The sequence below is a fragment of the Oryctolagus cuniculus genome, chromosome 1 (assembly GCF_964237555.1).
Source record: "Oryctolagus cuniculus chromosome 1, mOryCun1.1, whole genome shotgun sequence".
NCBI classification, from domain to species: domain Eukaryota; kingdom Metazoa; phylum Chordata; class Mammalia; order Lagomorpha; family Leporidae; genus Oryctolagus; species Oryctolagus cuniculus.
The window spans coordinates 94,101,669-94,173,433 of record NC_091432.1 but is presented as its reverse complement, the minus strand read 5'-3'; the positions used below and the strand labels follow the sequence as shown (position 1 = coordinate 94,173,433).

The following is a 71,765-nucleotide window of genomic DNA, read 5'->3' as shown; positions in this document are numbered from 1 at the left end:
GCCTTTCAAATAAATAAATACATCTTTAATTAATTAATTAAGACATTTTTAAAAATCCTTGAAATATAATAATACTCATTTTATAAAATTTGCAAATTCAAAAAAGTAGAAAGAAAAAAATCCAGAGAACAGTTAACTAGAAAAATATTAACCTTTTTAAAAAAAGAGATTTATTCATGATTACTGATGATTGATTTGAAAGGCCAAGTGACAGAGAAGGAAAGACAGAAACGGAGACAGAGAGAGCATCTATCCACTGTTTCACTCCCCAAATGCCTGCAATAGTCAAGGCTGGGACAGGCTGAAGTCAGGAGCCAAGAAGTCCATCTGGGTCTCTCACATGGATAAAAGGTGAGATGGGTAGTTGAGCTATCATCTGCTGCTTCCCAGGCACATTAGCAGGGTGCTGGATCGGAAGTGGAGAAGTTGGTTCTCAAACCAGGCACTTCCATATAAGATACCGGTGTCCCAAGAGCAGCTTAACTCATTGTCGAAACACCTGCTCCTGATTGTTTACCTTTGAGTACCATTTTATGCAATCTTTTAAAAATATTTTCAAGGAGCAGTGATTTTATTTAATATATACAGTTGTAATTCTAGAATTATAAAGCTTAAGAAGATTACTACAATTTGGGGAGTAAGTTTAAGCATGGAATAAGGAAAAAGAGATATGAATACTGTATTCTAGGAAAGCACCCAAATACACTTATTAGTATTTCTTGTTACCAACCTTCAGCCTCATGTTTGACATCCCTTTTGATGGTTTGTTTCCTGTCCTGGTGGACATCTATCAGGTGTCCAAATAAAAGCACTTCAAGGGCATGGCCACGCCTTACACTGTTTTGTCTCTTCTCCTATGCCCATATGAAATGATACCATCACAGTAGGTATTCAGTAAACAGCTTCTGGATGACTTTTCTTGATTTCCTATCATCCTCAAGGTTAACACCCCCAAGTCTCTATAAGAGGTAGTCCAGCCTAGGCCTCACAGGGCCCAGTCTTGGCAGAGTTTCCCCTTCTAAAAGCTTGGTCCAGCAATCAAAGGTAATTTATAAAGTTATTTGAATCTTGATTTCCATTAGCTGAAAGAGTATTAAAGGGGATCAGCTTGTAACCCTTAACAGTGATTCTTAAAGCCTCCTCATTCCTATTTCCTGTTTCTTTCCTTTTTTTCTTCTTCCCCACTTCTCTTGCTTCAGTGTGTCCATGGCTGACTTACAGCACCAATCACAAAATCTCCACCTAAAACTCTCTCTAAACGTGATCCCTCATGGTTTTGCTTTCCTTCAACTGTATTTCTCCTTTCCTTCTGTCAGCCAATCACGTCCCTTTACATCATCTTGGCATTGATTCAAGTTTCTTCAGCTCAGCTCTTCTCTCCAGAGTCCCTGAATTCTGCATTGGAAACACCCAGGAGTGGAGTGAACACCCTGTGCTTCTCTCCAAGGAGGCAGACAGGGTGCTCAGGGTGGAAGGTCCTTTTATTTTCATGACACGATGGAATTCTCACATGATAGTTATTTAGGGTGGGCTCCAAGAAGTCTTCAAAACAAGTATGTGGCACTTGGAAAGTCAAATGATGCAATCTTTAGGGAGGGAGACCACTGCTTTCTCACCCTCGCCCCTTTAGGTTGTCACCTTGAGGACCAGTAGTCCCACATCATAGTCCATTTTCTGATGGTATTACCAGTAATGGATAAAGAATGTAGGTTTATGTGGCTCATGGTTCTGGAGGCTGGGAAGTCCAGGGCCATGGCTCTGGCACCTGCTCAGACTCTGGCAAGGGTCTTCTTGGGCAGCACAGGTGAGACAGAGCAGGCCTGTGAGCTTTTGCTTCTTTTAAAGCCACCAATGGTCATGGGGTCTCCACCCTCATGACCTCATTCCATCCTAATTGCCTCTCAAAGGCCCCACCTCCAAATACAATTTAAGTGTGAACTTAGGGACTAAGTTTTCAGCACACAAACTTTTGTAGTGAACGTTTTAATTGTAGCAGCCTGATAAAAATGGTCAGACCTTTAGATTTCTCAATGCTGGACCGCAGGCTCGCTGACCTTTGAAATTATAAACTAGAATCTGCTCAGAGGTCTTTCATAGGGATAATGAGATGATCATAAGGTGCACCCTCTCGTCTCTCATAGAGGTGAGAAAAGATATCATTAGTCTCTCTCCTACTTTTCTGTATGATTTTGTGTGGAAATCTCAAATGTATTAGTCACTTTTGTGTTCTCTTCCATGCATGTTCTAACAGTGCTTAGCCCACAATACAAGTATGTTTTTTCTCTTCTATCTTGGTACAGAGGGGCCTGTTGTTGGAAAGACTGTTTGAACAATTATTTAGCTACAGTTCTTATTTTGTCTCTTTCCTCAGTCCAAGTAATGCCCAAAGATTACCACAGGGTGAGGGTAGCCTGAGGGAGCATGTGCAGACCATGGGGCTCCTCCTTGACCCTTTCGTACTAATAGATGATCACTGAGACTTTCTATTCAAACTTGGATATCTCTGTTTACCATATTTTAATTTTTATTTAATAAATATAATTTCCAAATTACAACATTTGGATTTTAGCAGCTTTTTCCCCCCATTGTTTACCATATTTGTAAACATTTTATTTATTTATTTTCATTCTATTTGAAAAGAGAGGGGGAGAGAGAGAGAAAGTAAGTGGAGGGGAGGGACGAAGAGGGGACAGGAGGAGGGGAGAGGAGGGGAAGGGAGAGGAGGGGAAGAGAAGGGAGGGGAGGGGGGAGGGGAGGGGATGGGAGAGGAGGGAAGGATTTACTCCCCACATATAGGCAATAACCAGGGCTGGGCCAGTCCAAGGCCAGGAGCCAGGAACTCAGTCTGAGTCTCCCACATGGATAGCAGGAGCCCAACTACTTGAGCCATCACCTGCTGCCTCTGAGGGTCTGCTTTAGTAGGAAGCTGTATCAGAAACAGAGAAGCACCGACCTGAACCAGGCACTCTGATATGGGACTCGGGCATCCCAAGTAGCAACTGGACTGTTGCCATACTCTCCCCGCTCTGCTTACAGACTGCTGTAAGAGATTCAGAGAGGACAGAATTAAAAAATGTAAGCATTCCAGGATGTGGGGTATGGAGTTACGACTCAACGTAGTTGTTTAATCAGCAAATGTATCAGTCAACCTTAAATTCTCTTTTCCCCCAATCACCATATCCAGCTGACTCTACTCTCAATCCCTATCCCCAATATATTCACTGCTTCCATTTTCTTCTCACTACTTCTTTTTTTTTTAAATTTATTTATTTGACAGGTAGAGTTATAGACAGTGAGTGTGAGAGAGAGAGAGAGAGAGAGAGAGAGAGAGAGAGAGAGAGAGAAAGGCCTTCCTTCCATTGGTTCACTCCCCAAATTGCCACTATGGCTGGCGCTGCACTGATCCGAAGCCAGGAACCAGGTGCTTCCTCCTGGTCTCCCACGCGGGTGCAGGGCCTAAGCACTTGGGCCATCCTCCACTGCCTTCCCGGGCCACAGTAGAGAGCTGGACTGGAAGAGGAGCTACCGAGACTAGAACCTGGCGCCCATATGGGATGCCAGTGCTGCAGGCGGAGGATTAACCAAGTGAGCCATGGCGCCGGCCCCTCTACCTTCTTTTAAGCCACCACACAACAGTCTCTTCAGTGGTCTCCTTGTTTCTTCTCTTGTTCCTCATTTTTAGAAACTGGTATCTTCTTTTCAACATTTTATTTGATATGCAGAGAGTCACAGATCTCCCACTCTCTGGTTCAATTCCCAGTGCCTGCAACAACCAAGGCAGGGCCAGATCCAACCCAGGAGCTAGAACACAACCTGGGTCTCCTACATGGGTGACAGAGTCCCAACTAGTTGAGCCATCACCTGCTGCCTCCCAGGGTGTGCATTATCAAGTAACTGGCATCAGAAACAGGGCTGGGACTCAAATGTTGGTACCTTGTATGGGATTCAGACATCCTAAGCAGTATCCTGTTTGTCAAATGCCCACCTCTGGTGCCATTTTCTTTTTTTAAGATTTATTCATTTATTTGAAAGGCAGAGAGAAAGAGAGAGAGAGAGATATCTTCCATCTTCTAGTTCACTCCCCAAAAGGTCACAATGGCTGGGGTTGGGCCAGACCAGAGCCAGGAGCTTCTTCTACACATGGGTGTAGGGGCCCAAGCACCTGGACCATCCTCCACTGCTTTCCCAGGCCACCAACAGGAAGCTGGATCAGAAGTGGAGCAGCCAGGACTCAAACCCACACCCAAATGGGATGCCGGCACCACAGGCAGAGACTTAACCTTCCACGCCACAGTGCCAGCCCCTATCTTTTCAAAATATGTAAATCATATGTCACTTGGCAACTTGTCTTTTAAAGATTTATATGTTTGAAAAGAGAGCGAGAAGCCGCTGCTGCAGCTCACTAGGCTAATCCTCTGCCTGTGGTGCCAATACCCCGGGGTTCTAGTTCCAGATGCCAGATTCTGTCCCGGTTGCTCCTCTTCCAGTCCAGCTCTCTGCTGTGGCCCAGGAAGGCAGTGGAGGATGGCCCAGGTTCTTGGGCCCTGCACCAGCGTGGGAGGCCAGGAGGAGGCGCCTGGCTGCTGGCTTCGGATGCGTGCAGCGCACTGGCACTGGCCATAGTGGCCATTTGGGGGGGTGAACCAATGGAAGGAAGACCTTTCTCTGTCTTTCTGTCTAACTCTGCCTGTCAAAAAAGAGCAAGCAAGCAAGAGAGAACGAACAGAGAAAGAATGAGAGAGAATGAGAGACTGTCTACTCACTGGTTCACTCCCCCAAATGTCCAGGTCTGGGTCAGGCTGCAGCCAGGAACTCCATCCTGGTCTTACACACGAGTGACAGGACTCAAGTACTTGACCCATCATATGCTGCTCTCCCAGAGCATTAGCAGGAAGCTGGATTAGAAGTGGGGTAGCTGGGACTCGAACTGGTACTCCAATATGGGATGGCTCCATCGGAAATGGTGGCTTAACCCGCTGCACCACATCAGCCCCAACCTGCCAACTCTTGAATTGCTTTCCATCTATATGTAAAATAAAATCTAAACTTTTAACCTGAAAAGCCCCAGACCTCATTTTCCACACTTCTGCCCTTACTTACCAAACCTTAGCCACACTGACTTTATTTCTGTTCCTCTAATTTCAGCTTGGCTGAGCTGTACTTTCCCCTGGTTTTCACGTGGCTCCTTTGAAGGACTGTTTAACTGTTATCTACCCTAGAGGACCACCTAACATCTTATTCTAAAGTAGCCACCCAGTCATTCTCCAACACATCGCTAGTGCTCTCAGCACAACCCAGGCTTCTAGTTGTTTTTCTGCACATATGTGTGTGTTTTCAACTATTCAAAACATTTCTTCCAGTGAATGGATGGTAAACCCGACTCTTCCATTTCCTGGATGAAAGCTAGGAAATACTGAGCAGGGTTTAAGACTGTTACACCTTTGTTTCATTTTTTTTAAACTTCCCCACCATAACTCTTTTATTAATGTCTCTGTCCGGAGTAGCAATGAAACCCTTGCTATGGAAAATGTTTACGCTCCGCTCCTGGCAGTGAGAAGGAAGAATCTGGGGATTTTATAACAAACTCCAAATACCATGTGCTTAAAGAAATACAAACATCACAGGGTGGGGGAAGTGGCACTGCCTTTGAACGGGAAAGAAAAACAGGCAAAATTCCTGCAGCCAGCCTCCTAGAGGGAAGAAACAAAGAGACAAATTAGGAACTGGTAAATCACCTGGGACTTAACAAAGGAAAGGCCCCTGGGGCTTGCCCCAGCCCACTCCCAGAAGCTCCGAACTCTTCTTTCTGCTGTCCCAAATAGCACAACACAACCTGCCTAGAACTCATCCGGAAAACACCAGCGCCAGCCCTCGCCCAGCCAGATCCTTTTTGAGAAAGTCTTTCAAAGCTTCTGTCTATCCAGAGCTCTTTCTTCTCTAGCCTCCTTGTTCCAAAAGCAAAACCGGGTTGCATGGACTTCTTTGATCTCTGCTTATTTTTTGTATATCTTTAATGTGTGTGTGTTTTTTTTTTTTTTTTTTTGCCTGTTTTGTTTTTACCTTTGCTCGTCTTAATCTAGAATTCTACACAGAGTTGAACACAAAACAGATTTCCAATAGGATCTTTTGGATTAATAAAGTAGATTTCCACTCTGTCTGCAGCTTGTACTCAGAAGGAAGCAGCAAGAAGGAAAAACTGAAAGGAGAGGGAAGAAGAGGGTACCAGAAAAACAGGGGCTCAGCTGCCATGGGCGGGAGTGGGGGAGGAACCTCACAAATCAGCTTTCATTGTGGAGTCCTCATCACATTTTATAACGTTTTGTCAGCCGGCTGAAATGGAAGTTGACAGGAAATTGGCACAAACAGGGAAATGGACACAGGCCAATTGACAGTCTTTTGTTAAGTCTTTCCACTGCCTTGCCTCCCCAGTATTTGCATCTACTTCAGTCTCAAAGCCAGGCGGATTCTGATTCTTTGCTCATGCAAATACTGATTTGTCAATGGTCACATAGCTAGAAGGCAATTATCTGTTGGCATCAAACCAGATGGACCTTCCTCCTTTATCCCTAGATTCTTTTTATATTTTAAATATTTATTTTTTTCTATTTTAAAGACGGAGGGAGATCTTCGACCCATGGGTTCAATCCCCAAAGGCCACCAACAGCTGAGACTGGGCCACGTCTGAGCCTGGGTCTGTAACTCCATCCAGGTCTCCCTTGTGAGTGGCAGGGCTCCAAGAACTTGAGCCATCACCTGCTGCCTACCAGAGTGCACATTAGCAGGCAGTTGGATTGGAAGCAGAGTAGCCAAAACTTAAGCCAGGCACTCCAATATGGGATTTGAGCATCCCAAGTGGCAGCTTGACCCGGCGCACCACAGTGCCACCACTGTCCCCTACCTAGGTGCATGACGCTCTTTCCAGTTCTGTGTTTTCTTGAGGCAGGTAGATCTATACTATTCATTGTCATTTTCCAGCACTTAACTTATTGTGTGCTTCCTGCCATGTGTTCAAGGAACTTAAAATACGTTAACTGATTGAGTAAATGAGTGCTGATTCTAACCTCTGGTCCATCCTAAGGGAAAGATACAAACATACAGGAAATACAGGATGGATGAAAACAGAGCATTACTGAGGGAAAAGGCTATCAGTTTTGCTGCTCTGTTTGTCTACCCAAAATTCATTCCACAATGTAAATTGAATGCCTTCTATATGATGGAAAATATGTTAGACACTTAGGTTCCAAGATGAAGACACAGACCTTGCCTCCCATTTTTTTAAGACTTTTTAAAGACTTACTTATTTGAAAGAGCTACAGAGAGAGAGAGAGTGCAAGAGCACTCTTCAATGTGCTGGTTCGCTTCCCAATGGTTGCAATGGCTGGGGCTGTGACAGGCTAAAGCCAGGAGCCAGGAGCTTCTTCTTGGTCTCCAAGTGGGTACAGGGACCCAAGCACTTGGGCCATCCACTGCTGCTTTCCTAGGTACATTAGCAGGCAGCTGGACCAGAAGCGGAGCAGCCAGGGCTTGAACTTGTGTTTGACGGGATGCTGGCACTGCTGATGGTGCCACAGTGCCAGCCCCCTTGCCTCCCATTTTCACATGATAGTATTTATCATACTCTATTATCATTGCTTATGTGCTTACCACCAGACCCTGAGCTCTGTGAGAACCCTGCAAGTAAGCACTCAGAAAACACTTGGTTAATCTTCTAATGGAGATTGGAGTCTACTGGAGAAAGACAATCATATATAGCCAGGATCTTTCGCTGTGATAAAGCAAAGCTGCTGACTTCTGCTGATGTAGCAGAAAACAAGTACATTATTGAAGATATTGGGTAACTCTGAGGAGTGTTGAAAGATATTCGGGACTGAGGCCAAGCCTCCAGGAATGTTAAAGAAAACCAGCACAGAACTAGCCCAATCAGGAGACTGTCTCCAACGCAGCTGTGCAGAAACACCACTTCTCATCAGAAATTCAATTCTGCAACCACTGAGAAGCTGCTTTTGCTGCCAGTCTGCCAACAAAGGCAGCCACCTTTGCTGTGTGTTCCAGCAAAACGGGAAGCCCCACACAGAACCTGTTTCCTCTGGTTGCTCAGACCTGTGTTCAAGTTTCTTAGAGCCTGAGTCACATTCCTGAGCCCAACTGCAAAGGAAGTTGGGACTCTGAGTTCTAAGTGAAAGAAAGCTATTCCAAACATGATGGGCACCCATAACTATGACAAGTGTCCACTGACCTGCAGCAATGTGACAGGAGCTAGACTGAAAACATGCAGACAGGATTCTGTTCTCATAGAACTCACATCCTCGTAGGAAAGACAAGCAATGAACGTGATGGCTAGTGATGGAAGCACAAAGACAAGTGAGGCTGTGAATGAGGGTCTTTAAGGAAGGTTTTTCTAAGATGAAGACAGACTCAGATGAGGTAAGGGAGCAGCAGGCACAAGGGCTCTGGGATGGATGCTGACTTGGCATTCCTAAAGCCCTGAGAGGAGGTAGAGGATGGGCTGAGGAAGTGAGGCAGTGGGGGGTGGGGGGGATGAGCTGGGAAGGGAAGCCAAGGACCAGGTCGCCCAGGCCATAGCTTTGCTTTGTTAAAGATTTTATTTGAGAGAGAGAGAGAGAGAAAGAGAGAGAGAGATCCTCTCCCCAAATGGCAGCAATGGCTGGGGCTAGGCTAGACCGCAGCCAGGAGCCAGAAGCTTCTTCAGGTCTCCCACGTTGGTGCAGGGGCCCAAGGACTTGGACCACGTTTCACTGCTTTTTCCAGGACATTAGCAGGGAGCTGGATCAGAAGTGGAGCAGCCAGGACTTGAACTGCAGGCCACAGTTTTGAATTCTGTCAGGTGGCAGAGGAATGGTACTACTTGACTTATATTTTAAAGCATTTGGCTGGTGCTGTGGTGCAGTGGGTTAAGCTGCTGTCTGCAGTGCTGGGATCCCATATGGGTGTGTGTCCTGGCTGCTCCACTTCTGATCCAGATCCCTGCTAATGTGCCTGTGAAAGCAACAGAGAATGGCTCAAGTCCTTGGGCCCCTGCATCCATGTGGAACACCAGGGGTGGGGTTCAGGGAGAAGTTCCTGGCTCTAGTCTGGCTCAGCCTCAGTTGTGGATATTTGGGAAGTCAAACAGTGGATGGAAGCACTCACTCTACCACTCTCTCTCTAACTCTGCCTTTCAAATAAAAAAAAAATAAGATTCTTTTAAAAATGGGTGGGGGTTCACGCTGACAATTGTTCAGAGAACGGATAAGGGTAAAAGGGTGTAAGTGGGAAAAGCGAGCTGAGCAAAATAAGGGCGGTGGGATCAGAGTGCTAACTAGACCCAGCTGGTTGGGGAGAAGGCAAGGTATGAAAGGAATCTCGAGAAACAAGTGAAAACTGCCCCAGAGAAAAGATCACAAGGCATCTTAGGCAAAGGCAAGAAAAGGAGGAAAGGGGCTGGCACTGTAGTGCAGGGGGTTAAGCCTCCACCTGCAGTGCTGGCATCCCAACTGGGCGCTGGTTCAAGTTCCAGATCCTCCACTTCTGATCCAGCTCCCTGCTAATGTGCCTGGGAAAAGCAGTGGAAGATGGCCCAAGTGCTTGGGACCCTGCACCCATAAGGGAGACCCAGAAGAAGCTCCTGGCTTTGGCCTGGTCCAGCCTTGGCTGATGTGGCCATTTGGGAAGTAAACCAGCAGATGGAAGATCTCTCTTTTTTAAAAAAGAACACAGGGAAAGCTCTGGAATGTTTGGAGAACTTTTGAGTGATGTTACAGAGAAGATGCAGACACATGGCTGGAAGGGAAAGGAGACCTAGACTGCCAGAGTTGTCTATGCTGTCCACACCCACACTCCAACACATATGTTATTTACTTTCAACATCAAAGCCAGGAGGCTGGGCCAGGGCCAGGTCTCCCACACAGGTGGCAGGGACCTAAGTACATGAGCATCCCCTGCTGTCTCCTAGGGTGCTCATATCAGGAAGGCTTGGAACTGGAAGCAGAGCTGGGAATGGACTCAGGCACTGTCATGGGATGCAGGTGTCCCAAGCAGCACCTTAAGCACTGTGCCAAATGTCTATCCCCTATTCTTTTAGCCTTTGATGTCCTCAAACTAAAATGCTGCTACAGTGATGGGAGCAGAGTGTGAGACAAAACTGGAGCTACATCTTCCCCCAGGGAGTCCAGACCTCCCATGAGAGTTTCTAAGGGGGCAGAACGTTCATAGTTCCTGCATCCTCCCACCCCCAGACTAGACATGAACCACCTAGAGCACTGAGCTGTTACTATCCAGGCAGCGCTGGACATATGCACTCACAGTGTGGTGTGCAATCAGTCTTCAAAGGAGATCTAAGGGCTGGAAAAACTGTCAAGTAGTCATCTGGTCTGTCCTGCGCTAGTCTGTTCCTGCTGCTGTAACATAACACCTTACACTGGTTAACTTATAAACAACAGACATGTATTTGCCACAGTTCTGGAAGCTGCAAAGTCCAAGGTCAAAACACCAACAGGCGCTTGTGCTGCTGTGTAGTAGGTTAAGCTTCCACCTGTGGCACCAGCATCCCATATGGGTTCCCATTTGAGTCCCAACTGCTCCAATTCCGATCCAGCTCCCTGCTAATGTGCCTGGGAGAGCAGTGGAAGATGGCCCAACTGCTTGGGACTCTGTACCTGCGTGGGAGACCCAGAAGCAGCTCCTGGATCCTGGCTTTGGATCGGTCCAGCTCCCTAGCTCTGGCAGTTGCGGCCATTTGGGGAGTGAACCAGCGGATGAAAGACCTCTCTCTCTTCCTCTCAAATACATAACTCTTTTTAAACATAAAAGATACCAACAGATCTGCTTCCCGGAGGGCATCTTCTCGCTGGGTGCTCACCGGGTGTAAGGGGAGAACCAGCCTTCTCAAGCTCCTCCTACTGAGACAGTCCTGGTGACCTAATCAGCTCCCAAGACCCCCACCTTTTAGTACCAGCACCTTGGGGACTAGGTTTCAGCATATGGATTAGGGGAGGGGGGCAAACATTCAGACCACGGCACACGTTCCCATTACACGTCTGGAGGCACCTCTTCCAGCGAGCAGACGCACACGGAGCCTCCAGATTCCTCAATTAAACAGACCGACCAAAGCCTGGACTGCGTGGTGCTTGCTGTTCGTCCACCTTGAACGCGGGGAAGGCGCCGCAGGCTGGCTGGTGGAAGCCACAGATGGTCCTGTCAATTTAGAACAGAGTGCCCTGGTCTAGGACTTCCCAGGTCCGCAGCGACAGATTTGCCAGAGGTCAGAGTGCAATCACTCACAAGAAGGCTTCGTGAACTTAACTGCAATGTGCCCTTTACTGCAATAAAATCTAGGTCAGGTGCCAACGATTTGCAACATTGAGAGCACTGCAGGTGGGGATTCACCTGATTTTAAGCGCCCTGGATCCATCTGCCCTCCACCTCAGCTGCGGGTCGCTCTGCTGCAGCATCAGACACAGCCCACTTCCGAGTTCCCAGCGGGACCCACGGTGCTGACTTACAAGCACTGCACAGCAAGTGAGCAGAGCTGGCTTCCAAGCACTTCAGAGGGATCCGCCAACAACTGTATCAAACAGGCTGTTGCCTCCAACTGGGCCACCTTAGGAGAGAAGGGGTCTGGTTAGACCCCCGTGACTCAGCCTCGATCTGCCTGCAGCGCGCGCCCCCATCACCCTCCACGAATCTGCACGGAACCAATCTCGATCCAGAGAGCCTGTGGCGAAGACGACATACAACTGGGGCATGGAGATCGTGCATGCTTTACGTTTCAACTTAAAACGACTGTGTCCGGCAGCTCTGCCCTCCCCAGGCTGGCCACGGGGCTGGGGAAAGACCCCTACCCCCAGGCCTCCTCAGAGGGAACGCCGCCGCTCCACTTTTCTCCCGGACTCCCCTCGGCTCCCGCCCCCACCTGCAACTCCCCGCTCCGCCTCCCCGCTGCACGCACCCCGCCCCCCGCTCGAAAACTACTCTTCAAAGACTTCCTTCCGGGCCCGGCGAAGCGCAGCGTGCTCGGATCCGGAGCGGCAGCGGGCCTCGCCTTCATCCGCGACAACAAAACCGCCGCTTCCTTGCACACAGACAACCGAGCTACCGGCGCACAGCCTCCTGCTCTCGAGGCCCCGGGGAGAGTCGCCGCGCCCGGCCCCGCCAAGCCCGCCCCGCACGCCGGCCCCGCCTCAGGCCCCGCCCCGGCTCCGCGCGCGGCGCCCCCTCCAGGCCCGGCTCCCGCGCCCTATTTGGTCATTCGGGAGGCAGGCGGCGGGAAGAGCGGCTTGGTCGCCGCAGAGGGACGGGCGGCGGGCTCCGTGCGCTCGCTGAGAGGTCGCTCTCCCCGCCGCTGCCGCCGCCACCTCGGCTGGGGACTCACGAGGCCGCCGCGTCCTGCCCTCGGAACAATGGGACTGGGCCCGCGAGGTGCCTGGGCCGTGCTCCTCCTGGGGGCGCTGCAGGTGCTGGCGCTGCTGGGGACCGCCCTGAGCGCCGAAGACCCGCTGGGTGAGTGAGCCCCGGGGTTGCCAGCCCCCCAGGCCAGAGAGGAAGCGCGCCGCCGGGGAGTGGGCTTCCAAGTTGGGGTCCCGTGCGTGAAGTTCTGGCCGACGCACGGGGGCCGACCGGGAGGAGGAAGACAAGGTGGGAGGAAACTGAGGCTGGGGCGGGTCTGCCTCTGGCCCTCGCTCTGGGTTTCCGGGAAGTGGTGACCGCAGCTCCGGAGGGGCGTCTACAACCTGTTGAGTTACCCGAAGCCCGGGCCTCGAGTGGTTCTCCAGGCTTCCCCGAAGTTAGGGTCCCATGGGTGGGGTTGATCGCAGGCTCCCCCCCGTAAACAACGCTCAGGTGGATTGCAAGTAGTGCCTGCCGCCGACTCGTGCGGAGACGTTGTCTGCTGGTTGCTTAGGGATCTTTTCGGGCGTCTCCCCGGCGTTTTTATCATCTGATTGTGTGTCGCATCTCGCGAAGGATGTGCAGTCCTAACGCTTGAAGTTAGGCTCGGGGGCGAGCGGGACTGGGTGGGAGCCGGGGGCCGCGTGCCTGCTCTCCTGGCGCAGGTGAGGCTCGCGGCCCTGCGCTTCGGCGCCCCCCGACCTCGCCGGACAGAGCACCCAGCGGTGGCGCGCGGCAGCTGCGCGGCCTGGAAACCGCAGCTGTAGGGGCGCAGGGAGCCCTCCACGTCGCCGGCAAGGTCACAACAGAGTGATGTTGACTTGACTCGTGTAGGCGCTTTTGTTCCCCCTCGGGCCTTGGGCCCTTTGGAGACTTGAAAAGAGTGTTTTGGATGGGGCCAGGAATCAGGGAACCGGCTTGGTAAATTCTGTTTTGTCAACTATTCTAAGAGTTGAAACACTGGATGGCGGTCAGTAAACCAGAAATAAGTTGCTTTAAGTTAGCCACGTCTTTCATGGCTTCTCTCTTTGTGCTGTGTATTTAACTTGGATGAGTTTTATCTAGCAAGAGAGAAAGAGGCGCTTTGCATAACCAGCCAGTCCAGGCACGACACCTGCTTCTGCTAGAATCATCTGGTTGCATCACATAACACTTTTTATTTGTTTTGCTTAATTTTTTTTGTTTGCTGAATTGTGCATATGGAAAACTGGCTTTTTGCACACCTAATTTTGAGGTCATGTAAGAAAGTGGTTGGTAAGATGCCCATGTACCTTACCTCCTGTTATGTCAATATTTATTTCAGGAAGTCTTCATTTTTCTTTTGAAGTTTGTTACTTTGTGAAAGTAAACCTTTTTATTGTTTCTCTAGTGAATTACCAACTAGAGAAACTGCTGAGGGCCCTTTTATTTCTTTTGCCCTCCTAACACAGATTTTTTTTTGCTCTATTTTAACACTCATCTTACTCAAAATAAAACAGTGAATACATGTTTGATTTCAAATCAGAATCGGAACTCATTAACCATTTCAACACTAAGCACATTATATGAGGTTGGCTCTTAAGAATAGGTAATGCTTTATTTTCACAATACTGCTCTTGTCTACAAGATTGTGAGAGGAGAGAAGAAATCATGGTGGAAATTCTGCCTTCAAAATATTCTTCACTGTCTGCTGCATGGTTTTATAAATATCCTCAGTTGGAGGAGGGGAAATGGTATGAACAAGTTAGCAGTCAGCCAATAGGAGAGACTGTGGTTTTCTAAGGAACAATGATGAGAGAGAAGCTTGGAGGCGAAAGATAGACGTCAACCTTGCACAATCTTAGGGCAAGAAGGGACTTTATCCATTGTTGTGACTGGAAAGTTATGAGTTGAGGTAATTTGGAACTGGCTGTGTTCAGAGGTTCCTGTAGGTTACCAAGAAATCATTTCACACAAACAGGAAGCTTTTGCAGTGGTCCAGGCAAGAATGATGGTGTGCGGTAACAGTGGTTGTAGGTCGGTGGATTCTACATCTGAGGCTGCTCGCTTGAGAATGGATTGGACAGTTGAGTGGGAAGGAAGGAGAACTCGAAGGATGACCTCTTGGTCTGGGGGTTGAGAGGCTGATATCAACAAGCAGGAAGATGGGTAACAGCCGCTCTACAGTGGGCCATCAGCAGGTGTGTTCTGGCGCTCACACACACATAGGCTTGGGATCCAACAGGCTGGCACAGATCCAGACTCTGCCACTTGGCCCTCGCTAGGCCTCAGTTCCTGTCACCACAGAACTGCTGCTGGGTGAGAGTAATGGTTGGGAGGGTGATAGGAGCTAATGTCAGTGCCATGTTCCCCACAAGGCCTGACATGTGGTGAGCGCTTCATAATGTTGGCGATTCCTTGATACCTGCCACTGAAGACCTCTGTGTAGTCTCCTGACCTTGATCTTCAAGTTTGATCTTACACTGTATCCTTCTATGATAAAGGGATTACCATGTTATCAAAAGGAAGAAATTTACCTAAGCAGTAAAGATAGTGCCTTCACAGTTGTTACCACTTGCCTTTCTTTGTACTTTTAGTGGGGGAGGGTCCGTCTTTGTGAAACATACGTAGTAAAACCCTTGCCCTCTTTTTCAGTCTTCCTTTGTACCAAGAATGAAGGTGAATAAACCAGAAGTCCCTTAGCTAGGCCACAGGATTCTCTTTTTTCCAAATCTTAAGTACTAGTTTAAAAATGAAAAGACTCACACGGAGACGTTTTGCGATTGACAGTGATGATCCTGCGCTCTTCATGTCTCCATTATGAAGGTAGAGATGGTGGTGGTGCTAGGCCTGGACAGAACCCGACTAGAAGGGCGACCTGCAGCTCCTGCATCAGTGTCCCCACCTTCCAACTCCAGCTTCCTCCTAAAGCAGATCCGGGAGGGAGGGAGCAGGGGATCGGGTGCCTGGGCATTCGAGAGTGCAGCGGCGGACTGGAGAGAGCTCCCTCTCCTTATCTCTTCCTCTCCTCCCTCCCCACCCCCTGACCAAGTCTCTTTCACTGCCTCTTAAATAAGTTACAAAGAAAAAGTGGGGGGAGAGACAGGAAGAAGAAAGGGGCCTTCTGGAATTGGTCCACGCCTCTCAGAAGAGCAGACTAGTCAGGAGCAGAACCTGTCGCCATTTTCTCTGTCTTCATGTGGGCAAGTGAGTTTTGGCAAAGCTGTCACACTCACTCGTGTGGCTGGCACATAGTAAGTACTATGTAAATGTTTGTTACATAAGCGAGATGTTTTCTGTCTTGAAAAATCCAGTAATGCAGTTCCAGATTTACTGACAGCTTCAAGGTGTGTTTCATAGCAACAGTGGCAAAAGTAGAATAATAATCTACCCTCCCCCATCCCACCCGTCCTCGGGCAGAAAGGAACATATTGCCAGCCAGTGTTCCTATTCAATATTAAACGTTCTTTCATAACAAGATGTGTCTTTATTTTTATAGGGACTTCAGATACCAAGAATATTGTATCTCTGCAAAACTCCACTGCTAATTCAACAGGTGAGTTTTAAAACATTTAAGAAATGGATTTCCATCGGTCTGGGATACATAAAGTGTTGGCAGCCAGGGAAGGACATGTATGTTGGCCCACAGACCGGTGTTAACCAGGTGAACTCTGAGGGTGTGTCTCCCGGAGCATGTGCTACGATTATTCATCCGTGAATCCGTTGCCTGCCCCAAAGGGCTGTCCGGCAGAGGCGTCGATATGAGGATTACATTCAGAATGTTTCTCAGTCTAGCAAAGACTAAGCGAATAAATTCTAAAATCAGACGTACCGGACTTTGTGAGTTTTGGAGCACACTTTGAGACGGGAAGCTTTGTGCGCCGCCTATAGGAATGAAGGAGGGACACGTGCACGTGCGGGCCCTGCTGGTGAGACAGCTCACTCTCAGCCGGTCTGCTCTGGCAGCCTCGCTGCACCGTGGCTGCCTCTGAGACCTGCTTACAGGTCAGCCGTCCGTCCGACTCCATGCTGCTTCCTTGCTGCAACAGTTGGTGAGGCCCTTCCCCCTTGCCTGTCCTTTGCCACAAATGGATCCCTTCCATGCCACTCCGAAGTCGCTAGCATGCAAAGATGCAAGCATCAGGCTAACGTTGTCCATGGCAGTAGTAAATCAGCAAGGCGTGATTCTCCTAAGCCCTACTCGGGTTGCCTCCCCACTGCCCTGTCCTTCGTCGTTCACTGTGTGGAAGCTATTAAAAAGGAGCACATATCCTGCTAGACCTGTTTCCTCTGCTTTCATTCTGTGATTATTTAGCAAATGTCTCTAATGTGCTGGCGTGTTCTCCCTGCTAAGGATACACAGTGGACCAAATCCTGACTACTTGCAGATTTTGATTTTTTGGTTTTGTATTACTGTCATAAATATCACCTGAAGTTTATCATTGTACCCATATTTCAGACCCAGCAGCATTAAGTACATTCATTCTGTTGTGCAGTTTCATGGAGTCCTTAATTCTTGGGGGCATCTCAGGGCTCCCCTAGGTTCCTACTCTCAGTTGACCTCTGCTTTCTTTTTATTAGCTCTGCGTTTGCTACTCGCCTCTGGTGGAATATAATCAGGACACACTTTTATGCCAGCGAGGTTTAGTTTTTCTACAGAAAAAATTTTACTAGAGGAAAAAAGACTAGATAGATTACCTGAAACTATAATAGCAGTTATCATTGGGTGGTTATGGCAGGAATTTTTAAAGAAAACATTTTAATAGGTTATTAGGTGTCTTGTGTATTTTTTTTTTTAAGATTTACTGATTTATTTGCGAGGCAGAATTATAAACAGAGAGGGAGAGGTAGAGAGGTCTTCTGTTTGCTGGTTTACTCTCCAAATGGCTGCAACAACTGGAGCTGGGCTGATCCAAAGTTGGGAGCCACGAGCTTTCTCTGAGTCTCCCACATGGGTACAGGGGCCCAAGCGCTTGGACCATCTTCTACTGCTTTCGCAGGTACATTAGCAGGGACCTGGATCAGAAGTAGAATAGCTGGGACTTGAACCAGCACCCATATGGGATGCCAGCATCACAGGCAGGGACTTACCCTACTATGCCATGGCATTGGCCCCTATTAGATGTCTCTTCCTAATGGCCTTTACCAAATCCATTCTTTTTTTTTTTTTTTTTAAGATTGATTGATTTATTTGAAAGGCAGACAGAGTTACATACAGAGAAAAGGAGAGGCAGAGAGAGAACTTCCATCTGTCTGCTGGTTCACTCCCCAATTGGCTGCAGTGGCTGGAGCTGCGCCGATCTGAAGCCAGGAGCTTCCTAGGGGTCTTCCCACGCAGGTGCAGGGGCCCAAGGACTTGGGCCATCTTCTGCTGCTTTCCCAGGCCATAGCAGAGAGCTGGGTCAGAAGTGGAGTAGCCGGGTCTCAAACCAACACCCATATGGGATACTGGCACTGCAGGCGGTGGCTTTTCCTGTTACACCACAGTGCTGGCCCTCTAAATCCGGTTCTGTGCTGCTTAACTTTTAACTTTGGATAAACCCAGGAGAAGAAAAGTAAAAATAAGAGTAGTATTAACAATAGCTATCATTTATTGTATGCCGGAAGCTTCTACAAGATACTTCTCATATGTTTTGCAGTCCAACAATGATGAGGTAGGGATCATCTTTGTTGTATGTGTAGGAAATTTTAAATTCAGAGTGGTTAAGGAATACCCGAGATCACAGGACAGTAAGTGCTGCATTCAGGATTTGAAACCCAATTTCTTGAATTTTAAAGCGTGCATTCCTTCCCCACACTTCTTGAAACTGCAGTGTGGCCTTAGCTTTAAGAAATACTTCTTGGGGCTGGCGCTGTGGCATGGCAGGTTAAGCTTCCACCTGTAGCACCAACATCTCACATGGGCACTGGTCTGAGTTAAGTTCCTGGTGTCAGCCTGGCACAGCCCTGGCTGTTGCGGCCACTTGGGAGATGAACCAGCAGATGGAAGATCTCTGTCCTCTGTCCCTGCTCTCCAACTCTCCTTTCAAATAAATAAATCTTAAAAGTAGATAATATGGCTATTAAAAATGTTTTTAAAGGTCAATATGTAGCACTTCTCACAACTCTTTATTATTCTTATATTTCCTGAGCCTTGGAAGCTCATGAAAAACAACTGGATGTGTGTATTTTCATACGACATAATGATGAACTTTTTTCTTTTTTTGTAACATGGAGCCTTTAATTGTTGAAACATGGTTTTGAACATACTGTTTACCAGTTTATTTGATGGTATTTATTTAGCACAGTTGATTTGGCACTGATCCCAATAGCAAAATAGCTTCTTTCTTTGGCAGACTCTATTACGATGTGTATTCCATAACTGTTAGTGGGAAAAGTAGGCGCCGTCTGCCATACTACTTAGAGGACTGACTGGCTGTCACTTAGAGCACTTGCTGCATTGGAGTCCACAGATGTTTCTGTTTCCCTTGCTCTCCCTCTCCCTGTCTCCCTGTCTCCCTGTCTCCCTCTTTCCCTCTTTCCCTCTTTTAAAAAATGTTATTTATTTGAAAGAGGATCTTCCATTGTGCTGGTTTATTCCTCAAATGTGTGCGACAGCCACAGCTGGGCCTGGCTAAAATGAAGACCTAGGAAATCCTATCCGAGTCTGCCACATGGGTGACAAGGACCCAAGTACTTGAGCCATCATTTGCTGCCTCCTAGGGTCTGTGTTAGCAAGAAGCTGGAATTGGAAGTGGAGCTGGGAATTGAACCCAGATATTCCCAGTATGGGATGCAGGCATCCCCAGTGGCATCTTAACCATTGTGCCAATTCCCTGCCTCTTTTTTCTCTTATGTTTTTGGTTTCCATCCAAGTTCCTGAGAGAGGAATATGATTTATCCTTTCAACAGGTAACTCTATGCCTGGTACATAGTAGGTATGTAAAATAGTATATTTTTGGTTGCTTGAACAGACTTATCAGCGTACTACTATACAGGTGGTCCCTGGCTTAAAGGTTTTCAACTTTACGGTGATGTCAAAGCAATTTGCATTCAGTAGAAATCGTACTTCAAATTTCGATCTTTGATCTTTTCTCAAGCTGCCAACATGTGGTACAGTCCTTTCTTATGATGTGGGCAGTGGCCATGGCTACAGCTTGCAGTCAGCACAGGACCCGAGGGGAGACCACCAGGAATCTACAGTGTATGGTGTTGCTTGGCTCTGGTGTTCTCTATAGGCGAAGCGTATAAAATGCATTTTCTTTGAAGATTTATTTACTTACTTGTTGGCAAAGCAGAGCAACAGAGAGAGTGGGAGACTGACACACATACACACACACACACACACCTTCCATTTGGTGATTCACTGCCCCAATGTCAGCGACGGCCAGGGCTGAGCCAGACCAAAGCCAGGAGTCTGGAACACTGTCCAAGTCTCCCACCTGGGAGGCAGGGCCCAAGGACTTGGGCCATCTTCCCCAGGTATGTTGGCAAGAAGCTGGATTAGAAGTGGAGGAGCCAGGACTCAGACTGACAACTGGCATTCAGTGGGATGTGGACATTCTTAGCTTTGTCTTAACCTGCTGTACTGTAGCACCCATCCCTAAATGCATTTTCACTGTAGGATATTTTCAATTTAAGATGGGGGTCATTGGGATATGATCCCATTGTAAAATGAGGAGCATCTGTATATATTTTAAAGACATACATTGATCCATGCTCCTATCTAGCCATTTTTCTTTATTTTTTAAAAGATATATTTATTTATTTATTTGAAAGGCAGAGTTACACAGAAAGAGAAGGAGAGGGAGAGAGAGAGAGGGAGGGAGGTGTCTTCCACCCGCTGGTTCACTCCCCAGTTGGCCACAACAGCTGAAGCTGTGCTGATCAGGAGCCAGGAGCTTCTTCCAGGTCTCCCACGGGAGTGCAGGGGCCCAAGGACTTGGGCCATCTTCTGCTGCTTTCCCAGGCCATAGCAGAGAGCTGGATTGGAAATGGAGCATCCAGGACTTAAACCGGTACCTATATGGGATGCTGGCACTGCAGGCATTGGCTTTACCTGCTACACCACAGTGCCAGCCCCCGTTTTTCTTTATTTATAAAGTAATATAGGTACTGAAGTCAAAGAAACAGGGAATGAGGTTACTCTACAGTTGTACCATTGAACTATATGTAACTCTTCTACTTTTTTTTGTGGACTTATTTGAAAGGCAGAGAGTTTTTTTTTTTTTCCATCTGCTGGTTCATTCCCCAGATGGCCACAACATGCAGAACTGGGTCAGGCTGAAGCCAGGAGCCAGAAGCTACACCTATATTTCCTACCTGGGTGGCAGGACACCCGAGCCTTCTCTTTGATCACACAGTTTTTCTAAGAAAGAGGAATCTGAGAGGGTCAGGTTACCACCATCCAGTTCGAAGCTATTTTCTTGGACATAACTTGTACTAAGCCAACTCTAAAACTCCTAGTTCTGTGTGTTTTTCATCCATAAATGATTGCCTTTGGGTTGGTGATCCATCCTGGACCCAGTCACTTTGGTTACCCCTGTAGAGCTGGTTTTAGCCACAGATATGGTAGGGACCACAGTGGTGTTGAGCAGGTGGACCTGGGTGAGGCTTAGATTTCTGCGGGAGGGAGGAGTGTTCATTTGGGAGTGATGTACCCAAATCGTTTTTATCCGCAGTTATTGCCAGTTGAAATATAAAAGTCTTACTGAAGTGGAAAAGAAATTTACAAGATATACAATTCCAAGTTTCATACTATCTGCTTCTGTTTATGTTGGATAAAATATTTGAAAGCAATACTAGATGAAAACTTGCTGTGAGGCTGTACGCTGTTCTCAGACGGGAGCCGATGGTTTGCCTGGTTGCTTCAGGTGCAGATGGTGTTAGGTAGACAGGGACAGAGATGCTGCTACTGGTTTTTAACTAGAGATTTGATGCAGGTAAGAATTTCCCTGCCTACTGTGAAAGAATCGTTCATACTTAGAGAATTGTTTCAGCTGCTTGGACACAGTCATTGCGGTCAACTCGTGTTTGTGAGCTTGGCATTCAAAAATTGCTGGTAACCTAATGTCATCAGATTTTGTCTTAAGGAATGTAGGGTAGGGTAGTCCTACTTAGGGAACCGACGTCTGGACTGCCTGCTTGGCTTGTTGATTTAGGTACAAGGCGTGATGTGGCACATAAGACAGGTAAACCTCTGCTCCCAGGAAGTTTGTATCCGTGGGGAGAGATCAGACTACAAGGAGGTGACCCACTAGAGATGCTTTTAAATCATGATTTAAGAATTAGGGGCAGACATTTGGCTTAGTGGTTAAGGTAGCGCTTAGGATGCCCATGTCCCCCGTTGGAATACCTGGGTTCAAATGTCAGCTCCAATTCCTGACACCAGCTTTCTGGTAATGCAGACATTACCTGGGGGGCAGAGGTGATGGCTCCCACCCTAATGGGAGACATTGATTGAGTTCTTGAAAGGGCTGAAGCCAGGGACCACCATCCCCACTCTCCCAAACCATTGCAAGCGTTTGGGGAATGAACCAGCAAATGGGAGTGGGAGTGCTCTTTCTCAGTCTCTCTCTTCCTCTCCAAGAAATAGAGAAGCCAGATTAAGACATATCTTCATAACAGGATAGCATGGTGGAGAACGGCTGGAGAAAAGGTTCAGATGTGTTAGTTGGGGAAACCTCTCTGCCGCTGGGTCACCTGAGCCAAGTCCTGAACGACAGGGAGGAGTCGGCCGTGCAGTGCCACAGAGAACATTCCAGGCCCTGATGTCGATGCCCCAGTGCAGTAGCTCGAAAGCAGCAGTGTCCTGTGTCCCCCATGTGGGGGTGGGTCTATACTGTGGCATCCTGTGTCCCCCCTATGGGGGTCCATCTACACTGCAGAGTCCTGTGTCCCACATATGGGGGGGTGTCTACACCATGGTGTCCTGTGTCCCCTATGTGGGGGCGTGTCTACACCACGGTGTCCTGTGTCCTACATGTAGGGGTTGGTCTACACTGCGGTGTCCTGTGTCCCCCACATGGGAGTGCGTCTACACCGTGGTGTCCTGTGTCTCCCACATGGGGGTGGGGTCTACACTTCCGTGTCCTGTGTCCCCCATGTGGGGGTGGGTCTGTACTGTGGTGTCCTGTGTCCCACATGTGGGGGTGGGTCTACACTTCCGTGTCCTGTGTCCTGAATGTCAGTGTGTCTACACTGCAGTTGCATGGCTACCTACAGAGGACATAAGGAACAAATACAAGGCTTAAGATGTAAGAAAATGTTTTGAGATATTCAAAACCATGGAAGGAGAAGCCAAAAATATGGATTCTGGTAACTTAGTTACCTTCTCTGGGTCTTTTTTTTCCTTCCTGTGGGGGTCAGTTTCTCGTGCATTAAACTCCTCTGGTGGCCCAGCCCGGGAGACAGATCCGTGAATTGTAGCTGCCCTGACACACTGTCCCACCCTTGGATTCTGCTTAGCCTGAAGTGCTCCCAGCTCAGATCAAGAAGTGCTGCTGTGTTTACTGTGGGGAGTAGTTCACATGTAGTCATCAGAAGGTAGGAGAGATGGGGGGTAACAGACCCAGAGATGGGTCTGTGTGCTCGCCATAGTGGGTGGAGGAGAGACAGTGGGAGAAGCCCAGGAACAGAGAGCATGCGAGACATCGCAGGCACCAAGTGCAGTACAGCAGCAGAACTAGAGGAGAAAACCCTTTGGGGAGCATTCTTATACTTTTTCATTTCAAAAGCAGAAGAAACGGAAAGATGGCGTAGAGATAAAACAGGCCAAGAGAGGAGCTGGCGGAGGGCCAGGGCGGCAGCTCTCACTCTGGCTTCCCGCGGTCTCCAGGGCTGCCTGGGAGGGCTCTGGCGCCCAGTGGGTGGGCCCTGCCTTGTGGGACTGAATACTGGGCACTTGGTTTCTGTTGTCTTGCTTTTCTTTGGATGCTCCTTTTTCACAGAGAGCTGACAGGCTTGGTCCTGACTGCTTCCTTCCTGGCTGAAATCGCTGGCCTAGCCCAGCACGGCGAGTCACACAGACTCCCCGGGAACAGCCTTTCCCAGAGACAGAGTTCTCGGGAAGGGAGCTTGTCCAGGGCGCTGACGAAGCAGTGATGGCTCCTGGATGTGAACAAGCTCGACTTTCCATTGTTTTGCTTGTCTGCATCCTTCCTTTCTGAATAGATCATTTTTATGTAAAATATAAAAGTGACATTTCTACATGCAAGTAATTGAAAAGTCCAGACAGTATTTGGAAATTTAAAATACCTAGGTCTTCATGCTTTTGAGTGGCAAATTTTTCATGGGTTAGATGGAGAAAGTTTCCTCGTTGACTTTTTGTTAGCTTTTTTGGCGGTCTGTGGCGCTATGATTTGGGTGTGGTGAACGCCAGTGTGGCAGAGGTGCTGAGGTTGCGGGTGTCACCTCCGGGAGCAGGTTGTCAGAAGTGAGGCCACCCCTCGAGCTTGGCCCCCACCCTGCGTATCACCAGTCGCCTTTCCTTTTCTCCATTGCGATGTGACACAGCCGTGGGGCCTCGTCAGGGCTGAGCAGGTGCTGGTCCCACGCTCTTAGACCTCCAAAACTCAGCTAGCTAAACCTCTTTTGCATGAGCATTTTGTTAGAGCAACCGAGAACGGCCTCATATGCCATACAGTTCATGGAAGTGCGGCCAAATTCTAGGACATTTTCATTGCCTTGGAAGAAATGCTGGGCCTTTTATCACCGCCGTTTGCTCGTGCCCCGCATCTGCTAAGCCCTACCCAGCCGTGAGTGTACGTTCCATCTCTGGAACTACCTGTCCTGCACTTGCGTGTGGTCCTTCGACCTGGCGTCTTGCAGCAAACATGGTGCTCTCGGTACCTCCTTTCCTGCGGTAGCCCGACACCGTTCCATCATGTGGACATGCCACGTTCGGTTTACCCATGCATCTCACTGTGCATCCGGGTTGTTCCCACCTTTTGGCGTTCTGAGTAGTGTCGCTGTAACCATTCCTGTCCGAAGTTTTGTGTGGACGTGTACTTTGATTTTTCTTGGGTGTACCGAGGAGTGAAACCGCTGGTTGCAGGGCGTCTCCGTGTGTAATGGGCAGCCAGACGGCTCTCCGAAGCAGCCACACCGTTCTGTGTTCCCACCAGCGGTGTGCCAGGGTTCTGATTTCTCCACATCCTCCCCACAGCCTGCTATGCGACTTTGATTCCGGCCATCCTAATGTGTGTGAGATACATTTACTTGATGGTTTTGATTCACATTTCTTTGACTAATGATGCCGAACATTCTTTCATGTAATTATTATGTCTTCCTTAGAGAATGTCTATTCAAGTCTTTTACCCATTTTTATCAATTGGAGTTTTTGTTAACTGTGTGCTTTTATTAATTTTTTGAGATTATAAAAGTAGTATATGGTTCTTGTGGAGATTTTGGAACATACACCTAATTTTTTTTTTTAAGATTTTATTTATTTATTTGAAAGATAGAGTTACAGACAGAGAGGGGAGAAAGATCTTCCATCTGCTGGTTCACTCCCTAAATGGCAGCAATGGCTGGAGTTGGGCTGATCTGAAGCCAGGAGCTTCTTCCAGGTCTCTCAAGCGGGTGCAGGGGCCCAAGGACTTGGGCCATCTTCTACAGCTTTCGCAGGCCACAGCAGAGAGCTGGATCAGAAATGCAGCAACCAGAACGTGAGCTGGAATCCATATGGGATGGGATGCCAGCACTGTTGGTGGAAGCTTACCCTACTGCGCCACAGTGCTGGTCCCCTAAGTATTGTTTTAAAAAAAAATCATTGGAGTACTCCCTCAAGAACCTGCTGTGCTGTCTAGTGTCTGCAGTTAATGTATTTTATATTGGAAAATTGCTGGAGTTCTGAAAACAAACAATACGTGAAGTAATCCACATATTAATTAGCTTGATTCAGGCATTCTGCAGTGTAAACAGAAATACATACGTTTTTCTTTTTAAAGGACAAAGTACTTCTTCCAAGCATTTTTTGTGTGTGTGTGTAACTGAAGCTTAACCACGTAGGCATGGTTTCTTAAAATGGGAACTAACCCTTTCTTGTGAAACATTTCATTATGGTCACATCTGTGTGCCATGAAAGCAGGTTGTAAAGTGATAGTTGCTGTGGTGCAGCGGGTTAAAGCCTTGGCCTGAAGCGCCGGCATCCCATATGGGCGTTGGTTCTAGTCTCTGCTGTCCACTTCCGATCCAGCTCTCTGCTATGGCCTGGTGGGAGACCCGGAAGAAGCTCCTGGCTCCTGGCTTCGGATCGGCGCAGCTCCGGCCATTGAGGCCATCTAAGGAGTGACCCAGCGGATAGAAGACCTCTCTCTCAGTCTCTACCTCTCTCTCTAACTCTTTTAAATAAAATAAAATCTTAAAAAAAAAAGTGATAGTTGCAGTGTGTTACCTGCGGAGGAAGAAGTGGTTAACACACTGAATTTGAGTCATTAGTTTTAGTGGCTTCCCCACTGCTAGTATGTGGATTATGTTGTATTTCAGGGAAAATAGCAAAGAGAAAAGAAGTTGCCTTGCTGATGTTTGAACTTGGGCAAGTACTTGGTCTTCCTGTGCCTGCCTTCTGTAAAAGAGCTGATAACAGTATTACAGCTTTCTCGGGGAACCTGGAGAGTCATCTATCTACTGGGATAAAAGAGAAAGCATGAAAGCACAGGCATGAACTTCAGAACTAAATAAGGCACGGGCCTTTTTTAACTCTCCTGTTTCTGGTTTTTTTTTTTTTTTTTTTCCCCTGCCATGGGGCCTTTGCATATCCTGTTCTCGATTTCTCAATTTGTGTATCCTGTTCTTCTTCTTTATCTTTTTTTTTTTTTTTTTTTTTTTTTAAGATTTATTTATTTGAGAGGTATAGTTACAGAGAGAGAGGTGTTCCATTCATTGGTTCACTCTCCAAATGGCTGCAATGGCCAGAGCTGGGCAGATCCAAAAGCCAGGAGCTTCCTCTGGGTCTCCCATGCCGGCGCAGGGACCTAAGGACATGAGCCATCTTCTACTGCTTTCCCAGGCCATAGCAGAGAGTTGGATTGGAAGTGGAGTAGCCGGGACTAGAACCGGCGCCCATATGGTATGCCAGCGCCGCAGGCAGAGGATTAACCTACTATGCCACAGTGCCAGCCCCCCAACTCTTCCAGAGCCCTCCCCAGCTTTGCCTTTGCCTGGCTAACGACTTAACTGCTGTTAGCTGGGGGCTCCAGACTCCCAAGGGCTGTGTGATTTCTGACCGTGTGATACAGTACCTGTCAGCCTCTCCAACTAGGATGTCTGCTCCTTCAGGGCCTTGCTCATTCCACTCGCTGTCACCTCCCTGGGTCCTGTGCAGGCAGGAAGACAGTGTGAGTGTTGTCCACCAGCCTTGGCTGTCAGCCACACACACCCGGGCCTTTCACTTTGTGGTCAGGGAGGACTGTTTTGTCTTCTTTTTGAAAAAGCCCCTTAATCCAGAAAAGACCCTGGTGCCCACAGGGGTGAGGGGAAGGGGATGGTGGGGGTAAGAGGCTCAGAGAGCGTCTTGCCCCAGTGCAGACCACCTGTGGTCAGGGTTCCCTGCCCGCAGTGCTGGCCTCAGCCCGCTGTGGTTCAGGCCTGTGGCTTCTGAGCCTGCAGGAGGCGGACATGAAAGGAGGAAGGAAAGGTGACACCGAGAAGGGGTGCCGTGAGGCCCCTGATGTGGAAGGGCGCAGGGGGTGGCTGAAGAGCCTTGGGGACTGGGATGTGACTAGTGCAGCGGATGCCGTGGCCGGACTTCATTCCTGTTCCCTGGGTGTGGGCCTGCCTGGTAGTCTTGGAGATGGACTAGGTATGGCAGGTGGGAGCAAAGGATGGCTGGCCCAGTCAGAGCAAGATGCCTGGCCACCCATTAGTGTAGCAGTCACAGCCTGCAGGGCTCAGCAGGCCAAGCACCATCCGAAGAGGACCCAGGGACAAAAGACAGGAGGAAATAGATCCCAAGAGCTGGGAGCAGAGTGCCACATTTATCAGCTTCCTTATCTTTGGACCGATGTGGGTGGGGCAGTGCCTGCACTAAAATTAGGTCCTCTATAAGACCCAGTGCTTCAGGGTTTCTTGCAAGTGAAATGGTGCCTTGAATCCTACAGATTATCATCTGATAGTTACATCACTTTTTTTTTTTTTTTTAGGATATATTTATCTACGTGTTTGATAGGCACAGTAATGGGGGTAGGGATGATGGATGGGATAGAGATCTTCCATCCTCCAGTTCACTCCCTGAATAATCACAACAGTTAGGGCTGAACACAGGAGCCAGGAGCTCCATCCAGTCTCCCAAATGGGTAGCAGGGCCCCAAGTACTTGGGCCATCATCCACTACCTTCCCAGGCTCATTAGCAAGAAGCTAGATCAGAAGTAGAGCTTCCCAGACTTAGATTGGTGTTCCTGTTTGGGATGTGGGGGTCTTAAGAGGGAACTTAACCTGCTGCTCCACAATGTGTGCCCCATATTATCATATGTTAACTTTTAAAAATTTTTTTTAAATGTTTATTTACTTATTTGAAAGGTAGAGGCAGAGAGAAATCTTCTGTCTACTGGTTTACTCCCCAAATGGCCTTAATGACCCGGACTGGTCCAGACTGAAGCAAGGAGCCAGGAGCTTCATCTGGGTCTCCACATGGGTGCAGGGGCCCAAGCTTTTGTGTCACCTTCTGCTTTCCCAGGCACATTAGAAGGGAGGTGGACGCCAGCACACCGGGTTCTAGTCCCGGTCGGGGCGCCGGATTCTGTCCCGGTTGCCCCTCTTCCAGGCCAGCTCTCTGCTGTGGCCAGGGAATGCAGTGGAGGATGGCCCAGGTCCTTGGGCCTTGCACCCCATGGGAGACCAGGATAAGCACCTGGCTCCTGCCATTGGATCAGTGTGGTGCACCGGCCTCAGCGCAGTGGCCATTGGAGGGTGAACAAACAGCAAAGGAAGACTTTTCTCTCTCTATCTCTCTCTCACTGTCTACTCTGCCTGTCAAAAAAAAAAAAAAAAAAAAAAAAAAGGAGGTGGATTGGAAGTGGAACAGGCGGGACTCGAACCAGCACCCATATGGGATCCCAGTGCTGGAGACAGCAGCTTAACTCACTATGCCACATGCTGGCCCCATATTTTAACTTTATAATTGTTAAGGGTTCATATTTGAAAGGCAGAGAGTTATAGAGAGGCATAGGTAGGGAGAGAGAGAAGTCTTCCATCCGCTGGTACACTCCCCAGATGGCTGCAATGGCTGGAGCTACGCTGAACCAGAGCCAGGATCCTCCTCGGTGTCTCCCACATGGGTGCAGGGGCCAGGGACTTGGGCCATCTTCTGCTTTCCCAGGCCATAGAAGAGAGCTGGATCGGAAGTGGAGCAGCTGGAACTCAAACCTGTGCCCTTATGGGATGCCAGCACTGCAGGTGGTGGCTTTCCCCACTACACCACAGAGCTGATCCCCAAGTTATAAAATTTAGAACTTAAAGAAGCTTTAGAGCAGTGTTGAGTTAGGCAGCACTTTAGTACTACCTGAAATGTTAAAAACTACTGATTTGGGCCCCACTCGAGACCACTTAGCTCTGGGGGTGCAGGGAAAGAGCATTAGAGCATGTTCAGGTGATTCTAATGTGTAACTGAAGTTGAGAATTGCTGACCGAGCCGTGAGGGTGGCCGCCTCTTCCCTGGAGGCCTTTGTGCGGGTGTTGGAATCCGTAGCTGCCAAGCAGGGACCAGGGTGCCTGGGCAGGTGTTTGGCCTACAGGTTACAGCACTGGTTAGGACACTCACATTGCAAGTCAGAGTACCAGTTTTGAATCCTGACTGCAGGCTCTGGGGAGCAGTAGTGATGGGTCAAGTAGTTGGATTCTTGCCATCCATGTGGGACACCTGGATTGAGTCCCTGGCTCGTGGCTTTGACTGGCCTGGCCCTGGCCTACCAGGTTGTTTGGGGAAGAAGCTGTGGGATGGGAGTGCTCGCTCGCTCTCTGTCTCTGCCTCTCAAACACATAAGTTTTTAAATTAAAAAAAAAAAGCTGTTTTAAAACAATTTTAATTCCTGGGAATAAGCAGTAAATACAGTGACTCCCACGTTAGGACATTGAAAGTACCTGGAACAAGACATTGCTTAGACACTGATGGGAACAGAATAGTAGTGTGGTGTTTTGCTATTATGATGAGTATTGTTGCGATTTGAGAAAAACCCAATAGCTGTTGAGAATAAGAGCTAACTGCAGACATGTACAATTTCCTTAAAGAAGTTTCAGAACCAGAGGCCTACTCATGTGGAAAACTATGAAGAGTAGTTGACAAGTCCATTCACAACTTTTATTTTACTTATATCAACCTAGTACAAAATTTTTTAAAAAGATTTATTTATTTGAAACGTAGAGTAATAGAGGAGAGGCAGTGAAAGGTCTTCCATATGCTGGTTCATTCCCCAAATGGCTGCTACAGCCAGGGCTGGGCCAGGCTGAAGCCAGGAGCGTCTATTGAGTTTCTCACGTGGTGCAGGTACCCAAGCAGCTCGGTCATCTTTCGCTGTTTTCACAGGCACATTAGCAGGGAACTGGATCAGAAGTGGAGCAGCCAGGACTCGAACTGGTGCCCATATCGGATGTCAGCATCGTAGGCAGCAGCTTTACCTGCTATGCCACAACCCTAGCCCCAGTGCAAATATTTTTAACAAGTGTTGTTGGATTATTTGTGTAAATTCCCTAAGACATTAAAGCTAACCCTCATTGCAAGTTAGCTCTTTCCTGCTAAATGCTTTAACCTCACTCTTAGCCAAAAAGAAAAAAGCAAACAGTAACTTTACAAGTAGCAATATGAATCATTTATGCATTTAGCTACTGGAATTGAGTCAACGCTTTGTCTTAAAGGACACCTCTGCAGCTTTTGTCATAAAGATGTACACATCAACATCTACACAGGAGAATTTTTTTTTTTTTAAAGATTTATTTATTTGAAAGGTGGAGTTGGAGAGCAAGAGAGGGAGAGACAGAGAAGTCTTCCATCTGCTGGCTCACCCACAACAGCCAATGCTTAGCCAGGCTGAAGTCAGGAGCCAGGAGCTTCTTCCAGGTCTCCCACATGGCTGAGGGGCCAGAGCACTTGGGCCATCCTCCACTGCTTTCCCAGGCACCTTAACAGGGAGCTGGATTAGAAGTAGAGCAGCCGGGACACAATCTGATACCCATATGGAATGCTGGTGCTGCAGGATCAGCTTTACCCACTATAACAGTGCTGGTCCCCCTACTTTCGAGATTTTAAGAAAAGGGAACAGTACACTTAAGTAGAGAGGTGCGTTTTTAAGCATAGATCTCACTGGCCCCTGTGTGTGTGTTATATTTAGTAAACTGTGTGGCCCCCGAGTCTCAGGAACAGGATTGGCCTCAGCTACAGCTGTGAGAAACGTGGGGTCCCCAGGCCTCTGATGTTCATACCCTGGTGGTCCTAAGAAACATAGAGACATAGAGTGCCTTGCGCCATGTGACACGGTCCCCCCCGGCCTCTGGTGACAAAACAAGAACCAGTCACTAACTTTGCCAGTTCCTAGGGGTTCACCAGGGCAGGAACAGGTCACCCAAACAGGCAGCAACGGAAGGTGGCAAGGGCAGAAGTAAAAAACGAAAATCAGCACAGAATCTCAGCCCCACCCCACCCCAGAACACTAACCTCCCCTTCCATGTCTAAATCTGGTGTCCTTGTAGACTAGAAAGTTAGTGCTGTCACAAAGGGGAAATCCAAGGACTCCTTGGGGTTCATTATGGACAAAGCATAGGATCAGAGAAAGATACCAGTAGGTTACCTCACTTGTCTTTCTCTCAGTTGTGTGAGTTTAACTATTTTAGGCCGTAAGTTTTCTTCCAAGTGTAGATTGTTTCTGTGAATTTTGGGAAATTGCCTTGATTTGTCTGTCAATCTGTACACCTCTGATATGCCAAAGACAACATGTGCTTACTGCAGCATGATTGTACTCGTGAGAGTTATGCCATATGTACACCTTATGTGTTGTTATGTTTTTCTTTAAGACTTGTTTATTTGAAGGAGTTACAGAGAGAGGAAGAGACAGAGAAAGAGATCCTCTAAGTGCAGATTCAATCCTCAAATGGCTGCAATAGCCAGGGCTGGGCCCAGCTGAAGCCAGGAGCCAGGAACTCCATTCAGGTCTCCCACATGGATAACAGGGGCCCAGGCTCTTGCGCCACCTGCTGCTGTTTTTCCAGGTGCATCCACAGGGAGCTGGATCGGAAGCAGAGGAGTGGGGACTTGAACCAGCACTCATACATGGGCTGCCGGTGTTGCAAGCAGCAGCTTAACCCATTGTGCTATGATGCTGGCCCCATGTGTTGTTATTTTTGTAAAGGAGCGCTCAGTCTCCCCATGTACTAGATTTGATAGAGAATGTTTTTGCCTATCAGTCTAGACTCCAGTCAGCTCTCACTCCAGAATATGCTTTTCAGTTTAACTGCTTTCGATGCTGGATCCTTGTAAATTCAGTGTCTGGCTGCATCTGAAATCTGTAATAGTCTACAGTACAATGTACTGTGAATAAGATGAACAACATTTGTTTGGTAAGATGCTGTAAGTTCATTAGTTTAATTTTGAACCAGTGAATAGAAGGTATTTTCTCTCTCTCTGACTTTCAAATAAATCTTTTATTTAAAAAAAGTAAGGATTAGTGTAATGAAATTTATCTCAAATAATCTTCACTCAAGGATTCTAGTTAAACTTTTTGTTTATTTTGCTTTAAAAATACCTTATTTATATACGCTTTGTAAATCTATAAGTTAGCTACAAGGTAAAGGCAAAGTAAGTTCCTATGAAAGTCTATTGCCTGTAGCCAGGGAAACCATTTTGCTTGACTGCTACACTAGTTAGAGGTAACCTAAACTTTTTTAATAGATTAACTGAAAGTGCTGGTAGATGGAGCCAGCGCTGTGGTTTAGCAGGTTAAGCCTCTGCCCATAGTGCCGGCATCCCGTATCGGCGCCACTTTGAGTCCCAGCTGCTCCACTTCCAATCCAGTTCCCTGCTAGTGGCCTGGGAAAGCAGCAGAAGATGGCCAAGTGCATGGGCCCCTGCACCTGCGTGGGAGACCTGAAAGAAGCTCAGGCTTTGGATTGGCCCAGCTCTGGCCATTGTGGCCATTTGGGGAGTGAACCAGCAGATGGAAGATAGAGCTCTCGCTCTCTCTCTGCCTCTCTGTAACTCTGCCTTTCAAAAGATTTATTTATTTATTTGAAAGGCAGAGTTACAGAGAGGCAGAGGCAGAGAGAGAGTGGTCTTGCATACGATGGTTCACTCCCCAGAAGGCCACAGCAGCCAGAGCTGTGCCGATCTGAAGCCAGGAGCTTCTTCTGAGTCTCCTATGTGGGAGAGTCTCCTTGGGCCATCTTCTACTGCTTTCCCAGGCCATAGCAGAAAGCTGGATAGGAAGTGGAGCAGCCGGGACTTGAACTGGCGCCCGTATGGGATGCTGGCACTGCAGGCGGCAGCTTTACCTGTTATGGCACAGCACTGGCCCCAATAAATAGATCTTTAAAAAAATAAAAGAAAGTGCTTGTAGGTGATCATAGTGGAAACCACTTTTAGCTTAATATCCGTTAAAATGTGAACTGGGAGAGAGTTGAAAATAAAACATAGAACTATTTGAAGCCACCAGAGGTTGAAAAGATTTCTTGAGGCAAATTACCTGAATATGCTTTGTAAATTGTGAAGTGTCGGTGATTAATAAAATCTCTTTGGCTGTTAGAGCTTTTCAAATTGTTGTCGGGGTGGGTATTGCGGCACAGCAGGTTAAACTGTCGCTTGGAACATGCACATCCGTATCAGAGTGTCTGTCTGAATCCTGGCTGCTCTGCGTCCAATCCAACTTCCTGCTACTGCATCCTGGGGGCTGCAGGTGATGGCCCAGTGACTGGGTTCCTGCTACCCGTGTGGGTAACCTGGATGCAGTTCCAGGCTCTGGCTCTGGCCTGATTGTTGGAGGCATTTTGAGGGGTGAACCAACGCATGGAAGATCTGCCTGTCTCCCTCTCTTCCTCCCTTTTAACTAAATGAAAAATAAAATTGCTGTCTCCTATTTTGACTGATCTGAATTTCCATTGCCTTGTGAGAAGGAAAGCAATTATGAAGGCGCCGTGCCTCAGTTTCCTTCTAGTCCTACTACATAGAGTTGTTTTGGGGGTTAAATGGGTTAACACAGGTGAAGCACCTAGAAGAGTGCCTGGCACATAAGTGCTGGGTATGTGTTCACCATTGCACTGTCAGGAATAGCCAGGTACAGTGGTCAGGAGTGGAGAAGTCAGAGTTCTGATGGGATTTTACAGTTAGACTTGAAAGCAAAGCCACGGAAAATCCAGCTGTCCTTCCTATGGTGTATTGCGGCACTTCTGCCTCGATGCCCTTTGTTGTATCCGCTAAACATATGTTCCTTTTGTGCTTCGTACCTATGATGTGGCATAGGGCAGCGTGCCGCGTACTGTTGGAGTCACAGGGGCACAGGTCCCGCTGTAGGATGCTTACAGTTTAAATGGAAAGGTAATAAGAACAAAAACAGCTAGGAAAGGCTGGGACGCCAAGTGCAGTGACAAGTGAGCATCGAAGAGGGAAGAGGGAGAGCTTGCTTTCAGGTAGGGAGCCCTGAAGGGCGTAGCGCCTGGGAGCAAGCGTGAGTGGGTGCGCCACTCAGAGGAGGAGAGAGGAGAATCGGAGCTCGCTGGGGGATGCCCGGCTATCAGAGGTGACGAGAAGGGAATCGGGTCTGTGCTTGAAAGGAGGGCCAAAGCGTCCTGACCTGCACATTCGACTCTGTTGGGATGAGAAATGACGGTGATGGTGGCGATAACGATGCTAACCGCGTGTTGAACACTGCTGTTGTCACACGTGCCAGGTGTTGGACTCGTTTTTGAGTTGCACACGATAACTCTGAGTTAAGTGTTGCTTCCCCTGTTTTAGAGACGAGGAAGAAGTTAATCCAGAGAACGTCTGTGCACAGTTTCTGCACAGGCCTGGTTGGTGCAAAAACCTGTGTTCTTTGTGAGAATGCCCAGCTGCCTGTTGAACTGATTGACAGATAATTAGACTGGTACAGTCTCTCCACCATCTGGAATAAGAATTTGTGCAAATTAGGATATCCCTCACCGCTGCTTACACGTCTCCCACAGAGGTTTTCCTGCCGCCTCTGTGAGTAACTCCTGATAAAAATGTACCTTGGTCTTTAACTGTGGCGGTCAGCTCGGCGAGCAGGCGATCCGCGCAGCGTCGCGTGGTGCTGAGGGCAAGGTCATTGGGGCTGCAGGAGCCGGGGCCCCGCGTCCCCAGCTTTGGCCCTCTCCCTTTACAGGGTCACATATACAGTAGTATTTGTAGAAATCGAGTTTCACCTCTCAGAACGGACTTCAGGACGCCCTGAGTTTATTTCCAAATCTGTAAAATGGTAGTAAAAATACTTCGGCTTACCTCCAGCGTTGTAGGAGCAATTCTGTATGTGTAGCTCACGGTCAGCAGTCCACTGCTTTATACATGCTGCTTTTATAATCACAGTCTTGTGACGGTTTCAGCCTCAGAGCGGTCTCGATGCGCAGGGTCTTGGTGCCGACGCTCAAGCGGCCTCAGATGGCTCACTTAGCCTTGCCTCCTTTTTCTCTGACAGACTCGCTGCCATGTCTTTGCATTGGCATTGTGCCTCCATTAATAGCCCATTCCTCCCTCAATTTGCTGCTTTTCATCGGCAGTCAACTAGGAAACCACATAATAGGACTTGTTAGCAATGTGTCTAAAATGGAAGTAATTTTGTTCTTGTCTTTTACAAGAGATGGAAGAGGGTTTTTTTTTTAATCACAATTCGTTTCAAGTCTTTCATATTTATTTTTTAAATCTTTGTAGGCCCTTAAAATTGTAGAAGTTTTATCAATGCATGTACTTAATCTCTCAAATAATGAAATATCTAAAGCAAAACGTATGCTGGCCCTCTCCTTCCTGCCCAGTAACTCTGGAGGTTGTGCCTGTCAGTTGGTGTGAATGTACAAAACCGGCTCAGACATACTGTTCTACAGCTTGCTTTTTGGACTAAACTGTGAATTACTGATTTTTTTTTTCTTTTTGTCCAAGACATTGGTCCTCTGTTGCTAGACAGCAGAATCTGAGAACTTCGTGGGTTACAACTCTACTTAGCATCCCCTGGCCCTGGGGGTCAGGAATTGAGTGATGGCTGAGCTACTGTCAGTTTGGAGCTTGTAGCCCTGGAAGCTTGACTGGGGTAGCAGGTTCATTTGGAAGGTGACTTACGAAGTTCTTCGCCATGGGAAGTTCCCCGTAGGGCTGCTCGAGTGCCTTTATAATCTGGGGGCTGGCTTCCCCCAGAGACAGCAGTCCTAGGGAGAGCCAGCTGGACGCTCTGCGCCTTAGGACCAGTCCTCAGAAGCCATGTGCCTTCACTGGTGCGGTGTTGTCTGTGTCTGAGTTAGGTCCACCCACAGGGGAAGTGGGATTAGGCTTCACTTTTTTTTTTTTTTTTAAAGATCTTATTTATTTGAAAGACAGAGTTAGGGAAGAAGAAAGGAGGAAGGAGGGAGGGAGGGAGAGAGAGAAAGAGAGAGAAAGAGAGAGAGAGAGAAAGAGAGAAAGAAAGAAACCTTCCATCCACTCATTCACTTCCCAAATGTCTGCAACAACCTGCTGGTCCAGGCGAAAGCCAGGATCCAGGAGCTTCTTCAGGGTCTCCCACGTAGGTGCAGGGCCCCAAGGACTTGGGCCATCCCTGGCTGTTTTCCTAGGCACATTAGCAGCAAGCTGGATCAGAATAGGAGCAGCCAGTACTTAAAGCAGCGCCATATGGGATGCTAGTACCACAGGCGGCAGTCTTACCCACTACACCACAGTGCTGACCCCTTAGCGATTTAATTGTCCAAGTTTTCTTTAAGATTTATTTGAAAGACATATCTATCTATATCTATATCTATATCTATATCTATATCTATATCTATATCTGAGAGAGATCGATCTTCTGTCTGCTAGTTCACTCTCCAAATGGCTGCAATGGACAGAGCTGGGCTGATCTGAAACCAGGAGCTTCTTCTGGATTTGCCATGTGGGTGCAGGGCCCCAAGCACTTGGACCATCTTCTGCTTTCCCAGCTGCATGCAGCAGGGAGTTGGATCAGAAGTGGAGCCACGGGGACTTGAACTGGTACCCCTATGGGATGCTGCTGTCACAGGCGGCAGCTTCATCAGTAATGCCATAACACAGGCCCCAAGAGAGGCTCTTGATTTTTAAATCTGAGCAGTGTTTATTTTACCTCCATGATTTGTGATTGTGTGCTTTGTTTATTGTTGGCGATTCTAGTGATGGGAAGATACTCTGGTAAAATTAACACCTAATCAATACCTGCAGTTAATAACAGATACGGGAGATCCTGGGGTTCTGGTGGATTTTCATCAGGAAACAGTGAGCAAGCTAGTGATGAGCACCAGGGTTCGAGCACCACCTCTGGCTGTAGTTTGGGGCATGTGCATAACCTTCTGCGTGTTTCCTTAGTCTTCTGGGTCAGTTTTCTCATCTCTAAGCTCACTTTCTCAGTGCTGTTGCAGAGATCACCTGAAACTCTTAAAGAATTGAAAGGATGAAAAACACCCAGCACAGTGATGCGCACACAACAAATGCTCAGTATTTTCTTCCTGCCTTTAGCGATGATTGCTATGTTACATTTGGGGCTGTTTCTCAGAATAAGCAAGGGCACACTGCAAAGTTTGCCTTTTTCCTTTGACAAGAAAAAATGTCCAGTATGAATCTATTAAGTATTCCAGTGCCTTTACACATGAATTAAAATTATTTCCTAGTGGCCACTAAACAGTACAGTTGTCTCCAGGGATTTCCTTTGTGCTGACATTAGAGCAGGCGGTGTTTTGCTGACTGAATCTCTTTGTTGTGGGGCGTTGAGCTTGTTAAAGACCAAATTCTTGTGTGGCAGCTGCACATTATGCACGCTTGTTCTCCATGTTCAGACCGTAAATCTGTGCAACCGAGGGACAGCGCCACCTGCACAGACAGCCCTGTGAGGTTAAGTAGAGCTCTAATAACCTTATTTCAGAATGTTTCAGATGTGTTTCCCCACTCGCTGCAGCACTGATGTGACAATCAGGTGATATTCGAGGGTATGCAAAGTCCTTGTCATTGTCGTTTTGTGCTGATTTTAGGGTGAACACAGTAGTAATATTTCTTATACGCAGGAACTTTAGGAATATCTTGTGTACACGCAGCTAAGGTATCTGAAATACTTGGGAGTAATCCCGAACGTGTTTGTTATTACTTTTTCTACTTAAAACCTGTTTATTTACTATTTCCATTTTTTTTCCTTTTTAAGATTTATTTATTTGAAAGGCAGAGTAACAGAGGCAGAGACAGAGATCTTCCATCTGCTAGTTGACTACCCAAATGGCCACAGCTGCCAGGGCTGCTGGGTGAGGCCAAAGCCAGGGGCTAGGAGCTTCATCTAGGCCTCCCATATAGGTGGTAGGGGCCCAGGCATTTGGACAATCTTCCACTGCTTTCCCAGGCGCACCAGCAGGGAGCTGGATCAGAAGTGGAGCAGCCAGGACTTCATCCGGCACCCATATGGGATGCCAGTGACTTAGCCCAGTATGCCACTATGCCTGCTCCTAGATCTGTTGTTCTTAGACAGCAGCATGTTTAACACGAGAGCAGTGAGTGACACAGTCAATCACCCTTCCCAGCTGTATCCTTTGTGACTGGCAGCCTAATAGGGATTAAGTGCAGGGGTTTGTACTACCCAAGTTCAAATGTTGGCTCTTTCTCTTAGTGGCTTACGACGCTGAGCAAGTCACACAACCTCCGTGTGCCTTAGTTTTATCAGTAAAATGAGGACAGCAGTAACGTTTGTCTCCTAGGGTTGTTGGGAAAATTCCGGTATTTGCAAAATATTTAGGACAGTGCATAGAGCAGAGAGAGCACTAAGTAGATTCCCGCCGGCACCCACTGATTCTTGTAGAGCACCCAGGGCTCGGCTTTCTGAGCTCATTCTGTAAGCTGTAGACTCTGATACACAAAAAGAATTTGAGGATGAGACCTAGGCAAAGGTCAGCAGGAGAAGCGAGATTTATCCACACAAAGCAACAGGATGCACTAAGGAAGGAATACGGGCATGCTCAAGAGAGAGCTGCACTCCACAAGGTTCTGGGTCATCCTTTTATATGATCTGGGGCATGGGTGGGCGTCTTGGATGAGGCTGAATTGAATATGCAAAAGGGTGGACTTTGGGGGTGGAGCCTGAATACTACCAACGTTCTTGCCATGGTTTGGAAATCTCTGAAGTGTCATGGTGTCAGGTTATGATGGGAGTGTTGGCAGTGATTATTTTATTCTAATGACCTTAAAATTAGCTAATGGGCGTCACGGCGTAAAGGAGGGGAGGGTGCAGCTGGCAGCCATGTTGGATGTTTTGAACTGGTGCCTTCTGAAAAGCAGGAGTGGTTTGGGTGGTACAGGTGGGGCTACTGGGAGGTTCTAGTGCCCTCAGCTCCTCCTTGCTGGCTGCCTCCCTGGCTGTATTAACTGCAGGTTAACAGTAAAGACATTCACCGTGCTTCCAGTCACAGGAGTCACACGTGCTAATAAGGATAGTGGGTGGATGTAAAGTGTGAACACTGGTGCTTTCTGTCTGCCAGAGCCAACCAGAAGCTGCTCCCTGCGGTTTCTGAGCACCACTGCTCCTGGCAGAGAGAGCGCCGGCTGGGAGGAGAGTCCACAGGGCAGACAGCTCTAAGATCAAGTGTCTCATTGTGTATTTATATATAATGCACATTTTTGTGCATACTTCTGCCTAGAAATCATCCTGTTCCATTATCTTCCACTACATTGTCCAAGTTTCCACAGAAAAGGATTTGGCCTCCGCAAGTAACTGGGATGGAAAATAAAAACTGTCACAGTTGCTCAAAGTATATTTTCAGTATTCCTGTTTTAAGCCTTAAAACAAGGGAGAAGCCATTCATTTTCCAGCTAACCCGGAGGAGCCGTTGCAGGCCTGGTGGGAGATGTGAAGGGCTGAAGGGTAGAAGAGAGTGTTGCCTCCTAGGTGGGAATGCAGGCAAAACGCCCCTCCTCTTAATAGTAAGAGCTGTTAGCCCACACTGGTGGCTTCTGCTCATAAGTATATAAATCAGTGCAATTCTTTTAAATTCTGCCCTTCCCTAAGTGAGACATCTCATTGCTCATCTAGACCCCAGAGCTCATTCTCATGCATCTCCAAGGGCAGCGGATGCTGGTGTGGTGTGCACTGAAGAAGAAAAGTTAAAAGAATGCTTAGAGCCATCATCTAACACACTAGCTGTGCATTGGCCCGGCGTGGGGTGGGGACAGTGGCTTGGGTGGCCAGGGGCCAATGAGTGAGGAGTTCTCTGCTGCTTTGTTACTAGAGGACCCTTTGCAGTTCCCACCTGGACCCTTGAGAAGGAGGCTCTTGCCTCCTAACATTGATTAATTCTGCCTCCTGGTACACAAGGGTGCATGATTAACCTGGTTTGACAAAAGATGTTGGTAGCTAGTAGGTACCTCCTCAGGACATGAGAAAGTATGACCTTTATTAATTTGAAAGCCGTTGGAAAACTTTGTGGCCTACTCCCACCCCCAAATAATAAACACCAAGAATGTTCCATAAATCACTATCAGACAGCTTTTGCTTGCCTGTGGTTGCAGGTCAGTTCTGTTTGCCTGACTTTTGAACCTTTGAATTTAGTAAGAGGTGGCTCTTTCCCATTGGACAGCTGATAAGTTTACTTTTCCCAGGTTTGCAAAGCAAGGTCAACATTACCCAAAGTTCTGTACGGAAGGCGAAATCCTAAAATGACTCCCTGTAACCCTTGCCTGTGTCATCCCCTCCCAGTGAATATGAAACAGCACTCTTATGGTTATGTTCTCTTCCTTGGCAAAAGGAATCTCTCTGATGTAATGAAAGGTCCGAATCAGTTGACCTTAGGGTAGAAATTATCCAGGTGGGCCTAACATAAGTCGCTTGGACCCTTTGAAAGCAAAGTTTCCTCTGGCTGTTGGCAGAAGGGGAAGTCTGAGATGTGAAGTTTGAGAAGGTCTGGATGCTCTGCTCTTGGCTTTGAAGGGGAGAGCAAATGCAGGTGGCCTTTCAGAACCTAGAGCAGCCCCAGGTGACGGCTGGCAAGAAGATGAGGACCTCAGACCTGCAGACTCAAGGCCTGGACACTGCCAGCAGTCTGAATGGGCCTGGAAGCAGACTTCTCTAGAGCCTCCAGATAAGAGCCCTGCCCAACCAGCACCTTGGCTGCTGCCTTGCAAGACCTGAACCGAGCCCGTATGTACCTCTGACCACACAACCATGATTGCTAAATGGTGCTGCTAGTGCTGATGGGTTACATGGCAGTAGAAGGCTGATGTGCTCTCTCAGACCACGCCCTGGGTCCAGTGCTGTCCAGGTCAAAATCCTGTTTTTTAGGGTTTACACATAAGAGATTTCCCAGGCAAGATGTCCCAACCCCACCGCTACCCCAAGAGGAGGCACACGTCCCTTCTAACTTAGTTTCCTTTATCTTTTTTCCCTACAGGGGAGAGGAGGGGGTTGTGGTCGCTGTGTACCCCAGTTTTAAAGGGCAGCAGTGCTGTATACTCCCTAGAATATCGAGTCTACCTACAGCATATGTGTGTTTCTTCCAGGCCTGGGCCTTTCAGATAAAGGTTTTCCTCCCAAGAGTTGTCACGTGTGGAGTATCATCACTCTTCTCTTGACCACTGGTACTGCCCGTGCCACCTTGTGGGAAGACTGAGGAACGTGTGGAATGTTTAGAGATTATGGGGGGGTGTTTTTAGCTCTTGAGTCTGATTAGGAAAGAGATGGAATGGCTAAGCTGCTTGAGGTGTGCATGTGCACACACACACACACAGTTTCTTAGTTGTAATGCAAGAGCCATGGTTGCGTGGGGTCTTCTGATAGTTCAGAAACCAGTTTGCAGCTGAATACAATAGACATAGGTCTCTTGCCTCATTCCCATCTTCCTGCCCACCCTGTTTATTCCTTCCTAATTTTGTTCCCTTTAGGAGGGATTAAATGCCTCCCTTCCCATTGGAGTAGAAAGGGAAATAAGCACTTCCTTTTAGGTGGGTCCCCCACTTGTCCCCGTCATGTGGGAACGGTCATTGTGTTTAGAGTAGTTGCCTTTATCCATGGTTTTGCTCCCTGTGGTTCCAGTTACCTGCAGTCAGTTGCAGCCTGAAAATGTGAACTGGAAAATTGGAGAAACACATCTATCAGTTTTAAATTGCATGCCATTCTCAATGGCATGGTGAAGTCATCCCTTCTGTCCCAAGTCCGCACCGTGTGCACGGCCTGTTAGTCAGTTAGTAGCCCTGTAGTTCCCAGCTCAACTGGTGCAGAGTCCCAGTGCTTGTTCAGTGGGGTTGGTTGGTTGAGGTTTCAGGCATCCATGGGTGTGTTGGCATGTATCCCACACACAGATGGGGGGAGGGGCTACAGTAGCTCGTTCTGCCAGAATAAAGAGACAGCCAGTCACACATCACTTACGGACACAGACACGTCGTGAGAATGCATCCTTACTAGGTTTTGTTGTTGTGGTTGTGCAAACACACAGTGTACTTACACATACCCAGGTGGTATATGCGTCATCAGAAGTGGCCTCTTGGGGCTGGCACTGTGGCACAGCAGGTTAAAGCCCCAGCCTGAAGTGTCGCCATCCCATATGGGAGCCAGCTCGAGTTCCGGCTGCTCCACTTCCTTTCCAGCTCCCTGCTAATGTGCCTGGGAGGGCAGCAGAGTTTGGCCCAAGTCTTTGGGCCCCTGTACCCATATGGGAGACCCAGAAGAAGCTCCTGGCTTTGGATCAGCTCAGCTCTGGCCGTTGTGGCCATTTAGGGAGTGAACTAGCAGATGGAATACATCTCTCTGTACGTCTCTCTGTAATTGTCTTTCCAATAAATAATTTTTAAAAAATGTAACACAGCCTGCTGTTTCTATCAAACCTTTTTTAGTACGTGTGAGTAGTAGGATAGTGAGCGTTTATGCCAGGAATGTGGTTGTTTATTAACGTTGTCAAGAATTGGCTGTGCCGTGCTTTTGTATAACTGGCAGCACAGTAAATCTGCTCACAGCAGCATCACCACAAATGGGTGAGTGATGCGTCGCACTGTGACGTCACGAGGGCAGTGATGTCGTCAGAGGTAGGAATTTTTCAGCTCCATTGTTATCTTGTGGGGCCACCCTGGAATCTGTGGTCTGTCTTGAACCAAAATGTTGTTACAGGGCTCGTGACAGCAAGCAACCTTACAGGTGAAGTCATCAGTTCTGGGCAGTGCTCCCTGATTTGTCAGTAACTGGTTCACCGTGGAACTAGTGGTCTACACACCAGTGTTCTTAACCCGGGCAGGACTTGCGGGCCACCTGCACTGCCCCGCAGGCCAGCTGTGAATCAGGCGATCAGAGCGGAGCACCTGTGTGGCAGGTGAGCTGCTGGCGTTGGGAACCGCTGTCGTGTGGTAAACCTGCCGCCACGTGCTGCACCTTGCTGCTTGAGCACGGTTGGCACCTCTGGAGCTCCCGCTGGAGTTGACTCCCGCTGCGGAGGTGTTCAGAGGGCAGAAACCTGATCCTGCCATGGTGTTCAGAGGGGAGACCTTCGGGAGGTGTTCAGGATCGATAAGGCCCTGAGGGTGCAGTCCTGTGATTCAGTACTGATGGCTTTAAAAGAAGGCAGAGACCAGAGGACATAAACACACCCACGTGCGCTTTGTTGCCGCCTGAAGCCCTGTGCCACCTCGGAACTCGGCCAGAAAGAATGCCGTCACCAAACGTGGTCGCTTGCCTGCTTCTTAACCAGTCTCAAAGCTCCAGCCCTGTACTTCTGCATCCTCCTGCACAGGGTCTCCAGCAAAAATCACTTCCTTTCTTCATCTTGGTGTTCACATCTTTTCCAACCCAGACCTGCTCGAGTCCCCTCCTTCATTCTCTTACTCCTTTCAAACCTCGGTCATGTGTTTCTATTCGAGCTGCCGCTGTCCTACCTTGTATAAAATACAGTGTGTTACATTTGAATAACAGAAAATGTTCTTGTCTCATACAGTGCACTGTAGTAGAAGGGTCTTAGTTTTGTCTTCATCTCTTGAAGTATTTAGCATTGTGTCTTATAAAACAAGTAACCAGTAGGTGTATATTCATTGTATGCTAAATGATTTCAATTTTAGATGTATTAATTCTAATTGTTGCTGAATTTAATTAATTCCGCTTTAGCTGGGCCAGCGTTTTGTTCATTCCTCTTTCGAGCTTACCTTGGGATGCTTTGTGTGTTTTCTCTTCACCAGGCCATATACTTGAGGAACAGGAGCATGCATTCATCTTGTATTGAAGTGGCTGACTTGTAGTAGGGTGCCCAGTGTGTAGTGAGCAAATGGAAATAAAGAGCCAAGGACTGAAATTATGAATGAACTTAGTTCACCTGCACTTTATTTTTTAGAATAGCGAATAAGGAAGCTAAAAAGGCCATGGATTGGATGTGTGAGAGTTTAATTGGACTTCCCTAGCTAGCAGAACCATCTCAAGATGCCCGCCGACATAGTTTTGACAAAGCAAAGTGCCCTCAGGTTCTTTCTGTTGGTGGGGATGAGCATGCGCCTTAAAGGATACTCCAGAAAGTAGGCTTTGGCCTGCAAGAGGGAAACAGCCTTCCAGAGTTCTTGTTTCCCCTAAATGGAAATATTTGCATGAGTTCCTGCAAGTGGTATGTGTTTTCTAAGCTTATCCACAAAAATGCATTTTGCCTTTTTTCCCTCATATATGCATTTAAGCTGTAAGTTTCTCTCCTGGGATAGGCTTTGGCTGAGTGGTTAAGACACTGCTTGGGACACCCATATCCAGTAGCAGAGTGCCGGGGTTTGAGTACCAGCTCCATTCTCTAGCCCCTTGCTAATGCATATCCTGGGAGGCAGCAAATGGTAGCTCAAGCAGTTGGGTCTGTGCCACCCATGTGGGAAGCCCAGATTGGCATTTTCGGACTGCTGGCTCCAGCCTGGCCCAGCCTTGGCTCGTGTGGGCATTTTTGGAGTCAGATGGGAGATCTCCATCTGCCTCTTTCTCTGCCTATCAAATAAATAAAATTTAAATATTTTAAAATAATTTCTTTATGTATGGCTTGAGTTATATCCCACAAGTTTTGATGTGGTATAGATTCCTTATCAAAATGTTGTAAAATTTATATTGTGATTTTTTTTTTAACTTTTAACTGTGATTGGGAAGTGTCTTGTTTTCTGATCCTTTGGGGATTTTGTAGTTATCTTTTTACAGTTTATTTCGACTTACATTCATTGTGTCAAAAGATATATTCTATGTTCTTCCAATACTTGAAATTTGTTGACTTGTGTTGTGATGAAATTTAGGTGCAGTGTTAGTAAATATGTCATATGCCTTTGAAAGTACATGAATTCTGTAGTTATACTTGGGTATAATGGTCCATATGTCAGTAAAGTCTCATTTTATAATATTGTTCAGAACTTCTAAATTCTTGATTTTTTGTTTGGTTACTCTGACTTAAAGCTATTGACAAAATTCCACCTCTGTAGAACTGGCTTTTTGCTCTTAAGCTCTTATCAATTTTTGTTTTAGGTATTTCTCATTGAAGAAATACAATCATATATTCCTCTTAGAATAACTCTTTGATAAAAAAGCCTTTCTTCTTAAAAGTTCCAGTGATGCACTTTCCCTTAAAGACCATCTTAGATGATATTAATAGGGCTGTGTCATTTTTGTTCTAGTCAATCTTCATGTGGCCTAAGTTTTTATATACTGTTTCGGTACGTTTTAGCTTATTTGTATGTTTAAGATGTACTACTTGTAAACAGTCTGTAATTCCTTTTTAAAGATTTATGTTATTTATTTGAAAGGCAGAGTTACAGAGAGGGAAAGACACGGAGAGGTCTGACATCTAGTGGCTCACTCCCCAAATGGTTGCAATGGCCATGGCTGGACCAGTTTGAAGCCAGGAGCCAGGAGCTTCATCTGGATCTTCCCTGTGGGTGTAGGGGCCCAAGGACTTAGACCATCCTCCGCTGCTTTCCCAGGCGCATTAGCAGGGAGCTGGATTGGAAGAGGAGCAGCCAGGACCTGAACTGGCGCCAGTACGAGGTGCTGGCATCTCAGGAGGTGGCTTAACCCAGGGAACCACGACACCAGCTCGCTCAGCATGTGGTTCTTTATTCAGTCTGTTCATCTCTGTCTTAAATGACCTGTTCAGTCCAGTTACTTTTTTTTTTTTTTTAATTTGACAGATAGAGTTAGCAGTGAGAGAGAGAGACAGAGAGAAAGGTCTTCCTTCCATTGGTTCACTCCCCAAATGGCCGCCATGGCCGGAGCTCTGCCAATCTGAAGCCAGGAGCCAGGTGCTTCCTCTTGGTCTCCCATGCGGGTGCAGGGCCCAAGCACCTGGGCCATCCTCCACTGCACTTCCGGGCCACAGCAGAGAGCTGGACTGGAAGAGGAGCAACTGGGACTAGAACCTGGTGCCCACATGGGATGCCAACGCCACAGGAGGATTAACCAAGTGAGCCACGGCACCGACTCCGTTTACTTTTGATGTGGCTTTAGTGTGAGTACAAGTTCACCAGAGTGAGAGTGGGTGGGAAGCGGCCCACACAGAAGTGACAGCAAAGCAACAGTGAACAGTGTTCTGGGTGGAAGGAGGGCAGACAGATCGTTCCTGCTGGGGCAGGAAAGAGTTGCAAAGGGAGAGGGCCTTGTCCGCCCTGGAAGATGGGAGACGGCATGTGCCCTGCCTTAGTGCCTTGCACAGCTTGGAGCATGTGCTAGGAATTGTCGAGCTTTCCCAAAACTGCTTGGCACTTTGGTAGAATAAGGTGGCAATTTTAAATAGAGTTATTGTAATGAATAGTCTAATTCCATGGGAAAGAGAGGACAAGATCTGAAAAACACTGTTTCTCTATTCTCAAAAACCTCCTAAGCCAGTTGTGTGGGTTTTTCCCCACTGGCCGGTTCTCGGACCCGAGCAAGAGATGGGCAGTTGAATTCTGACCCAGTCTGCCTGGAGTTAGCTTCTTCAGCCCCACACGGCTGCCCTCACTTCAGGGACCAGTGCCAAGGTCAGCATTTGTACTTGGCACTGACCATTTTGACATGACCCTCTCTTTGGGTTAGGTGATTTGCTATAGAACAGGTTGTACAACTCAAGGAAACACTTTTCTTAGGTTTACTGGTTTCCTACAAAGTTCACAACTCAGGCACAGCCAGGTAGAAGGGATGCGTCTGGGCAGGACGTGGGCTGGGGATCTGCGGGGCTCCTGTGCCCTCTGCAGGAGCACCATCCTCCCAGCACTTGGATGAGCCCACCAGCACTGAAGCTTATCAGATGTCAGTGCCAGGAGTTCTTACAGAGACCACTCTCCTGACCCGCTCCCTTTCCCAGAGATCAGTGGGCTGGGCTGAAAGTTCCAGCCATCTTACCACTTGGCCTCACTGGTGAGGAGCCAGCCCCGTCCTGAATCACTTTATTAGTATCTACCTTCAGCTGAGATCAGAGGGGCTCATTGTGAATAGCAAAAGATACTCCTCTATCACTCAGGAGAACCCCAGGGTTGTGGGAACTCTGCCAGGAGCCAGGGTCAAAGACCCAGTGCATATCATGTGATAGTACATGTACGATTAAGAGCTCAGAGAAATGAATAATATGGTTCCATAAAAATGGGAGTGGGATAGTTGTTGGGTACAGTGGTTAAATCACCACTTGGGACTTAAGGTTCAGATTCCAGCTTTCCACTAAGGCTCACCCTGGGAGGCAGCAGGTAATGGCCCAAGTACTTGGGGCCCTGCCACTCATGTGGGAGACCCTGATGGAGATGTGGGTTCCCTGGCTCAGCCCTGGGCTGTTGCAGGCATTTGGTGAGTGAACCAGTGGATGGAAGATCAAACTCTTTCAAATAAAATGAAACTAGATATACATTTTAAAAATAAAGTTTACAAATAAAAATGAGATGGCAGGGAGGGAGGTGGAAATTGAACAGGCTGGCGACCTGCCACATTGTAACTGTGTTGTTCCCTTGTCTTACTCACCAGACCACAAACTCCTGCAAGTGAGGATTGCATACATCCCAGGAACCCCCTAGCCTGGTTCCAGTAGCTGCTACACAAGGATCTGGGAGGGGGTGAGGGAGGAATGAGCTCCTAGGGAGGAGGAACAGATGGAGCGAATTCTGTTCCATTTGGGGAGAGCAAGGGTGCCAAGATCTGAGGCTTGGAAGGTTCTCTGCAGCAAGGGGGAGGGGGTGATGGGATGCGCAGGACTGGGACTCATGCCTGTTTTCATGCCTTTTTTAGTACCTAGCTGGGCTTACCAAGTTCAGGTTGTCTGCGGTAATGGAGTGGGGTGGGCAAGGCCGGCCCTGTGGTGAAGTGTAACAAAGCCTGCACTCTGTCTACACAGCCCAGCCTGATCTGCCTTCTGTTGGCAGCCAGCCTGTGTCAGGGGCTGTGCTGCCTCCTGACTCAGCTCCACCATGCTTCCTCCTGCCTGGGGCATGGACAGTATCATCCTTCAGACCCGCGATTCTTATTTATTTTTAAAAAAGATGTTTATTTACTCAAAAGGCAGAGCTATGGGGTGGTGGTGGTGATGGAGTGGGTAGAGACAGGAGAGAGATCTTTGATCTGCTGGTTCACTCCCCAAATGGCCCTAACAGCTGGAGCTGGGCTGGTCTAAAGCCAGGAGGCAGGAGCTTCTTCCAGGTCTCCCACGTAGATGCAGGGGCCCAAGCAGCTGAGCCATCTTCCCTGCTTTCCCTGGGCCTATTCGCAGGGAGTTCTCTTTGTCCTTGGGGGCCAGGAAATGGCTTCCAGGGAAAACACCTCTCTCAGTTCTTGCTAGAGCAAGTAAACATGTTTATATTAATAGAATATGTAGAGCAAATGACAGTGTAACCAAATGTGGTAGTAAAATTCACTGCAGATACACCATAGCTTACTTCAGATACTTGAGTGTTACTTTGCTGTGATCCTGTAGATATACAATTGGTTTTCCAATTTGATACTTTAATTTCTGAATCCAGAAATTCATAAAGTATATTTGATTTTTCAGAAAAGGGACAGTTCTTTATGATGGGACTCTTTAAAAGCCCACTTCTCTTAGATTCTTTTTCTTTCTTTAATTTAGACTTTTCTGGGTTTTTCTTAAAGACAGATATTTTTATATTCATTTTAAAAAGTAGAAATGAACACAAAAATTGTTACAAGGGAAAATCATTTTCATATTTCACAACAGTGAAAAAATCATGTATCTTTATGCACAAAACAAAGTCTATGTAAAATACATAAGCTTAGAAATATCGGGGAGGGTACCATAGCACAGCAGGTTAAGCTGCCACTTGCCTTCATCCTATATTGGAGCACAGGTTTGGGTCCTGCCTCCTGTGCCTCCAGTAAGCTTCTGCCAATGCACCTGAGAGGCAGCAGGTGATGGCTAGATTGTGGGAGATTTGGATGGAAGTTTTGGCTCCCGGCTTTGGCCTGGCCCAGCCCCAGCTGTTATGGGCCTTTGGGAAGTGAACCAGCAGATAGAAGACCTTCCCCCCCCCCCCCCTTCAGTCTTTCAAATAAAAAATTTTAAAAGTATCTCACAGCAGACTCATAGAATGGCAGATGTCCTAAACAGCACTCTGGCCTCAGAATCAGCCCTAAAGGCATTAGGATCCGGCCGAAACGCCCAGGAGAGTATTTCAGGCATGGAAAGCCAAGACACTCTGGCAAAAAAAAAATAAAGAAAAAAGGACCTACATGAAAGATCTCTGTGAGATCCCAGTGGAAAGAACAGGTCTTCAAAGAAGGAGGTACCTTTCTCTGAAGGGAGGAGAGAACCTCCACTTTGACTATGACCTTGTCTAAACAAGTAAGAGTCGGAGAACTCAAAAGGCTTCCATAGCCTTGGAAACTCAATGACTGGAGCATAGGGAGATTACTGATGCCATAAACAAGAGTGTCAATTTGTAAAGTCAACAACAGGAGTCACTGTGCACTTACTCCTCATGTAGGATCTCTGTCCTTAATGTGCTATACATTGAGATTTAATACTATAATGAGTACTCAAACAGTATATTTTACTTTGTGTTTCTATGTGGGTGCAAACTGTTGAAATCTTAATGTATACTAAACTGATCTGTAAAAAAAAAAAAAAAGAAAAAGAAATTATCAATTCCCAACTTGACTGTCACTGGGATTAAACATGACAATAGGTCTGATCTGATTTCATCATCATTTAAAAAATCATCTATTATTTTTCACTTTATGTTTCTGTGTGGGAGCAAACTGTTGAAATCTTTACTTAATGTATGCTAAACTGATCTTCTGTATATAAAGAGAATCGAAAATGAATCTTGATGTGAATGGAAGGGGAGAGGGAGTGGGAAAGGGGAGGGTTGCGGGTGGGAGGGACGGTATGGGGGGGAAGCCATTGTAATCCATAAGCTGTACTTTGGAAATTTATATTCATTAAATAAAAGTTAAAAAAAAATGAGGGACAAATATAAACAAAAAAAACAAAAAAATTTTAAAAGTATCTGAGAGGGTAAATTTTGAGACAGAAAATTAAGGATGAATGTACTGGCTGGAATTTTTAAATTTTTTTTAAGATTTATTTATTTGAAAGAGTTACACAGAGGAGAAGCAGAGAGAGCAGTCTTCCATACACTGGTTCACTCCCCAGAAGGCTGCAATGGCTGGAGCTGTACTGATTTGAAGCCAGAAGCTAGGAGCTGCTTCTGGGTCCCACGTGGGTGTGGGAGCCCTAAGGACTTGGACTATCCTCTGCTGCTTTCCCAGGCCATAGCAGAGAGCTGGATCAGAGGTGGAACAGCCGGGACTTGAACCAGCGCTCACATGGGATGCCTGCACTGCAGGCGGCAGCCTTACCCACTGCGCCACAGCACTGGCCCGCTGGCTGGGATATTAAGAGATGCTGGTTACAGAGTGAATGAACTGGAGTGGAATATGGAGAAACACCAGGTAGATACCGGGGTTCAGGACATGACACCCTGAAGTGAAAGATAAAGAATTTTTAGGATGAATCTGTTGACTCTACAATGATTGAAGGTTTCTTTGCTTCCTATACAATAAATATTTTTATTACACTGATATTTAGTTGATGGGGTAAGGTTATAAAATATTCTGCAGGAAAGAGGTTTTCAAGTTAGAAAAACTTTCCAGGACACCACAGAAGAGTAGTCACTCTCACAGTCACTCAAGCAACAAACCACTCTTAGATTCCTCAGAATAACACCATCTTAAATAGCTCAGGAGTTCTGACAACTATAATAAGAAATGAAAAGCTACTACTGTCCTCTTTTAAAATGTCAGGTTTGAAAAAATGTTTTCAACTCTGGCTTAAATGTGTCTTTGATACCCTGATGAAAAGAGTTACCCTTAAGTTTGAAATATTTAGGTTAAAGGGTAAAAATGGCACTTGGATATTTTTAGACTCCAGGTTATGGGACTGAGAAGAGTTATTTCAGCACACAGTCATACAAAGGTAGTTTGTTCAGTACTTTTGTTTAGAGTGAGAACAAAACAGACTGCTTCAGAGTATCCTGGGTTTTGTTGAGAAGGTGGCCTGGGGTGTCACTTCTCTCTGGTTGTTTGCATCAATAAACTGAGAATACCCCCAACCGTGTCCTCAGGATGTTATTTAGGTAGCAGTTACAGTAACCATGAAATGGAGAGATACAGTTAGTGCCCATTCTTCAGCATCCTATAGGGAACTTTATAATGCGGCTAAAAAAAGAAATCCTTGCATGCTTCCACCACAGTAGGCAGTGTGCTAAAAGCTCACCACAGATGATCTAGTTCTAGCCCCACGTGACATTCCTGTTTTGCAGATGTGTGAGCAGAGATGACTAAAATAGAGGTTCCTGTCTTTGCACAAGAAAGAATCCAGATGTGAGAGAGCAGTGGTAAGCCAGGTAGTGAGGTTTGCTGGGGTGGGGCATCTGTCAGAGTGGATGGCATTCATTGAGACTGGGGTAAGCAAGATTACAAAGTTTCATGGAGAGAACACACCTGACAGGCCAGGCAGGTGTCAGGAGAGATGAGTGTGCAGTCCATATTCAGATTGGGGCTCTTCTAGACAAAGCGTTTGAGTGATGGGTAAAATTCTTCCTGAGGTTTTATTACCTGATGTGCAAAGACTTGGTAGTCCTCTTGGCAGAGAGGAGTCTTCTAGGGTGCTTTTCATGGGGGGCAGTGAGAAGGTTAGGGTACGAAGGGGGTATGGGCAGAACTTTGTAATGTAAAATACTGGGCTGCTTCCACGTTGTGCGGTAGAGGCTGCCACATTCCTTTCCTATGATGCCATTTCTCTTGGGCCCCTTTCACACACACATAGGCTAATTTCTGTCTTCCTACCTAACAGATGCAGAAGGATAGTGAATCTTGGAGACGTTAAGAAACCTGGCTAAGATACCCCAGCAAGTCAGTGGTTGAACTGATGCAAAGTCTGAGCTCGCACCTGCTGTGCCTGGAACACATCCCCATGTTTGATAGAGTGGAGCTCCGTAAATTGAAGTTCTGATTCCATCATGGAAGAATTGGGCACCACAAATAGTTTTACCGTGAAACAGAAACAGAAAACTGAATAGACTGAATACTTTCACGGTGGCCCCAAAATAATACTCATACCCATATGTGTGCTCGTCACCTTTTTAAAGATACATTTATTTGAAAGGCAGGGCAAGAGATAGAGAGAGGGGTGGGGGAGAGAGAATCTTCTGTACGCTGGTTCGCTCTGAGCTGCCGCAACCAGGAACTCCTTGGTCTCCCATATGGATGACATGGGCCCAGGTACATGAGTAGGAAGCTGGGACACATCTGTGCCCTGATATGGGATGCCTGCCATTGATGTGGGATTCTGGTGGCCCCAGTGGACTGTACCAGCCCTCTGTACTGTCTGTGTGGGCTGACACTGCCGCTACTGGGAAGGAAGGGGCACGATTGCTGTTACTACAGACCTTTGCTTTGCTTTCCCTTCTTGTGATTATGTTAGTAGAGACCAGGAGTTAAGACAGAAAGAAAAGCTCCCATGTCTCTGATAGAAATCTCTAGATGATCTCATTTTATTGAAATAAATTTTGGATTGGTCTAACAAGTACATGCTGACTTACCTCATAGTGACTGGTTGCAAAGGTCTGTAAAAGGAACTGGCTCATCAAAACTGTTACTGCTACATGTACGGAGAAACTTTGTTGTAACTGAGAAAACCTTGTAGCAGCGTGAGTCCCTTGTCTGTGCCTGCAATAACATGGCCACTAACTTGATGGCCCAAACACCACATTCTTTTCTCTGTTCTGAGGCTGGAGTAGATCGAGGTGTCAACAGCGCTGCCAGGGAGACCATGACCCTCACCTGGCTTCTGCTGATTTGCTGGCAGTCTTTGGTGTTCCTTGGAGTAGAAGCATCAACATGGTCTCTGCCTGTGACTTCAGGTGGTGGTCTTCCTGTATGTGTGTCATTCTCCATATTTTCCCCTTTTATTTTATAAGGACAGCATAATGGATTAGGCCTACCCTTGTGTCTCATTTTTAAACTTGACCTTTGTAAAGATCTTATCTCCAAATAAGGTCACATTTTGAGGTACCAGGCCTTATCAGCATATGAATTGGGGGCACTGTGAGGCATAATTCAACCCTAATACCTCAGGCTTAGAAGCCCATAGTGTTGGTTTCCTTCCTTGTTCTACCCCTTCTCTTCATTTGGGTTACTTGTGACACTAACTCTGTCAAGCCTAGAGAGGTTGCAGGGGAGAAAGCCCATGGTGGCTGGGATGTTTCCACCTAGCAAAGGTGGCCCCTGAATGGGTGACGTGTGGCTCTGGGAGGTTCCCAGGAGATCCTCCTGCTGCGGCCTCCCCCTTCAGCTCCCATGATGCATCCTGGCTGTCCTCCAGTTGGCCCCTTCCACCCCCTCTGAGCCCCTTGCTTTTGGTGCTCTACCCTTCTGCTGTTTCTCGACGCTGAATGCTGTATTCTTGGGAAGCTGTCTTTGAAAGTAACTCTTGAGGTCTTGATTTGGTTCATGGGAGGGGAAGACCTGCTGTCCATGGAGGTAGAGTCTACCTTGGTGCAGTCTTCAAGTTCTGCTGTGAGTAGAGACAGCTTAGTTGTGGCATCTTGCCTTTTGATGTACTTTTTTTTTTTTTTTTTTTAAGATTTTATTTGAGAGAGAGGGGAGAGACAGAAAGAAAGGTCTTCCATCTGCTGGTTCACTCTTCAGATGGCTGCAATGGCTGGTACTGAGCTGATCCAAAGCCAGGAGCTTCTTCCAGGTCTCCCATGCAGGTGTAGGGGCCCAAGCACTTGGGCCATCTTCAACTGCTTTCCCAGGCCATAGCAGAGAGCTGGATTGGAAGAGGACCAGCCGGGACTTGAACTGGTGCCCATATGGGATTCTGTATCGCAGGTGGAGGCTTAGCCCGCTACACAACAGCACCAGCCCCTTGATTTACTTTCTGGCTTGAGCTAACTGTAGTCAAAGCCTAGCCTCTGTGTTCTCCAAGTCCAGGAGATGCTTGTCTAGCTGAGTAGTTCCCTTGGAGCCATTCCAGCCTAGTCCCATAGGCAGAGGTGGAAGTAGAAACAGCTCAGTGACACACTCCAACATCAAACCATAAGAACCTTTTCAACCTCAGCTTGTCAGAGGCCAGAAGACACTGGGTGGGTAAATCTGACAGAATTAGAGCTTGCACCTGGCAGGTCCTGCATGGATGGTCTATCTGCTAACATCTCTTTGCAGTATTCACTGTGTCACTCTCTGGAGGTACCAGTCAGTACCTAAACGCTTAGGCATTGCGTTCGGATTTTCTTAGTGGAGAGACAGCTTTACGTTTTTGCCCATGTGACTCTGTACAGGCTCTTTAAAGACTGTCTCGTGGCAGAGAGATGGGACTAGGCTCTGTGTGTTGAATCCAAAAGCAGTGTTGTGTTTATTGTTTGACTCTGCGAGGATCATTCTGTTGTAAAGATCTGATAATAAATGTTGCATCTCTGTTGAGCTAATTTCATGACAACGGACTTCATTTGGTGGCATAGAATAAAAGGCGATTATTTCAATGCTAAAAGTATGACATCTGTATTGAGCATTCAGAATTGGATAAGTTCAAGCTGACAGTATTTTAGCTACTTGGTAATTATACTGTGTAGTATAAAAGTATTAATTTCCTTAGCCATTTTTAAAAATGGATGTACTTGGCCAGCACCGCAGCTCACTAGGCTAATCTTCCGCCTGCAGCGCCAGCACACCGGGTTCTAGACCCGGTCGGGGCGCCAGATTCTGTCCTGGTTGCCTCTCTTCCAGGCCAGCTCTCTGCTGTGGCCCGGGAGGGCAGTGGAGGATGGTCCAGGTGCTTGGGCCCTGCACCTGCATGGGAGACCAAGAGAAGCACCTGGCTTCGGATCAGCGCGGTGTGCCAGCCGCAGCGACCATTGGAGGGTGAACCAACAGTAAAGGAAGACCTTTCTCTCTCTGTCTCTCTCACTGTCCACTCTGCCTGTCAAAAAAAAAATAAAAATAAATTTAAAAAAATAGATGTACTCAGTGGAAGAGACCAGAGAGTAGAGACCCAAAGCTGAGGGAGAATTTAGGAAGAATCAAAGCAGTAAAAGAAAATCAGTCTATAAAGTGAAAACAAACAACTAAAATCTTTCAAGAATAAGTCCAAAGTAGTTGTGGAAATGAAGACGGTAATCTATGAAAAAATCATTCCTGGTAGAGGGGCCTGGGGGCACTGGTGGAAGAGAGCAGGTAGACACAGTGGGTAATTCTTTACACCTTTAGTGTTCGGACATAATGAGTCAAATGGGAGAATACGGGAAACCACTAAACCCGAAAATTAACCTTGAGAGCTACAAAATGGATACAGAAATAAATAGTGCTAGCACAAAAAGATTTGCTGTGGGCCTTATGACCCCAAAGGGGGAAAAAAAAAACTTTACCAAATGAGACACACAATAGATTTTTTTATTGTTAGGAGTTTTGTTTCAGAGTATTGGCATGATCAGTATCTATAACTTTTTCTATACATAATATTGTTCCATGCTAAAAAAGGAAAAGCTCAGTTGCAGGTATGAAGTAATGAGGCTTTGTTTAAGTCATCACTTAATGCTTAATGGTTCTTTTTTTTTTTTTTTTTTTTTTTTTGACAGAGTGGACAGTGAGAGAGAGACACAGAGAGAAAGGTCTTCCTTTGCTGTTGGTTCACCCTCCAATGGCCGCTGTGGCTGGTGCGCTGCGGCCGGCGCATTGCGCTGATCCGAAGCCAGGTGCTTCTCCTGGTCTCCCATGGGGTGCAGGGCCCAAGCACTTGGGCCATCCTCCACTGCACTCCTGGGCCATAGCAGAGAGCTGGCCTGGAAGAGGGGCGACCGGGACTAGAACCCGGTGTGCCGGTGCTGCAAGGCGTAGGATTAGCCTTTGAGCCACGGTGCCAGCCCTATTCTCTCATATACAATTGTCTTTTGGGTTTTTAGAGCTTCAGAAATAGTTTTGGAAATAGCCTCCAACTATGGGTAATTATTACCAGGACAAAGTTTGCAGCAAGCCACATTCTGTGATGATGGTCTTTCACTTCCTGATGCGTTAGAGGAAGCTGGTTTTACCCTGATAAATTGTAACTTACGTGTGCTTACATCTTACTCCTTTTCATATCTTCACAAATTCCTGAGTACTTTGTTGCCACTTTGTTGGAACTCTTGCTGTATCTGTGTCCGTTGAAACTTATAGGAAAGTGTGGGATCTTAGTCCCTATGTGATAGTTCCAGTTTTAATGTTAATTATTGATGTTCTTGCAGATAAAACCCAACCTGTGCCTTCTAACAATACAAGTGAGCCTTCTGGAAGCGCTGTGAATTCATCAACTTCAGCTGCCTTGACCTCGAGCAACATGACAGCCACAACTGTGAAACCCACGTCTAAAATGGCACCAACACCAGGGGTCTCAAATGTGACATCCACCACCTTAAAGTCTACAAGCAAAACAAGTGTTTCACATAACACAGCCCAGATGTCGACATCCTCGATGACCACAACTACTCACAGCAGTACGGTGACATCTGTTTCTTCATCAGCAACAAGTATGTGTGAAAATCAACCAGTTTGTCATATGCTGCATTTAGGATACCATTCCATTCTGCAAAAAATTAACATGGAAACTTACTCTAGATTTCCCCTCATCCCCAATTCAGTGTTCTTACACAGAAATGCAGAATATTTAATTTTTTTTGTTTTGTTTTTGTTTTTTAAAGCACTAAAGCCTGTTTTGTTTTCTTCTAGTAACAGCAACTATTCATTCTGAAGAAAGTAAAAGATCAAAGTTTGATACTGGCAGCTTTGTTGGTGGTATTGTATTAACACTGGGAGTTTTATCTATTCTTTACATTGGATGCAAAATGTATTACTCAAGAAGAGGCATTCGGTATAGAACCATGTAAGTTTTTATTGAAAGTCTCTGCATATTTATAATTATGACAAAATGAGCAAGTGTGCATTTCAGGCATGAATAATTCATAGATTTGAGTTATATTCGCATTACATCCCTCTTGACTGAAGGTAAATTGTTCATATATAGGTTTGTTATTACAAATATCTGCGAATGAAAGTGGATACTTATACCTACAATGTTTTCATTTTACTAGTGTCAAACATTCTGTTTTTTTTTTTTTTAACCAGATACTAAAGTTTGGCCAACTCTTCATTTGCTTACATGAGAAATACAATATTGCATCTCGTTAGGCTAATGACCTAGTGTCTGTTGGTGGTACTGCAAAAGCATCCTTGGTTAAAAAAAAATTTGCCTTTCAAATAAATTTTTAAAAAGGAAAGAACGAGTTATAGCAAGGGAGAAAAAGTTCGTCTACTGGTTCACTCCCCAAATGGCCACAGTGCCTGGGCCAGGCTACAGGTCTCCCACCTGGATACAGGGGACCCAGTACTTGGATCATGATGCTGCTTTCCCAGGTGTATCAGCAGGGAGCTGGATCAGAAGTGGAGCAGCCAGGGCTTGAACCAGAGTCCATATGGGATGCCAGTGTTGCAGGTGGTGGCTTAACCCACTAGACCAAAATGCTGGCCCCTCCCTTTTTTAAATAGATTATTTATCTCAAAGTCAGAGTGACAGATCTCTGATCTGCTGGATTATTCCCTAAATGCACACAACAGCCAAGGCTGGGCCAGGATGAAGCCAGAATCCAGGAACCTCTATACAGGTCCCAGCTACCTAGCTATCTTTTGCTGCCTCCCTGCCTGTTAACAGAGAGCTGGGTTGGAAGCTGAGCAGCCAGGACTCCACCTGGCACAGCAATATGGGATGCAGGTGTACCAAGCAGTGGCTTAACCTGTTGTACCACACTGCCTGCCCCTGGTTTTTGCTTTTAACTCAAAGAGAAATGAAAGAAATTACTCTTAACAGCCTTATTTTCACTGACAATTTAAATGAGTTGTTAGCATAAATAATATACTTGAACATTTTATCTTTAGTAAAACTATCTTTATCGGGGCCAGTGCTGTGGTGTGATGGGCAAGGCCGCTGGTCCCAGTCCCGGCTGCTCTGTTTCCAATCCAGCTCTCTGGGAAAGCAGTAGAAACTGGCCCAAGTCCTTGGGCCCCTGCACCCACATGGGAGACCTGGAGGAAGCTCCTGGCTTTGGATCAGCGCAGCTCCAGCTGTTGTGGTCAATGGTGGAATGAGCCAGTGGATGGACTGTGTAACTCACTTTCAGATAGATGGATAAATCTTTTTTTTTTATCAGCAACTCCCAGTCAGCAAACCACATCTGCACTACCTATAGCTCCAAAGGTCTTAGGGATATATCTCAGCTTTTGCTGTTCTAATAATTTTTTTGTCTTTTATGTTGTCTTAGTTCAAACACTATAACAAATTACCAGATTGTGTGCCTTAAACTAGCAAACATTTTTCACCTTTCTAGAAGTCCAGTGAGATACCTCTCTCTCTCAGGCTGCAGCCTTTTTTTTTTTTTTTTTTTTGTATTATTTTTATTTGAAAGTCAGAGTTAGGCAGAGAGGGAGAGGTCTTCCATCCGATGGTTCACTCCCCAATTGGCCACAACAGCCAGAGCTGCGCTGATCCGAAGCCAGGAGCTTCTTCCAGGTCTCCCAGATGGGTGCAGGGGCCCAAGGACTTGGGCCATCTTACACTGCTTTCCCAGGCCACAGCAGAGAGCTGGATCAGAAGGGGAGCAGCCAGGACTAGAACGGGTGCCCGTATGGGATGCCAGCACTTCAGGCCAGGGTGTTAACCCGCTGCGCCACAGCGCCAGCCCCTGGCCACAGACTTCTAAGACTTTTTCCTTGTATCCCTGGAAGGAGGCCCAGCTTAGTCTCTAGCATTGTCTTATTTAAGGGCACAACCCTAATGATGTAATCACCCCCAAACACTGTCATGTTGAGGTTTGAATTTTAACATGAATTTTGGGGTGACACAGCCCATTTCAGACACATAAGAGCCAATTCATTCTTTTGCTTGTAAATATTATAGATGACCCTTTTTTGTCATATACATATGCATCCCACCGATCCCTAGTCAGAACTGTTTAAGACATGCTGGGCTGGGCTGGCGCCGCGGCTCAATAGGCTAATCCTCCACCTAGCGGCACCGGCACACCGGGTTCTAGTCCCGGTCGGGGCGCAGGATTCTGTCCCGGTTGTCCCTCTTCCAGGCCAGCTCTCTGGTGTGGCCAGGGAGTGCAGTGGAGGATGGCCCAAGTGCTTGGGCCCTGCACCCCATGGGAGACCAGGAGAAGCACCTGGCTCCTGCCTTCGGATCAGCGCGGTGCACCGGCCATTGGAGGGTGAACCAACGGCAAAGGAAGACCTTTCTCTCTGTCCACTCTGCCTGTCAAAAAAAAAAAAAAAAAAAAAAAAAAGACATACTGGGCTGAATCAAAATGAAATCGAGTAGGTTACATTACTAATACTTAAAAATTTTATTTACATAGTTACTTTGCATATATTAACCTTCTCAAAATCATTTTAAAAGAATAACAGGGTAGTGTTTTTTTCAGATTAAAGGCATAACTAGAAACATTCTTATTGACTAAGTTAAAATGCTTTAGAGATTTTAAAAATATTTTTAAAAATCTCTAGATTTCTGTTTTCTTAACTTTTACCAACTAACGAATAGGCACATTTAAGTAAGTACGTTAAACACCATTTTTAAATACAGTATTTGTTAAGGATGAAGCTATACATAGTGAAATGATTAATTTAAAATGTGCTATTTATTCATTGTAAACCACTTTAACTACAAAATAAGTAGTTTTAGCTCTGTGGATAAATTTTTTTCTCACATATCCATGTAGTATCCCCTAAGGGAACACAGACTGTGGACATTTGACTCTAACAGGAATCTTTTTTTCACATGGGAGTCAGTAGGTGGTGAAAGTACCATATTTTGGCTGGTGCTGCGGCTCACTAGGCTAATCCTCTGCCTGTGGCGCCGGATTCTGTCCCGGTTGCTCCTCTTCCAGTTCAGCTCTCTGCTGTGGCCCGGGAGTGCAGTGGAGGATGGCCCAAGTGCTTGGGCCCTGCACCCCATGGGAGACCAGGAGAAGCTCCTGGCTTCAGTACACCGGCTGCAGCGACCATTAGGGGGTGAACCAACAGTAAAAGGAAGACCTTTCTCTCTCTCTCTGTCCACTCTGTCAAAAAAAAAAAAAAAAAAAAAAAAAACAACTACCATATTTTGTCAAAACTAAAGTCACCTTATTTTCCCCAAATTTTAACATCCCTGAAATTACAATGTGTCTTACAGTGTTAACAGTTTGACTATGTTTCTCTAAATCCATTTTAACGCTAGTAGTTTTCCCTGAGGCCATTAAAAAGTGACATTTCATAGGTAAGGACTTAGTGTTTATCCCACGGAGAAACAGAACGCAGACCACCTACATCTAGTATTTCTAAGTTTTCATCTATTGGGTAATACTGATTAACACACTGATCATAATTTCAGCTACCTTACTGTTTCTCCAGGAAGCTAAAAGATATCCTTGTGGTTTGGTTTAATTGTGGTAAGACATGTCACATGAGCTCAATCTACAGTATGGTATGCATCTTGCATAACTGAAACTTCATGTCCATTAAGTAGCAATTTACTTCCTCTGACCCCACAGCCTGACTTCTGTTTGAGTCTGGTTCTGCTGTTGAGTTAGCAGGGTGCCTTCCCATGCTTAAATAAATACAGGCACCAGTGTGCCTGGTCAGGAGCATTCACGTGCAAACTTAACTTCTATAAATGAGGTAATGAGTTAAAAAAAAAAAAAACCTTCTGTGTAGGGTTGCTGTGATAATTAAACGGCCATGGATATAAAGTCCTGGCTCGAGAAATGGGTAGAATTTTGTTGTTCTTTATAGAGAGGGCTGTAGTAGCTAACTGTTAAAAGTCACTCAGCCACTAACAAGCAGAGCAGAGATTTGAGAGGCAGTCTTTACCTTAGCCATTATCAGGATCTTTTCCCACTACACTATTCTGCATGCTTAATTGTTACTGCTCTGTGTAAAGTTTAACTTTGATTGTGAAGCTTGAAATTGTTCTAACATTATTGAAAAATATGAACTTAAGTAGCTTTGGTACAAATAATATAAAACAAAGTAATTCTAACCTTTGATATTACAGTGATGAACATGATGCTATCATTTAAGGAACTCTAAGGACCAAGGAAAGAAGAAGTACTGATGCAGCACTGTCAATTTTGTTTTTTAGTATAATATGTTGAAAATAGTATAATCAGGCCATACATATAATATACAACACATTACATGAATATGAAGATTCATCATTTTACTAAAGGTAACAAGGGCTTGGTTTGGGTTTTCATGAATATTTGTAGCTTATGCAATGGTATTTACTTTTAGAAAAACCTTACCCCACTTTTGTGGCATTGATTGCATAGGACCAGTAATGAAAGGCATCTTCACTGTAGGGCAGGATGGCATCGGGGCAAATGAATAATAGCACTTGAGATTTTCAAAGCAGGATGTTAACTAATGCCACACAATTGAGTCAACCAGACCTGAAGCATGATTTAAGAAAGCATCAACATTGTATGTATTTTAAAAGTGTAGTAGTTGGTGTAGAGGCCAAATACATACACAAAATGTTCAAATAAAACCCCAAAGAATACCTGAGCATAGGCCTGCTTAAGATCCACTAGAACAGTGGCAGGCGTGTATCTCTATTAACATAACTTCTTTTGACTTTTCAATTGTTAGTGGATATAATTTTTTTCTTTGTGTAATTTAGGTAAATTTCAGTGTTTTAACATGATAGTGTTTTAAGGGTTTAGTTTAAGTAATCTTGATATTACAGGGGGAAAACTCCTAGAAGTTAGATTATTTGCTACTGTGAGAAAATCGTCACCACTGGAAATTGCTTTTGTTTTATATTCACTTGTTAATTTAAATCTTATATTTAGTGAATATTTCTAGAGAAATGTAGAGCTACTCTCAATAGCTAAAAATTTTTAATGGAGCCTAAACACACCTAACTGTAAAACAGCAGTCCCTTCTGTGATCTCCTAAACAGTATGCTTTAGAGCTCCCTGTAGCAGAAGCTAATGCTGTATTTATGGAATCAGGGATTAGGAGGCTATTCCCAGGCCGTTCAACCTAAATGATGAAAATGCTGCATTTTGTGCACTGTCAATTTTACTCAGATTTTAGGAAATGACATTTGCATACTAAAATCACACTGTATTTTGGAATACATTTATAAACAGGAAATTTCCTGCTTCCTTCACTTGGTATTCCTCTTTTCTTACTCTAGTGTTAAAAGGGAGTTACTTTCAGATAAATTATGTTAATGGAAAGAAAAAAAGCATAGTATTGTATGGACATCACTATCAGCCAATGTATTTTTGGAGTGTTTTCAGTTTATATTCCAGCACTTAAACTCAGGGTCAAATTTTAACAATAGAGGTATTTAGTCACACTAAATACTAAAATATTTTTATCTTAGAGGCCAAACTAAATCGCACCAATTGCTCAAAGTCCAGAAATAAGCCAAGATGTCTTAATGAGCATTCACTAACATTTAACAGACATAAAATACAAGCTATCTAGGATTTTGATGTGTCTCATCACTACACATTTTGGCAGAACAATCTGATGATTATAATTATCCAAAATCCAGATATGATTGGATCTATGAAACACGACTAGTTAGGCTGAAATGTGGGCTGATGGTTGAGGTCTATGTTACTCTCTGGTCCTGCAACCACTGCTTTCATTTCTTTGGAAGATATAGTCAAAATGTACGTTAGTAATGAGGAGGCCTATAACTTGTCTCCTACATTTTTGGTATTTCAGTACTGCAAGTCATTCAAAATTCTGTGTATTGGCTTGAAGTTTTTCTTGAATACTTGTTTCTTTAGCACTTTGAAGCTAGAAAACCACTTTTTAAGGATTGTCATTTGCCTTGAAAGTTTCCTCTGCTTTGGAAATACTTATTTGTTTTCCTCTATGTATATAAGTAGTATAATTTGTAACTTTCATATATAATAGCCAGTACTTTCAGTGCAGTTTGTTATTTGCAAAAATGGAAGAAAATGGTGATGTAAAGCAAATGTTTTACTTTGGACCACATTTCTTAAAACATAAATGTATCTAGTTAGGTTTATACTTAATTGTTTGCATTCCTTAAGAATGTTTTTACTTCAAGATAAAAACAATCCAGATATATGTGAATATTAATTTGGATAAACTGTAAAAGAACTATAGAAGTTATTGTTTCGTATTTTCAGAAAAAAGTTAAAGTGAACTCAGCTGTTACCTTCTCTCCCCTTTTTATTATAATGACCAGCTTTTGGTATTTCATTGTTACTGAGATCTATTTTTAGAATAAAATTTGTTCTCCTTCTAAGTTTTCAAGCATGTGGTTTTGCTTCATTCAGTTTAGCTCAAAATAAAATGGGAGATTACAGGTACTGGCCTGACACTACAAAGCTATAGTATCCCAACTGTGACTGTCTAGACAAACATTAGTACAATTACCTAGAACTTACGAAAAATGCAAATCCTTAAACTCCAGCTTTGGAGTAAAGCAGAGCAGTCTGTTTTAATAAGTCCACTAAAAGGTTCTGATGTACACCAAAGTATGAGCTGTTACAGAGCAACTAAGATAAAGGTGCTATCTTAAGGAAATACTTTATATAAATAAAAGGTGCAGACTGCTCAGGTTTAAACAAAGTCCTCAGGATCCTGGTTAGTCTGTACCACTCTAACAGAATGCCACAGACTTGGTAATTACAACAGCCAGAACCATGCCTGGCTCACAGTTCCGGATGCTGGGGGTCTACGGAGGGGGACAGACATCTGGAGCAGGCCTTCTCACTACACCAGTACATGGCAGAGGGCAAGAGGCGAACCTACTGCCAACATAAAAACATTTCCAGGGGCTGCCCTGACAACCTAAACACCTCTTAAAGGTCCCAGGTACACTGGCAATTAAACTTCAACCTGAGTTTTGGAAGGGACACTCAAACCACAGCAGATATTGTACAGCATATAATAAATACTTAAAACAATCACATTAATAAAACCGATTTTCTGATTCTAAGGAGGAAAAGTACCTTAAGTATTTGTTCCCAAGTCCTTCTTCCTCACTTTGCTGTGGCTTCATCCTAGGCAGAGATTCCCCCACCATCTTTAGGCGTGGCTGGCTTGGCTTTTGACCTGCTGGTGTGAGAGTGGATGTAATAAACATCATGTCTGTTAGGGAGGGGCTCTCAAGTCTCAGCTAATCATGTTAAAACTTCATAAATCAGAAATATACAGAAATGTCAGACGTCACCAAAATGACAGAGGAGATACCAGTCTCATTCCCCACTACCCACAAATGCATAGACAGCTATGCAGAAACTAAAATAGCCCTGGGAGGGCTCAAGGTTCCATTTGAGAATCCTCAACAACATAGAATATCCATACCAAGAACTGTTGGAAAGATCAGTGTAACTGAGATGCCAGAGCCAGCTTAGAACAAAGCAGCAGCTGTCAGCATCAGCGAGTGACCTCCACCAAGGTCACAGCATCATTAGTCATTGAGATACTGGAGAGATGAAATGGATGCCCACCTACCTCTACCATGAAGCAGCTGTTTGCTGCAGGTCCGGAGCAGCCATCTTTCCCAACCCTTGTGTACATACTTCTGACTCCTAGGCTGTACTCATTATGCAAGGGTCCATATTCCAGACCTGGTTTCTGTGGCTGCACTGCACCCACTCAGGCCTAGACACTGGAGCTATAGCAAGCTAGTTTGCACCCCAAGCCCCAGTGTACCCAAGACACCATTTCTACTGTCATTGAGAGCTCTGGAGCTTATGCTTCAGACCCTACTGCAAGCCCATAATATGTAGATCAGTACCAAAAACACCAAAGCAAATAGTCTTTCCAAGGGAGCTTGCACCACAGCAAGTCTCTGTGCTCCTGTTTTGGACACCAATTCAGCCACCATAGAGAGCTAGGCCTCATCTTAGCCCATGTCACTGTTGCCATAGATACACTTGTGCTCTCACACTCAACACTTACCTACTTCACAAGCGCCCACTCCTTATATACCATTATCAGTTCATTAGTGGGGATGCCTGTACCCCGTGCACCCTTGCCCTAAGTACCCTAGACCCTAAAGCTAAAGGCTGCCAAATGTGCTATTTCAGGCCTCAGCTCCATGGCTTCTACATAGTTACCATCTATTAGCAGTGCTACCTCTATCAAAAGTGGGACTGCTAGCTAGACCACTAGACTGAGTGTTGGGCATCCCACAACTGCAGCTTCCTTGGTGGGAGACAGATCAGGAAGACTGTAGCCACCATTGACACCAAAGACCCCAACAGCTGTGACCACTGCTGCACACATTGAGAGCATCGTGCTGTGAGCTGCCTGCAGTCTTTGTCAACATTGACGTCAAAGCTGCTTCAGGACCAGTGGCTGAAGTCTTGACCAGTGCCAGAACAACTGCACCCCGCCCAATCAGTGTTCTTGTTCCCTTAACAGAGGAAGATCTTTCCCTCCAAAACCAGCCTGTGAACTCGGAGGTGACTTCTCCACCACATGTGCAAACATCAAGACAAGAAACATGAAAAACCAAGGAGATATGCAAACACCAAAAGAACACAACTTACACAACAATTCTAAATAATCAATTTAAGGACACGTGGCGTACTACAAGAAAATACAGAGAAATCAATGAAATTGGGAACATGGAAGTGAGGAATTTACTGCAGATAAAATACACAAATTCTGGAGCTGAAGGATACAATGAAATGAAAAATTAATACTGTGTTAACAGAAAGGATCAAGCAGAATATATGAATTTGAAGACAATGACTTGAAAATACAGTTGTAACTTGGAATGCACTGGGAATTGGTTCCAGGACCCTTTGCAAATTTTAAAAAATTCATAGATACTCAAGTCCTTTAAACAAAATGACATAGTATTTGCATATAACCTACACAGTTCTTGTATATACTTTAAATCACATTTAATTTGCATATAATACCTAATATTATAAATGCTACATAAAAAGCTGTTACCACATACTGTTTAGGGAAACATGACAAGAAAAGTCTATACATTCAGTACAAATACCATTGTCAAATGTTTTCCATCCAGAGTAGGTTGAACCCATAGTACAGAACCTGTAGAAACCGGGCTGACTATATAGTCAGAGGAGAAAAAGATTAAAAGGAATGAAGAAAGCCTAAAGAATTTCTGGGACAGCATCAAGAGAAAAACTTGAATCTTTAGGATTAAGAGAAAGCGTAAGGAAATAACAGCTCAAAGCTTCAGATACTTATATTCAGGTACAGAAATTAAAAGCCTCAATTCAACCCAAATAAGATTATGCTGTTACATATCATAAACTGTTCTAAAATAAAAAATAGCAAGTGTTTAGCTAACAGATAAGATGCATGTATCGCACAACAGAGTGCCTCACTCTGACTCCTGAGTCCAGTTTCCTGCTAATGCAGACCCTGGGAGGCAGCAGTGTTGGCCACCCATGTGGGAGACCCAGAGGGGATACCCAACTCCTGCTTCAGTCCCAGGCATCTGGGAAGTGAGTCAGTACAGGAGATCACTCTCTCTCTCTCTCTCTCTCTCTCTCTCTAATAAAAAAAGACAAAGAGCGGATCCTAACAGCAACAAGAGAAAAGCTGCATATGATGTAAAAGGGAACTCCAGTACAGCTATCAGATTTCACAGCCAAAAGCTTAAAGGACAAGAGAGAGTATGGTGATATGGTGATACATTCAAAGTGCTAACAGTAGCACTTTCCCTGACAGAGCTGTCCTTCAGAAATAAAGATATTCTCAGACAAACAAAAGCAATGGGAGTTTATGACCACCAAACCTGCCTTTTAAGAAATATTGAAAGCCGGCGCCGTGGCTCACTAGGCTAATCCTCCACCTTGCGGCGCCGGCACACCGGGTTCTAGTCCCGGTCGGGGCGCCGGATTCTGTCCCGGTTGCCCCTCTTCCAGGCCAGCTCTCTGCTATGGCCAGGGAGTGCAGTGGAGGATGGCCCAGGTGCTTGGGCCCTGCACCCCATGGGAGACCAGGAAAAGCACCTGGATCCTGGCTCCTGCCATCGGATCAGCGCGGTGCGCCGGCTGCAGCGGCGGCCATTGGAGGGTGAACCAACGGCAAAGGAAGACCTTTCTCTCTCTGTCTCTCTCTCACTGTCCACTCTGCCTGTAAAAAAAAAAAAAAAAAAAAAAAAAAAAAAAAAAAAAAAAAAAAAGAAAGAAATATTGAAGTCAGGTCTTCAAATGAAAGACAGTAACTAGAAAACTCACTGGTCAAAGAATGAAACTGTAGTGTGTAAATAACTTTTTAGTGTGATATTAGAAGACAAAAATGATAGCTAGAATAATACAGTATATAGAGATTTAAAATGTGGTATCAATGGGGCTGGTGTGGTGGTGCACTCGGTTAATCCTCCACCTGCAGTGCCGGCATCCCATATGGGCACTGGGTTCTAGTCCCGGTTGCTCCTCTTCCAGTCCAGCTCTTGGCTGTGGCCTAGGAAGGCAGTGGAGGATAGCCCAAGTGCTTGGGCCCTGCACCCGCATGGGAGACTAGGAAGGAAGCATCTGGCTCCTGGCTTCGGATCAGTGTAGCTCCAGCCATGGTGACCATTAGGGTGTGAACCAGTGGAAGGAAGACCTTTCTCTCTGTCTCTCTCACTGTAACTCTACCTGTCAAATAAATTTAAAAAGAAAAATCTTAAAAAAAAAAAAAGTGGCATCAAAACCAAAATAGAATACAATGGATTTTAAGTTTAGATCTTTTTTAAATATAATGAAGGTTAAGTAGCTGTCAACTTAAAATTTTCTATTATAAGAGCCACATATGGCAGTGACAGAGGAAAAACCAATAGGACATGGACAAAAGATAAAAAGGAAAGGAACCAATGCATACCACTACAGAAGGCATCTAATCACAAAGACGGCAAAAGACAGTATCTATAAAACACCCAGAAAACAAATGAAATCATTATTTATCCATGGTTTATTTAAATGTAAATGAATTAACATTTTCAGTCAATACAAGCTATGACTGAACAGATGAGTAACCTGAGACCCAACTAACTTCATGCTACCTAGGGAGACTCATGTCACCTTTAAGACACATGCATTTTGAATGTGAAAGGACAGAAAGAGATACTCTTGAGAGCAGGGGTAGCTATACTTGTATCAGACAAGACAGACTTAAACCAAAAACACCCCACAATGAGACAAATTACATAAAAGTCGTCTCTTCATCAAAAGGATATAATAATTGCAAATATATATATTCACCTACCATCAGAACATGTAACTATATAAGAAAAATATGAATAGCTCCAAAAGGAGACAGGCTGCAATAGAAAAATGGTACGGGACCTCAATACCTTGCTTGGACTTCAATACCTTGTTTCAACATTGAACAGATCTGACAAAATCAATGAGGAAATACTGTACCTCAACTAAACATCAGGACAAATGGGCTTAACAAGCATGTACAGAACATCCCGCCCAACAGCAGCAGAATACATATTCTCCACAAGCACACATGAAACATTATCCAACACAGTGTCTTAAGTCACAGACTAAGTTTAACATGATTGAAAGCCAATTTTAATTTATTTAACAGAGTTATAGACAGTGAGTGAGTGAGTGAGTGAGAGAGAGAGAGGTCTTCCTTCCATTGGTTCACTCCCCAAATGGCTTCTATGGCCGGTGCTTTGCTGAGCTGAAGCCAGGAGCCAGGTGCCTCCTCCTGGTCTCCCACGTGGGTGCAGAGGACCAAGCACCTGGACTACCCTCTATTGCCCTCCTGGGTCACAGCAGAGAGCTGGACTGGAAGAGGAGCAACCGAGACTAGAACCCGGCACTCATATGGGATGCCGGCGCCACAGATGGAGGATCAACCAAGTGAGCCATGGTGCCAGCCCCCCTCAAATATCTTTTTCAGACCACACCAGTACAAAGTAGAAATAGGAAGAATTTTTGGGAAATTCACAGATGTCTGGAAGTTAATATGTTTCAGAACAACCAACAGATCAAAGGATAAATAGGGAAATTTTTAAACCTCAAGACATGCAAAAATGAAAACACAACATAGCTAAATTTAGAGGATGCAGCAAAAGCAGTTCTAAGCAGTAAATGCTTACATCAAAATAAAGATCACATGTAAATAACCTAACAGTGTACCTCAATCAATCAACAGGGCAAAGAGGCAGCCTATAGAATAGGGAAAAAAATTTCAAACCATACTTCTCACAAGAGAGAATATCCAAAATATTTAATGAACTCAATAGTAAGAAAATAATTTTTAATTAATTTTTAATGATTTTTAATAGGCTAAAGATCTAAATATTTTTTGCCTAAAAGATGTACCAGGACATACATGAAAGAATGCCTGACATAAATGATCATCAAGGAAATGCAAATTAAAACCACATTTGAGATGTCACTTCATACCTGTAGCAAATCATGCTGCTTTTACATCTGGGATCTTCTCAGCATTTATGGGATTCATTCACAGGTTTTAGTAGTCACTGATTTTCATTGCCATGTTGTATTCCATTGTGATTACATCCGTTTGTTCATCCATTGCACACTGGAGTTTCCAGTATTTCATTATTGCCTTTAGTGTAAAAATGCATGCATTTCTTTAGCTTGTATATCTATGACAGGAATTGCCAAATCATAAGGTTTCTAAGTGTGTGCAGATTTAGGAAAGTTATGCCAAAGTTTTTGAGAAGAATTAAATGTTACATTGCACATGGTAGTCCCACTGTTCCATATTATGATACTGATTTGTCAGCCCTGACTTTTAGTCATTTTGGTAAGTGTGTAGTGGTTATAGCATAGTGGTTTTTCACACATTTTTGTGGTAACTATTGAGTTTAAACACTTACATTCTTGTGAAGTACCTGTTCAAGCATCTTTCCCACTTTTCTAATGGGCTTTCTTACTGATTTATAGTTCGTAATATAAGTCCTTTCAGTTATATGTGTCCAAATATATATCTCCATATCCACAGTTTAATCAACTTTTAAAATCTATTTTTTTTTAACTTGAGAGACAGATCTCCAGTCTGCTGGTTCACTCTCCAAATGCTGACAACAGCCAGGGCTAGACCAGGCTGAAGCCAGGAGAACACAATCTAGGTCTCCCATGTGGGTGGCAGGGACCCAACAACTTGAGCTGTCACTGCTGCCTCCCAAGATATATATTAGCAGGAAACTGAAATTAGAAGCCCAGCCAGGACTCAAAATCCAGGCAGTCTGATGTGGCATCGTAGCCACTAAGCCATATGCCTGCCCCTTAATCACTGTTAATACACACACACACACACACACACACACACACACACATATATATAAAGGGTCTTCTAAAACTTCATGAACATCCATATTATGAAAAACTTACATGTATTTCAAAATTTCTTGCTATAAACATTTAATGAAAATATAATTTCTGTGTATACATATATATAAAACATACTATTTCAGCCACACAATTAATTCCTTGCAGAGAACAACAATTTAGTGTTCCTACACAGGGGTACTCCAAACAATTCATGGAAAATGGAATTAAATGTTTATTTTAGTCATAATCCTTTGATAATGTTTCAAAAGAAATGTTAGTCTTAATATTGCAAACATGTATGGTAGTAGAGAGACTGATAACTTCCTGAGAAATAATTCATATTAAAATGAAACATAATAAATACAAACATTTATGTGTACTCTGCTGTTGTATAATCACATAGATTCATTACCGGGTTCACAATAAAGGGAAGAGATCACAATTTAATAGATATTTCTGGATATAAATAGCTGACAGACTCACAAAAATCAAGAAAATGAGTTAGAGATCTAAGATAAAGTTCTGGAAGATTTCTATCATAATAAAGTATTCCTGTAGGAGCAGCACCACTGTTAACCTTCCTCTTACCTCTACCACCACACCCAGCATAGACATACACACCCATTCTAAACTTTTTCCATCTCAGAAAAAGTGTCTAAATAGTTCATTTCACAACTATTCAAAGGCCTTGTCCATTTCTCTTAAACATTTACCAAAATCACCTTAAAGTTTCTTAAAAGCTCGTTGAAGTGCCATCTGTATGCAGAACTTTGGCTTTTACCTCATACTCTCTTCTGCTGCTTCTGAAAACTAACAGGCAGGCATAGAGCAAAAGATTCTCAGAACATTCTGTCCTGTCCTGCATTTTTTGCTGTGGGATCAGGAAGAGAATTTCCGGGAACTTCAAGTGCTCTGCACTCAAGGGCATTAAATACAAAACAAAACCAAAAACTAAAAAGTAACTCCTCCTAACTCAATTCTATGAGACCAGAATTACCCTGATTCCACAATCAGACAAAATACCATAATATTACAAGTTTTCTTATGCGTAGAAATGAAACTTCAACAAAATACTAGCAAACCCAACAATATATTAAAGTTTTATACATCATAATTGAATGGGATTCAACTAAGAGTGAATCAGCATAACAGAATACCTCATATTAATAGAACAAAGGGAAGAAACACATGATCAAATCAACTGCTACAGAAAAAAAAAACATTTAAAGATTATTTGAAAGTCAGATTAAAGAGAAGGAGAGACAAGGGGAGAGATCTTCCTTCTGCTGGTTCACTCCCCAAATGGCCACAATGGCCAGGCCAAAGCCAGGAGCTTCATCCAGGTCTCCCACAGGTCTCCCAGGTCTCTGAAGAGCCCAAGCACCTGGGCCATCCTCTTGTTGCTTTCCCAGGCACACTAGCAGGGAGCCAGACCAGAAGTGGAGCAGCCATGACTCGAACAGGTGCCCATATGGAATGATGGCACTACAGGCAGCTTAACCCACTCTACCACAG

At 45.7% G+C, this 71,765-nt stretch overlaps 1 protein-coding gene and 1 long non-coding RNA gene across 2 annotated transcripts in view; one reads left to right on the top strand and one right to left on the bottom strand.

Moving 5' to 3' along the window:
• Positions 1-5,690, bottom strand: part of LOC138850515 (uncharacterized) — a 9,844-nt gene extending 4,154 nt beyond the window's left edge. The window contains exons 1-2 of the long non-coding RNA XR_011390338.1: positions 4,764-5,690; positions 2,954-3,040 (exon numbers count right to left, since the gene is read on the bottom strand). This is a non-coding gene — a long non-coding RNA (uncharacterized lncRNA). The remainder of the gene's footprint in view (positions 1-2,953; positions 3,041-4,763) is intronic.
• Positions 5,691-11,627: 5,937 nt separating this feature from the next.
• Positions 11,628-63,256, top strand: TMEM123 (transmembrane protein 123; the record flags this gene model as incomplete). Its single annotated transcript, XM_051822414.2, has 5 exons — positions 11,628-12,498; positions 15,842-15,898; positions 56,175-56,456; positions 56,656-56,809; positions 61,013-63,256. Coding segments are annotated over 5 exons (1,389 nt in total), but the record flags the coding sequence as incomplete, so codon positions are not given.
• Positions 63,257-71,765: the final 8,509 nt, after the last annotated feature.